Source organism: Pseudopipra pipra, chromosome 3 (assembly GCF_036250125.1).
Source record: "Pseudopipra pipra isolate bDixPip1 chromosome 3, bDixPip1.hap1, whole genome shotgun sequence".
Taxonomy (NCBI): domain Eukaryota; kingdom Metazoa; phylum Chordata; class Aves; order Passeriformes; family Pipridae; genus Pseudopipra; species Pseudopipra pipra.
This window is the reverse complement of record NC_087551.1, coordinates 17806764-17878852: the sequence shown is the minus strand read 5'-3', so window position 1 is coordinate 17878852 and position 72089 is coordinate 17806764. Positions and strand designations below refer to the sequence as shown.

Here is a 72089-nt window from a genome sequence, read left to right as displayed (position 1 = left end):
CTTCTCTCTAGTAAAAAAGATGCTTTATTTGTATTTCATTATAAATCTTATGAACTATTTAGGCTAAATAGTTAAATTCAAGAAAGACCACTGAAATTGTGTTGCATATTACATTTTCAGTGATTTTAACAGAGTACATAGAAGAATAAATGCTGCTTGAAGTGATTTGCTATTGTATAGTATGTAAAAAGAATGTGTATGATATAGATAAAATAGAAAGATCTTGCTATGTTTTACATTCAATTTGCAAGCAGCTTAGTCATTTGCAATAGTGAGTTTTTTTCTGGGATTTGAAATTCAGTATACTAAGTCCATGAGCCAGATTTGCTCATTCCTGTGGGAGTTAAGGAAACTCAACAGTCGAACATAATTTTATGAGACTGCAAACTTAGCTGATCCCTGGAGCTCGGTGTTCTTATCCAATGTCTCTAGGATCCACGTTTAGCCCTGTGCATCAGGGCTAGGGCCACTTGAAATTAGGAAATGGAAGGAAACAGAGTTTGTCTTATTCCAGGGACTGGGATCCCTTCTGAAACCACACAGTTTTCTTTAGATCTAGCTATATACACAGTGGCAGCAGGTCCCTGTGCTCACTGGATTAAAGATGAAGTGCAAGATGGTAAAGCATGATCATACTTTAAATTTCACCATGTGCTGAAGAGGTTTGTTGAATCCTGGTCTAGTACTAATGTGGAAGTTCACTCTATTTCTGAACATTTGGTAACATTACTTTTTTTGACAACATGAGAGCATTCTGTTTTGAGGAGTGGCACATTCCCTTCCTGTAGTATTACTTTATAAACTATGTTTTTAACAGTCTGAAACAGTTTCAGCAGTCAAGTGCTGTGAGAATTAGCTGTTGAGGCAGCTACAAGCAATGCAGGCAGTAACCTCTTCACACCACTCCTACTAGATCCAGGACATCCGTTCACATCCCAGGAGAACAGCGTGCTGATATTTCCTCACCACTTTTTACCACTCAAATAGGAGCTAATATTCCCACAATCAACACACTTTCAGACATCACCTCAGTGTCTGGCAAGGTTATGGGGCAGATCATCCTAAGTGCAATCACACAGCACCTGCAGGATGGACAAGGGATCAGACCCAGATAGCACAGGTTTAGGAAGGGCAGGTCCTGTCTGACCAACTTGATCTCCTTTTATGATCAGGTGACCCACCTGCTGGATGAGGGAAAGGCTGTCGATGTGTCTTACCTGGACTTCAGCAAAGCCTTTGGCACCATCTCCCACAGCATTCTCCTGAAAAAGCTGGCAGCCCACGGCTTGGACAGGGACACTCTGTGCTGGGTTAGGAACTGGCTGGAGGGCTGGGCCCAGAGAGTGGTGGGGAACGGTGCTGCATCCAGTTGGCGACTGGTCACTAGTGGTGTCCCCCTGGGATCAGTGTTGGGCTCGGTTCTGTTTAATATCTTTATTGATGAGGGGATTGAGTGTACCATTAGCAAATTTGCAGATGACACCAAGCTGGGGGGGAGTGTTGATCAGCTGGAAGGCAGGAGGGCTCTGCAGAGGGGCCTGCACAGGCTGGTGAGTTGGGCTGATTCCAACGGGATGAGGTTCAACAAGGCCAAGTGCCGGGTTCTGCACTTTGGTTGCAACAAGCCTGCAGGGCTACAGGCTGGGCACAGAGTGGCTGGAGAGCAGCCAGGCAGAAAGGGATCTGGGAGTTTGGATTGACAGGAAGCTGAACATGAGCCAGCAGTGTGCCCAGGTGGCCAAGAAGGCCAATGGCATCCTGGCCTGGATCAGGAACAGTGTGGCCAACAGGTCCAGAAAAGTGATTCTTCCCCTGTACTCAGCATTGGTGAGGCCACACCTGGAGTACTGTGTCCAGTTCTGGGCCCCTCAGTTCAGGAAGGATATTGAGGGGCTGGAGCAGGTCCAGAGAAGAGCAACGAGGCTGGGGAAGGGACTCGAGCACAAGTCCTATGAGGAGAGGCTGAGGGAGCTGGGGTTGTTCAGCCTGGACAAGAGGAGGCTCAAGGGGAGACCTCATCACTCTCTACAACTCCCTGAAAGGAGGTTGTAGCCAGCTGGGTGTCAGTCTGTTCTCTCAGGCAACCAGTAGTAGGACAAGAGGGCACGATCTTAAGCTCTGCCCGGGGAGGTTTAGGTTGGATATCGGGAAGAAATTCTTTACAGAGAGAGTAATCAGACATTGGAATGGGCTGCCCAGGGAGCTGGTGGATTCTCCATCCCTGGAGGTTTTTAAGATGAGACTCAATGTGGCACTCAGTGCCATGGTCTAGTAACCACGGTGGTGTTGGATCAAGGGTTGGACTTGATGATCTCAGAGGTCTTTTCCAACCTGACAGATTATATGATTCTATGATTCCACACTCTATTTAGTACAGAGCAGATGGTTCAAAACAGTACAACAATTAACTGTGCAGCAAAATTGATCAGGGCAGTTCACAGGCAAAGTTAGCACAACTGTGGAAGTGGCGAGTTCCAACTGAGTAGTAATAAACACCTCACCCATACCAGCAAGATCCAAAAAGACTTCAATTATGCCTCGAGGGGCATATACATGAATAATGCTATATAGATACTTTTTAATGTATTTTTTTTTAATACAGGACCAGCTATACTAGCAATAGACACGGAGAAGTAATATCTCACATCTCTTCTAAGAATAAACTATTAGAGGTCTGGACAGATCTCCTTCCAGCTACACCTTCAAGCTCCTCCTGTTAATGTTAAGGTGTAACATCGTTGGGGAGAACACAGGGGATGACTATGACCCACTCATTTTTTTAAATTTTAGAGCATAGGAAGGTGGGAGAGATAAAAAGAAAGGAGGACTGAAGAAGACTGAACACGCCATTTCATTTTTCTTAACTAGAAACAACATTAAAACCTACATTTTGTTTTGGCACAAGGATTAAAATTGATTAGTCAGGGTCTAAAAGATTATCAGTAATTTACTGAGGACTCAACTGACCAAATAATATAAAGAAATACTATAAGAAATCCAGCTGATGGTCAACCAAGACATATTAGTGTTATCTCCTTGGTTCGTGAGATACCAAATGCTGACCAGAGGGTGGTCATTGCAGCATTGGAACTCCACAACTGAGAGGTGAAGTAAGATTAATTTTTGGTGAAAACTGTTCCATCATAATGCTGACTAAAGCCAACAGTAAAGGAGTTCATTAACTTCTTTCAGTAGTGTCTGTAGAATGGCTCTGCATCACAGAGAGACACTTCATGCCACAGGAAGTTCAAGCTGACATTAGTAAAGTGAAAACTTAGTTGAAATAATCAGATGTTACTACCCTCTCACCAAAGAGATGATCCATCAAAGTGGATATTTTAAAGACGAAATTACTTGATACGTCAGTATCTTGAGATCAGTTTTCTTGAGTCCCCAATGTACACAGTTTATAGCTTTCAACTTGTTACTCATTAATCATAATGTTTTTTCATAACTAAAAGAACAAAATATACTTTAAGAAATGTAGGGCTGTTTTATCCAAACTGCCTGACTGTCAGAAATCTGAAAAGGAAAATAAAAGTCTGCTCAGGACTAACTCATCCATACTTGACTTGACCATACATGGCTTTCCCTAAAGATGTAAATGGTGACTAAGCCTTTATTTGTTAATCTGAAATGCTTATAATACTTGAATAAAATATGATTTCTTCAAACACATTAATATTAATAAGTCTGGCTTGGTGAATCAGTTGCAAGTGTCATATTAAGAAAATGGAATCTCAAGAGACATAACAAATAATTCAGTCCTTGCAGGAAACTCATCTGTTTTCCCACTTACACAGAGGAGATTTACATGCAAAGCTTCTATTGAAGATACTTGTAGTTAACATGGAGCACTTGCAAGAATACAGAAAACTGGAATACTGGAAAAAAAATAGTAGTATTTTCCAGCAGTTGAGATATATGTCTTGATTTGTATTTGCAGATTTTTATGTTTGTAAAAGTTTTGAGTTTATGAAACATGTACAGAGGATGGCTCCTGAGAACTAAGACTTTGAGTACTATCCTATTATTCTAGGACAGGTTCAGAGGAAAAATTTTCTCCTTTAATATGAGAATAAAAAGTTCTATGTTAAGTGCTACTATGAATCTGGTTGCAATTAATTTGAGAAGCAGTTCCAATTATGTTTGCTGGCTTAAATAGTTACATGAATCTGATTAATACTTGTAACCAGGAACATTCTGTGTGGCTTTGAAATGAACTTCCAACCTTTCACCTCTTTTTGTTACATGTGGCTGTATTGACACAATGTTCTGTAGATTTATGTAGGCTAATTTCTCTCTGTGTGGGAAATTTGTGCCAAGATAAATAACATTACTGCAAAATTGATTGAAGGATAATACGCTCCTAACCAAATAAAGCAAACAAAATCAAAATGAACACATGCTGACAAATGTACAGTTTCCTAAAGCAAGTAATGTATCTCATTGGGGGATATGAAGTAATGTTTCTAAAAGAATTTTGACCCTAAAACATTGCAAATCTAATTTGAGGGCACTCTGGAATGGATGGAGAATGTCAAGAGGAACCATGGTTTTCCAGTATGACTCATAAGTTCAGATAAATTTAAGTAGAAGTCTTTAAATAGTGCATTCAGTATATACAACCAAAAATAACTGAAATACACTTAGCAGCATAGCTGAGATCCATCTGAACACTACATATTTTCACTGATTTTTTTTGTATTGTAGTCATGTGGATGAATACTTGTAACACATGAAGGTCTCGCTGTGTTGGCAATCCCAAGAATGACATCGATAAATACCTACAGACTCACAGCTGTTATGAGCCAGCTACTGTAGGAACTAACAGAGCAAAATTTTTACTCACTGTAATAAAATTAAGAAGCCCAAATCCTATGTATTTTTGCAGCAAAACCAGTAACCCCTCAGAAGAAAAAAACAGTATTTTGCCTTTTTTAGAGTGGTGATGAAGTACCAAAGTATGGCCCTTAACAGCAAGGGGTATGCCTGCCTTCTGAGGCCAAAGCATTCTGACACTCATGCTCCAGTGACACTCTTTGCCAGTGGAGAAGAGATTTCTTGAAGAAGCCTTTGTGAGTGGTTTTTGCAGAGGTATGGGCAATAACAAGGGTATGCTGATTTTCAGGACAAAAAATTATAGAACCCAGTGTTTCCCTGCAGCCTCTGAGGCTCTCCTAGCCCAGTCAGCTCAAATGCCCCTTGGGTTTGCTGCATGGCTATGCCCTGTATACCTTCAAAGCATGACGAATCTTCACATGCAACACATGCCAGCTGAGTGTTATGTTCTCTGGCTGTGCCTTTTTCCAAGTGGTTCTTTGCCTGTCATGAGTGCAGCCTGGCACTGCACACTGAAGTGCTTTCACGGTAATTACAGTGACACTGATCAGACTGCATTAACTTGACTGCTTCATGGATGTGACATACAGGTTGCTCCCCAACAGATCCTGTGTCATACAGCAAAATGAAATCTTTCTGCAGAAAAGATTTAAGGCACATAGGTCAAGGTCTGCTTGGACCTCTCAAACTTGCAGGACAAGATACTCTGTAAAGTAAACTTTGTCTCATCAGCTCCCTGGGAAAGAAAACAAAGGCTTCATCCCTTTTGCACGAGTTCACCACTTAATTCACAGCTCTCTAACTGACAAGTTCTTCAGTTCCTAAGTCTCAGCTCAGGATTTGTTACTCATGCATCATTGAGCAAAACAGTTACCTATCCACAATGGTGAGAGTGCTCATCCTTTCTTCCTCCTCCATCAGGGTGTGAGCATCTCCTGATTCCCACTGGGATACAAAAAAGCCTGAGCAGTCTGGCTGCTGTTGGAGCTGTTTCAAAAGCTTTTTGGGTGAGCTGTCACATTTCTACTACCCAGCATAGAAGCCAGTATCTCCCATTGCCATGAGTTAGGCAGCTCTGAAGAAACTGCCCAAAATCAGTGTGGAAGGAGGATGGATGGATGGATGGTTGGATGGATGGATGGATGGATGGATGGATGGATGGATGGATGGATGGATGGATGGATGGATGGATGGATGGATGGATGGATGGCTGCAGGTGCCAGTAGCTACATAAGGACATTCAGCCTTTCCTGGTGTGGTGAATGGTCAGAGTTGTCCCATGTTGCTTTAAGTCGGTGAAGAATTGATGAGGCTGGTTGGGGAAAACTTGATCTGAGCCCCTCACTTATCTTGCACAGGGCTCGAGCAAAGGCTAATAAGGACTGAAGGATGTCTGGAATGAAGCGGAGCTCTCACAGTCTGATGTTTCAGTGAGGCCTGGAAGAGCACCTGTGCCTCTCTACCAGCCACTGGCCTCACTCCCCCTTCACTGTGTGTAAAAAGCCTTGTTGTAAATCTGGTCCAATAAGGAGATAAAGGTGTGCACAAACACTGTCTGGTGAAGATCAGACAGCCTTTACTGCTGCCTCAGTATGTGGAGGAGTACCAAAGTGTTTCTTCTACCTTTTGTGTCGACTACAAATTCTGACAGAAAGCAACTGAGACCCTCACTAAGCCTCGCTCATTTACACATTAACTTCCAAACCCTAAGAATGCAAATGAAAAGAGGACATGTAATACATGTATGACCAAAGTCACCAAAACCCCAACCATAACATGTGATTGTTCCATCCCATTGGGAAGGGTCAAAATTTATAGTATGTAAGGGGGACTTTGGGGAAAAAAGGACAGAGGGGGAAAACTCATCAGCCTGCTCAGGATCAGTTGACAGACTGAGTCTCTCCTCCTCTCCTAAAGGGACACCTTTAGGTGAACTTTGCATGTCCAACTGCATTGAGGCAGACATGGGAATATTCATTTTTATATATATTACTAATAGATCTCTGTTACTATCTGCCACAACACACATTAACACTCTGTAGTTGGTGTATTTATCACTGGCGATTCTGAACATGCTTTTTTGTTGCTTCAATAAACTACACTATTTGTGAATCTGGATTGTGCAAATCCTTATTGAACACAGTCAGACCTATAGCAATGAATTGGTAAATACTGCTATTTGCAGATCTGTGCTTGTCAAAGTTTTTCTTATTGAACTCAACCAAACTTATACTGCTGAGTTGGCTGTGATCAGAAATTAAGCCCAGGCACACCCAGCCCACTGATCACTGGGTCCACCCAGCTGGACCATAGTGGGGTTGTCTGACAAATTTCTGTACCCTGAACACATCAGGCTCTAAGACACCCTCTCCATGACATTGGTACTGGTGATTTCATGACCAGTATGTAAGATCATGTCACTAATTCAGCTGAAAATGAATTAAAATACTTTATATGGGTATCTCCTTGCCTGGTTAATTTTCAGTCAAATTAGAGAACTAAGCCATCTCACCAGAAGCAGAGTACTGATATTCCTAAAAGAATCACTAAAAAGAATACCTTTTAAGAGTATGAGCATCACATCACATGATGTTTCATCAGTTCTTAAGTGTCTTTGAAGACAACTCAACTTTGAAGCCCACTCAACTTTGAAGCCCTTTTTGTCTTTATCATCAATACATCTTAGAACTAGTATGACACTAAACTTGCATGGATTAAGTGATAATTGCATAATTTACATAACTGTATTGTTGCTGGATGCTAAACTTCCTGTTGTACGTATGAGATACTTGATTTGAATGTTAGAAAATCACAGGCATAGCTTAGAAACTGATGCAATTTCTGTTGTTAAAATGGGGAAAATATATTTGCTACCAGAAGATGTATTAAGCTTTTATAAAACTAAATCGCAAGAAAAGAATAAATGTTGGGAACCTGACTGGGGAAAAAGAGGCTACAAACTTGTTCCTTTGCCTTCAGAATGCTTACTGTAGTACAAAAATTTTAAGTACAACCTTGATTTAAATATAAAGTGATTTGTTCCTAAATGTCTGTAATAAAATATCTACTATTTGTTTTGGCTAAACCACAGAACAATTCATTCAAAATAATTAATTAGTGCTTAGTAGCCAGTCTTCTCTCATACTGCTATGAAAGATAAGAAAGATTTCTACAAAAGTATACCTACCCATTGCCAATTCACTAGATTCTTGCCAGTCAGACTCTAGTCCATAATTTGAAAATTGTTCTACTTTACAGTTTGTAATTTTAATCTCCTTTCACACAGGTGTGAACATTCTCTTTGAAGAATTAAACTCTATTTGCTTACCCTGTTGTGACTTGGTTCTAAGATGCTGTTTTCCTACCTAAAAGATATGGCAGAGGTTCAAGAGAGGGGTTTTTGGAGTTTGCTGTCAGAAGGTGGGTATAGCAACTGTAAGCTTGTTCAAAATTAAACAAAAACTGCATTGGTAGACAAAATAAAACATGGTGATTTTTTTTGCCAACACTGAGGCCATCAGTATTCATACTTTTTGTCTTTGATAATTAAGACTAGGAAACAAGGAAACGCTTGCCAAATTCTTTTTGAAAGAATTTCTATTTTTTTTCTTGATTCTTTCACTAGTTTTCTGAAGGCTATAATTTAGGAGAAATGGAAATAACACTGGTGGCAAAATGGCTGCATGAAAGACAGTTGTATTATGAGTTACTCAATTTTAATTTCTTTTCCAATTTTATGCAAGGAAATAAAAAATAAATTGAAATTAACCATTTGTAGTAATAATTTTTCAATATCTTTATATGTTAAAATGCCATCTTATTATTGTGTTAATTCACACGGGCATTCAGGAGTTTCAAGAATTACAATATCCAAAGACTACTCAAAATCTTACGTCTAAATTATTAAGGGACCTAAATATCCTCTTTTCTCTTTTAGTATTTTTTGTTTCTTCTTCCTTATATAACCTTAGAAAAAGTAAGAATATCTGTAGTAATATCTTCCTATGCACTAAATTTTAGGAGGCAAGTTAATTTTTCCATTTGTTTTCTTTCATGTTACATAGACTGTATGAAATAGCTCACATTATATAGAAAGCATTTAAGAAAATTATGTAGTGTAAAATCAGAACAAAATATTTAGTGGTAAAATTATCACATTCTTCTGCCTTTCTGTTTTGGAAACATCAGTAAAAATTTGATATCTGAATTTTGACCTCTTGCTTAGAGAAATATACAACATTAATCTCCTACACGTTTGTTTCAATATTTTTTCATTAATTTTTAGTGAGAAATTCTTGTTTCTGGTTGAATCTGGTTTGAGTCACAAATTTCACACATAGTTGAAACTGTGCTTTATGTTTGCCAGTTACACATTCCACATATAAAAATTAACCAAAGAAATCGTGATCTTGTTTCATTACATTGCTCCACAAAATTCTGGTACCATTTGCTGTCACTGAATATGTGTGTATACGTGTCAGTTAGAGAATTAAGGATTGCTGCGATAGGAATGTTTAGAAGACAGATAAGCCAATTTTAAACTTCTAAGCAAAATTTTAGTAGATTGGCTTTCTTTAACTACACACTTAATGCTAATGCTTAGTTCATATCCATCATCAGTTGTTATCACTCCGTAGTCAGTTAATCCTTCCCATTCCCTGCCTAAGGTTATGCAGTACCACAGAGCTGATGTGGGGTATAACACAGTTCTTCACTGCCCTGGTCACTGAGGTTCAGCGAGTAAGACTTAAAACCTGTCTATCAAGGGAAGCTGAAGCAATAATGAGCGTGTTACATCACTTCTGTCTGCCCGACCACATTGAGGTTCCTGCCCGTTTATCAATGCATTGTGTTTATAATGCTTCTAGGCAGCTGGCCTCTGTGTCTGGGCTACTGTTGCAAAAACTTGGTGAGTACTTTCCCGGGCTGCTGCAGGTGCATTGTCCTGGAGTTGGGCTGGGTTTTTACTTGTTTCTTTGTTGATTTTCCTTAGTTAGCTGCTGTTTCTTTTCTTAAAGGAAAAGTAATATTTGCCCAGCTTTGGGAGTTGTGTTTTATCAATGCCCAGTAACTGTGAGTTATGGGTTCTGGGACCATTTGCTTTCACCCTGTGACTGCATTTTCAAGGCCTCTACTGTTATCCTATCTTGAGCCTACACATCAATAAGAAACATACGGTACCAAGGTCCAGTTTACAAAGAAGTTCTCAGATCAAGTTGGTAACAAGCCTAACCAGCCATATCAGGGCTTGGTGCAGTTAACATAAGGCAGAGTTAACTTAAAGCAGGACCTTGTGCTTGGCTTCGTTGAACCTCGTGAAGTTCCCATGGATCCACTTCTTGAGTTTGTCCAGGTCCCTCTGGATGCCATCCCGTCCTTCAGGTGTGTCAACTGCACCAGTCATCTTGGTGTCATCTGTAAACTTGTTGAGGGTGCAGCACTCAATCTATTTGTCTACACCACTGAGGAGGACGTTAAATATCACCCAACTCAGTAGGGACCCCTGAGGGACACCACTTGTCACTGATGCCCATCAGGACACTGAGCCATTGACCACTACCCTCTGGATGTGACTGTCCAACAAATCCCTCATCCCCCCCATCAAATCCACATCTCTCCAGTTTAAAGTGAAGGATGTTGTGGGGGACCATGTCAAAGGCCTTGCAGAAATCCAGAGAGATGACATCCATAGCCTTTCCTTTGTCTGCTGATTTGGGGATTACAATGCTGATTGTGGGTACAACGGGCCTCTGCCCAAGCTCTTCTTCTCATGAATGAGTCAAGATGGATGAAGAGTTTGTGGAGGCAACATTTGGGAGGAGGTTTGGAAAGTGGAAATTGGCTAAATAGATCATCATCTGTCTCCCAACAGCCTGAGTGCTGTAATGAGCTGCTGTGACAGCAGGTGTGACAGTCTGTAAAATTTACACGCATAAATAATTATTTCTGTTACTCCTGGAATGAAAAAGTACTTTCTAGTCTGGAAAAATCAGTGTTAGAAGAACCAAGATGAACATGACCAGGTCAGTTTGAATGTAGATTTTTCATGAGGAAAGAATTAAGGATAACTTGATCTCCTGCTGTACAGTACCAATTTTTATCTTATTTTCCTTTTTAAATCAACAAAGACCATTATACAAATGCCAGAGTGCCTGTTGATAACAGCATGGAAGACTTACTCTGATAAAATTTTTACGGTCATGTCATCTTGCTGTGTAGGAGCCTGGAAGTTTAGTCTGGGGAAACTTGAGCTTTATTTTGATGTTTGTCTAGTGCCAAGCACAGTGGGATTCTGCTTCATGACTCGAGATGTTTGCTACAAATGGGATGAAAATAGTAATTAATAGTGTTACACTGTAAAATGAGAGTGATTGCACAAAATCCAGGCTGAATATGGGCTGAATGAGAAGATAAAATTCAGTCTGCATGTTGAGGTGAAAAAACAGAATCCCATCAACTTCATCTATTTGTTCTCTTTAGGACCATCCTTTATTAGCATGTAAATACTATTTGTACTGTGTAAGTTCGATGATGTCGAAGACATTGTTAACTCTTCACAAGAGATTGCTTTCCCCTTTAATGGAAATGTATCCTATAGTTAATGGAATTCTTATAGTTTCTTAATTAGCCCTAGTGTTAAGAAGAGACTTCTTTCTAGGGGTCTGCCCTGTGCTAAAAGTATATGGATTAGATCTTTCACTTGTACCTAGGGGCAAGGAACTGGGAAAGGTTAATGGGCTTGTTCTTCCACTTGAACACTCCAGTGGAAAAGTCATAAACTATCAGGCAGTCCTTTATCTAATTTTAAAATTGCTGAAATAGGAAAAGTATTTGAGTAAACAGAGTTTTTAATTGCATAAAGTCTGAAAACTGACATTTACAGAATGTATCATTAAAAATAATATATGATGAGTCAGCTTCAGAGAAAAAAATAATCTTTTTGCTTGGCAATAGTCAGAGATATTTTTATTAATTCATGCATTAATGCTTAACAGATACATAGTACTTTCTCTAAAAACAGATTTTTTTGTAGGTGGCAGGTTCATCAAAATTCAGTTGGGGCACTTTAAGTGACCTGACTATAGAATATTTTTAGTATGTTCTATCAAAATCAGATCTATCTTTGGAAATGTTTTAATGTCCCAATATCATATGACCTTAGATTGTAACCCTTCTGTAAACTAAAAGAAGTCCTGATGCTCTCCACACTTCAGCTTTCAAAGAAATTTGTAGATAAGGTGTTCCTGTAAACAAAGATGGTGAAAGAGCATAGTCACTGCAGAGTCCACAAATTTGTTTTGTTGAATTTTTTGAGTTTGATTTCATTCCTCAGTATGTTGCTGCTCACAAAAGATCATAGGACCTTCACATAGGTAAGTTAGAGCAGGATATGTTTTCAAAAGGAAATCACAGGACTTCTAATGATATTTTGACTGCACAACCTGTTCACACAACTGACTTTTCCTGAAGTTGTTTAGATCTCCACGCGTTAAGAAAAACAATTTTAAAGTCATTTTGTTGGACTTGTTCAAATTTTTTACATTTCCTAACTGTCATGTTGAGGCAAGCTCTTTGATGTTAATTCATGCAATAAATACGTTTTGCTAGGCTATTCCTTATTTTAAAGTCATTAACAAGAGTACTTCAAACACAGATAATGAAAGGCAAACACATTTGAATTGCATGTTGCCTGTTTGCTCTCTTTTCTGTCTTCTATACAGAGGTGCACACATGGCTCCACACAAATCACAAACCCAAAAGAAACCTCAGAGTGCCTATGTTTTGGAGACCACATAATGGCTTTGTCGTAAAAAAACAAGAAGTTGTGGTCTTAGCCCACTTAGATATTTATTCTACCCATTACAGCACTCCTTTATGGTGTGCATTCCCTCACAGAACTTGAGCTGAATATTTTGTTATAAGGAGCATTTGCTGAAGAGACCCCTTCCCTTTGGATACCCCAGTGCTACTAGACAAAGGTGTGAAACTCAGTGCTGCTTCTCATCACCTTACTAGTCCTTCCTGCTACTTAGTGTGATGTATTTTAATGGTTTTACTATAAAGGAATTATCTGTAAAACAGAGGAATTTCTGGTATCATTTCAGCTGTCCTACATTCTCAGATTTTGGATTATTCATGGTTTCAGGCATTTATGCCATTGAACAATTGGTTATATTAATCCAGACAAAATTGTCTAAGATTTACATAAATTATTTTGCAAGAGTAAAGAGCAGTAAGAGGAATCTTATGTAAGGTGAAAAAACCCACAAATATTCTAGGAAAGACCAAACACTTAGCAGCTTTCTGGACTTGCTAGGTTAGAACATAAGACTATGCCTCTTGGAAAAAGTGCTATATCTGACTGTGTAAGGATTTTCACAAGTGTTAGAAACCTGCCCTTCACTTTTTTTTTTTTTTTAATAAATCCTTAGACAACAAAGGAAATCCGGAATGTCAAAAGCAAAGCCACACTGGTCATTTAGACATCTCCCTTGATTATTTTATAGTCAAGGTCCATAAATTTTCTATAGCCTGACTGATCTGAAGGGCAGTTCACCAAGGACCCATTAGCAGCTGATGATAAAAACCACCAAGACATCATTTGGTACCTTGGAGCTCACTTGCCACTGGCTGCTGTTCTTGATGTGGCGAGAGGAGTTTAAGCCTTGATAATTCCACTGCTGAATACTAGAATGCTGCTGTTTATTGTATTTGATTTGTCATATACAGTCCATAATTTGTCATGTACAGCCCATAATTTATCACTGTTCCCCTGCAGTACCACAATCAACCACATTCTGCTCAATCTCGGGATTTACTAGTGAGCATCAGCCTTTTTTCTTTTTTATGGTATCAGTACTAAGCTCTATTTTACTGACCATGTTTTCCTTCCTTGTAAACCAAGAGAGATTGATATAGAAGGAATATAATTCAGATAAATAAACATAAGAAAGTTGTCTTCTTTCTGTCAAACAGTGTCTGATAGCAGTCTGCATACTTGCAAGGCTGCTATATGAATATCTACTCTGGAGGTATGGGTTGTGGATAAAATCTTTAACCAATGGATGTTACTCTTACTTCTGGTTAAGGTTGACCAGGAACTTAACCAGATGTAGCCACATTACTTTGACAAAACCCCCTTCTTCAGAAATAGAAGAAAGGTAATTCCAGGTTTCAGAAAGAGCTGAAATAGAACAAAGTCCTACAAGTAAAAATAAAAACTTAAATAGTAAAAGGAGTTCTTTAGTAAGACAAACTGCTAATAAGAAAATAATCAGTATAAATAGAAATGTCAAATTATTTCCTTCCAAACAAGATACAAATTTATCAATTGGGATTCTCCTAAGTTTTCACCCTAAAAATTTGCATAATATTTGAAGGTGAAATTACGATTTGTTACCGCAGAGAAAGCTAACTTCTGGGAAAAATAGTACTGGAAGAAACACTGCATGCAAACCCCAAAACTTTCTGACATTTCTGTTGTTCAGATCTTTCTGACACCATTTTTCTGAAAAGTCGGCAATGGTGAAAAGAAGCCAAAGCTCCTCCATTTTGAAATCATAAGAATATTACACACTTTTAAATAGAGTTTAAGACCTCTAATTATTTCTACATAGTCTGAAATAAAAATAACACCAGCTGCAGCCTTAGTAGAGGCAATTCTTTTACCCCTCTAACAAGAACCAGATCAAGGAATGGATACAAGTTTTTTACAAGTTTTCTTCTTCTCTGTTTACTGCTCCATTATATCACCATATATAACTTCTAACAACTTCAGGGCAGTTAATTTTGTCATTCCAGTTGACAAATGGTATGGATTTTCCTGTGCCACTTCTTTTTTGGGTATAACATTTCAGGAACAGTCATTCAGCTGCTCTGCCTCCTCCACTTTCATCGTCATTCTTTGTTCTTATTTAGAAATCCCTCTGTCTCAAGTGTAATGGTCTTGGCTATTTTGAATTTCAAAATGATGATTTTCTTTCTGGGGTGTTTTTTTAAGATGTGTGAATAAGGTATGTTCAATCCCTACTTACTATACCATTATGGAGTGTTTTTTTTTTAACCCAGTTCTGCCCTTACAGTGAAGTATTTAAATTATTTTGAATCCTTTATGTAAACACACTGATCTTGTGATACAGCTTCAGCAACAGATCTATGTGCAACCCATGTCAACCACCCTTGTTTTATGGTGAAGGAACTGATCATTGAAGGAAGAAAACATGCCTTTTTACATTTTTTGCTGAAGGTTCAGGGGTATTCACAGTACAGGCACTACCCTGAAGGATGCTCCTGACCAAAATGTTAATTTTATACGGAGAAGATGCACAAAAATAGAATAGGAATGCAGGTAAGAAAAAAGATACTTACTGTACAGTAACTGTAATTTCTCGACAAAATTTCCCAAAAGGCAAGGCTGAAGTTTTTGCTGTGTGAACCTTCTCCATCTGGTTTTAATAACTCAACAGGAACCTGTGTCACAATCCTTTACTATGAAGGGAGAGTGTAATGAAAAAGGGTGAAAAGTGTCTAAAACCATGACCAGATTGGGAACTACTTGTGGGAACAGACATATTCTACTAAAACAATGCATATGTCACAAGATCAAGAAATGTGACTTAGGTGGTGATGGTACTTGAAATGTAGAAGGTAATTCAGAAAGTCTATATTCAAGTCCCGTTGCTATATAAAATTAAGCAATATCTTGTCCTGAAAAGTTAATATTACAATAACAAAACATTGAGGGAGATGCCAAGAGGGAAGTAGTACTGAAAATCTTGATATCATAAACAAAGAATTTTTAGGCAGGTTTTGAAGTAGTTTAAAATGATTACATAGAATAACAAGTAGGAAAAATGTAAGAAAATACATTTGTGTGCTCTTTATGGCATTTTGCCTCTCTGACAACTCTGTTTCTCAGAGCTGCAGTAGTTTAGAGTGTGTTTAAGTTATTACTTGAAATCGAGTTGCTTATTCTATCTCATCTCACATATGACTGTGCACACTTCAAGAACATTGCAATTGCAAGTGGAATATGTTAAGGAAGTCCTTACCCTATAAAAATCCTAACAATTCTCAGTAGACAATTGACTGCAGTTAAGAGTTAGACATTTTTAATGTACAGAACAAAACCTACGGGGTTTTTTCTTGCAATGTTAAATCTTCAGATGACAATTCTTCTGTCTCTCAGTAGTTAAATGGCACAAGTGGAATCCTTCAACAAACAGTTTATATTATTATCTTAGCATGGTTCATAATGGCAAACATCAAAATCAACACTACAAAGACAAGTATCTTTAGAGGATTTCAAGAACCTTCTAGGTAAGTATACAAATGCTCTGCAGTAAGTTGTAGAAATGGTACTGAAAAGCATATCTGCATGATCAAAGTCAAAAGCTTTAACAATCAGAAGACTGCCTTCCGTATTTTGACAGCCTTCAATTTGCCTATGAATAATAAAGTTGAAGAAATTATTTCACCTCTCTTTCAGTTAAGTGGATTTATAGCTGGTAAGACATAAACACTGATGGAGATAAATGAGAATATGTTATGTGATTGTATTTCGTATTTAAAATTCAATGATACTTTGAAATCAAAGGCTGCTTCTTGACAGAATGTCATTAGACATTTATAATGTCTGCCTGGCACTTTGAACTGCATGCTGTGTAAGGTTCTGTCTCAAAGAGGTGTGTGTGATAGCCTGCATCAAATTCATAAAGTGAATATGCAAGTGTCTACTCTGGCAAGGCTTTTTATTGGGACAGGCACACAGATGCTTCGCCTTCGTTTCTCTTTAATAAGACAGAGTCATTTCAGTTTCTTTCAGCTACAGAGTCATGACCTGTCATTTCATGTCTATGTTTTTCTATTTACCCACCTATGACTAAATGCCTTCTTTAAATAGTAGAACATTTCTGAGCCATCCAGCACAGATACAGAACTCCACAGAGTGGTCCCACAATTATTTCTGTGAGGGATTCCAGAACCACCTGCCTAGAACAATTGTCTAGAGGCTTACTTTTGGAATCATCCATCATGCAAATGCACATCACTCCATGAAATTATGCCCAGTAACTTTGTTTTTTGAAGCTAGTAAGTCTACATTTCCTGCTCTTCTTGTCCTCACGTAACCTCAGAATAACTCTGATATATTTGTGGTTCTGCATGTGCTAAGACTGAAATGACACTGCATGTTCTCGTGAATTCCACAAGAGAGGATGGGGTATGGATCCCTGTTCTGTGATGCTTCAAGAAGAAATCTCAGGAAGAGTCAGGAACTGCAAGTGATAAAAATACTGCATTCCATTTTCCACTTTCATTATCATCACAAATTCCCATGGTGTTCCATAAATTTATCTTTCAGAATGCCTCACATTGCCTTTCTTTTCCTGAGATTTCTGGTTGCTTGTTTTTTCAATGGGAAGAGTCATCGGTACTTTTGCATACCAGAGACTTTTTTAAAAAATTAGATGCTGAGCTTGCTTTGCACATGAAGTTTAAGAATGTTTGCTGCTTATAGTTTAGTTTTAATAGGATGACTTTGCAGAAAACAAAAACAAATTCCTATTTTATGCAGAATTATTTGAATTTTACACTAAAAAGCAATGCTAGAAATACCACAGTGGCATTTCTTTTATGGATAGGTTTCCCATGAGTGCATTGGCCCATATCAATATAAATCAATTCCATAACCAATGATGGCTGTGATTGGGAAAGTAGGTTAGATACAAGAGTGAATGGAGAAAGAATGAGCAGTGTGTGACATCTTAAGAAGATCCTGGAAGTGACCTTGTAGACAATCTGCAAGTGCTTTCTGAAAGTGAATCAGAAGGGGAGTGTTTATGTATATCTATAGCTGTATATCGATCGAAACTTGTTGCAATGTAGAGATTCTGCATGAAATACTCCCGTAATGGAATGAACACAATTTCCCAACTGAGGCGTTCAGTGTTTGAGTCCTGCATAACCTGATGTTGACTTGTTAACTGGATTAGTTGTAGAAATTTCACAGCTTGATCAATTTAAATCTATTTTCATATGAGACAATTTTGGAAGCTGGTCTCCCAAATACGAAGTTAATCTAATAAATTAACCTATTGTGTCACCAAAGACCTATTGCTATTCTATTATTTATTAGAATGGAATCAATATTACATCTTCACAAAGCTGCAAATACTTGTCGTGTTGTACATTTCTAGGCATGGATGCAGACAGTGTAAGTATCTAGACATTTGAACAGCTTCTTTCTTACATGAAATAAATGTAGAAATGTTTCTACATTCTTAGGAGGAGTGCTAAGATTGGCTGCAAAATTTTATTTTGTTTTCTTGCTGGATCTCAGTGTCACTTGCTCAGACTTAAGAGCTTATTTTAATTATAGTCCCAATTAATTTAATTATCAGTCTCTCCAAAGTTGGCTGTGTTTTTTGTGACCTTAAAATTCCAGGATCTGTAGTCGTACTCCAGTAGGTCAACTATGCCAGTGCTTGTTAAAAAAAAAAAAAATCAAATAAAAAGTTACTGGCTGTACTCCTTCTATCTCAGGGGATTTTCCCAGCCTCAACTGAGGTCAGGAATGTGAATACTTTGCTTGCCACAGCCATTTTGTCTGGTGTAGAGGACCGCAACGAGAATAATACAAGAACAATATGAGAACATATAATCAATTGGAAACTTCAGCACTAGGCAGTACTTTCCAACCTATTGCTGTGTTCCAGGAAACCTCTAGAAAGGATTCAGGATTCTTAGCTGATATCTTACGTGGTGGAAAGAAAGCCTTGAAATGCCTGACCATGAGAAATATGCACGTCTGCCGAAACTTTTCCTGATGATGATCTTCTGTTACGATGCTAGTAAGTAAAGAGAACCCAAGCAGGGATGTTAGAGCTGTGTTTTACAATCACCAATTCCTGTGCTTATTTTTTGAAAATCAAATTGTTAAAGTAATGCACATGGAGGAAAAAATAATCAAACTACTATTAAAGAATGCAAACGAACCTTTTTTTGCATCTTGCTCCTTTGCAAAATGATTCTTTGGCCATGCAGTTGTGAGTGTATGATGACTTGATATAAATATGCTAAAGCTCACTCAAGCTGTATGGGAAGAGCAAACATTGTCTAACTATAATTAACAACTCAATTGCAAGGACTGATAGACTCTACTTTGCTATTGTTTGGGTTGTTTTGGGTATTTTTCTATTAAAAGATTAATGTACAGATCAAAATTAGCAGTCCTAGTCATGTGATATAACCTTTTCCTCCTTCAACAGTTATTTTTCTTCGCCATTTGACAGCTGTAGCCCACAAGGTGATGGAAAATACTTCTGGCAAAACATGCTAAAATTAGATATTCGGAAAAGTTAGACTTTGCAGCCAGTTATTCTAAATAATATTTGCATGTTCTAAAGTGGACATACGGTGCTTAATAGCAACATGGTTAAGTGGGACCTTAACCCACTTCTTTCTTCAAGATATAGGGTTCATTCTAACTGCAGGTGCCTTGGTAATGTTTGGGAATTGCAAAAAAGGGAGTTTTCTCAAGTCTCTGCAGTATGTGGCTGGTGAGCTCCAGCAGCTCTCTCAGTACCTGAGAATACATTGGAGAGAAGGCTTGCTCCAAACTTGGAATACCCAGCAGCAAACTGGATAACAGAGCTCTGATATCAAGACATCCCTGCATTGGTCCTTCCTTTAGCACTCACAACCATCTGTCGGGAGTTTGCCTGCTGATATGCTCTGGCTTTGAAAATAGTATCCCTCCTCCAGAAGAGGATGATTTTAGCACTTCTTGGGAGCATAAATCTGGCTGTCATGTAAACAGTGCACCAAACTTGACAGGTTACCTACTGTGACTTTGTGCCAAATGACTCGATGTCAGGTATTGGGTCTATGTGCAAATTACTGATTTTCCTTTCCTGTGCTTTCCCTTCACTTTCGATTAAGAATTGCAATGAAAGAAAGGTCACAGTCACCTGAGAACAGCTCAGGCAACCAACTACACTGGGTTTATTATTTTGATTTCTTAAGTTCAGACTCACACGTTATCAAAAGCTTTTTGTCAGATCCGAATTTAATGTCATGGCATTTTAAGGTTATATTATTGAGCTCCAGAGACAGGTCTCCTAGCTTTTCTCTTCAGCCCCCCTTTCAGACTGTGATAGATGGTGATTACAGCTTCTTGTCTGCTGGAAGTTCATTCCTTCCTAAGTGTATCCAGAGAAACCATCTGGATTTTGGCTCCCCTCAAGTAATCAATATGTCATCCAGGTCAATGCTGTTTTGGGCAAAAGGGTGTCATGGTTTGTGTTTGTATAAAGAGTTCCAAGACCTTCTTCTACTTAATTGTGCCTTTATGGCATTTGGCATCACCTAAATATAGAATAAATATACAAAATATAAGAAATAATATTATGGATACTAATACTCAGGGAGAGGAAGTTATTAGCAATAGCTGGAGTTCTCCAACATACATAGTCTTACAATACATCCCTTCTTCCCATTTCTTTTGCAGGTCAGTGCTACTCTTAAACTTCATGCTCAGAAAACCTTACTATCTAGAAATGTGCACCAACCCACATTCAAATTGTCAAGATGTGGGAAAGAGGTTGGATGTACCCTTTTGTTAATTCCAGGACCAAAAGGCTTTTGGGCCCAGATTCCTGTGTTCCACCACACTCTAAAATTAGAGCACCTCTAAGGAGTATGTATGGTAAACACAGGTTACTGACAAAACCAGGGTTTATGTTTCAAATATCCTGTATTTTATACCTCACTGAATGACTACTGCCATTTGCTCTAGCTGAAAACCCTCAGTCAGGCTGACACCATTGTGACCACAAAAAGCAAGCAAGTACCACAGCCTGCTCAGGGTCACCATAACTGCTCATGTGCCATTACTGCAAAATGTCAACCATTTTATTGAATAAATTGACTTGGCTTAACTCATTTCTGCTTTACCTTCTCTCTCCACAGTGATGTAGCCAGAATGTCTAACCATACATGCTTAAAATTTGCTGAGGTACAGTTGGACACACCGAGCATCTCACAGACGTCTCAAGACCAGCTTCTTCGACTTTTAGATATACTTGTTAGAAACTTACTCCACAGATAGATGCATACTATTAAATTTTGTAAAATTCTGATTTTGTTAGGATTGGGAGAAATTTAACTGAAGCTGATGGTTGGTTATGAAAATAATAACCTGTTACAAGGAATGTGTAACTATATGCTTGGGCACTACATTTGAACTACTACTATAATCTACAACCTTTGTTCTCAGGTATTTTAGAAACCTTTAGAAACCTTATTTATGGAGAATACTCTTAAGAAAATAATATCTTTTTGAAATTATAGTTTGGTGTTCTTCTACCTGAAGAACAGATTACGCAATCTTCTAAGGCCCCTTCCACCTACTACAATTTTTGAGAATTATTATGTACTTCCTGTCAGTGACAAGGGTGTTAAAATTACTCATTTTCAAGTCTAAGATAGACTTTATTTAGTGGTTCAATAACTTCCTTTTTGTCTTTTTTTTTTTTTTTTAATTCAGATTCTGTGTCCAAAATTAAGAAAATTTATTTTTAAAAATGTTACAAAACTAACTCCTAGTAAAAATAAGCAAGTTAGAAGGAAACAGGTGTTTCAGCATATGTGTTAATAGACTTTGTCTGGCTTCTATAGACAATAGTGAAGCAAAGCTGAAAAAGTCTGTGACTGAAATATCACATATACTAAACTTAAAGCTTGAATTCTCGTGTCAAGCAGGAAACTGAGCAGAAGGGTTTCATTTGCTTTTTAAAAGCTTTTCCTGACAAGTGTATGTTTAAATTAAAATCCTTAAGCTGTTAAAATGCATGTTTTTTCTTTTGACAGAGACAAATATGACATCTTTATTTTACAATGTGTCACATTTCTCTTAGGACATGACATTCAATTAAAAGCAGTATTAGAAAAAAAAGTTTTTCTGTAAAAGAAGCATTCTAAAGGCATGCTTTTCTCTGGAAACAGCATTATAAAAACATGTTTTTCAGTACATTCTTTCAGCTATCAAATAGGTGATTGGTAGAACAATAATTTTTAGTAACAGAATGATTTATATCTGACTTGCAATGATTTGTATTTGTCTATAAGGTAACAACCTTATAGACAGATTCTGCTGCTTTTGAGCTCCTTGTGTCTATCCCATGTATTTGTGATATTTGTTTGTACATTTTGAACAATTGTTTCTTGTTTTAAAGGTAAAAGGCAGAGAAAACACTAAGATGGCAAGAGATAGCAAAATTTTAGTCCCAGGTAAACTCATGACTTAATGGGATTTTCAGGGTTTTTTGCTTTCTCTGCAGTATTGATGTGGACTATTTTGCTCTGACAAGTACCTGTATCTGTTCTTTTAGTTTAATAAGCTTTTTTTCTGCTTCAATTTTACTCTTGAAGATTTCTGTGATCACATTGCTGGGTTGAGCAAAACTATAACCAAAGTCACAAAGAAGAAAGATAAAAGCTGTCATCTCAGAAGTAGCAACAGACAACATGAACACTCAAGGACATGTTGAGTCCGCATCTCTGATGCGGTTCTTGTCCTGCTTTTTCTTTACTGTGTAATGATGCAGCAAGTTTATTGTTTACTCTATACAAAAAGCAATCTACTATGCCCTAAGGTGCAGTTTAATGTTGTGGCATAAGGGTAGCATGATTAAAGCTAGTCCCCTTCCAAATTTTTCTTCCAATTGCTAGTTGAAACTAAGGAGTAAATATTAATGCAGTGACTTCAAGCAACTGGTATCAAACTGTTTACTTGTGTTTGTTCATGGTCTTTTTGGAATCTTTGACAACAATAAGCATTTACTTCAAAGCTTAGCTGTATGTATATATTTATATAGACTATAAATGTATCCAAAGATTTGATGAAAAATACACAATCTTTTTTGCTAATAGTACCTCAATAATGAAGGATGGGAACCCTTCATTATTAAAAGTCTCTTAAAAGTTCCAAGCATAGTTAGACAGACTTAACAATTTCTTTCGAAGAAGTTTGGAAAAGGACAAATCTTTTTATATAAACACAAAAAAAATTGCAGACGTGTCTGTGCCTTAGAAAAGTACTGTGAAAAATCTCTGAAGATGGTGTTGGAGAGGCTAATTAAATAATAAACATGTAAATTCCTTCTAACAATGGTGACCTGGAGTTGCCTTGCATTTTTCAGATAGTATCTCCATGACATGGTTCTTTAGGGAAGTTCCCTGCTGCTGCAGTGAACTCTTACCACTGAAGGATAAACATAATTCATTAATCTTATATTAATGCCATTAAAATAGGTGAAGTCTAGTTTCTGTATTGAATTTCTTAATGGTATGTATGGTCCCAGCACTCATCAGAGTAACACCAGCCTGGCATTTTGGATACTGGCTTATGAAGTCTCTGAGTTTCTACTTTCGAGTTCCAAATTCCCCAAGATACCAAATTTTATCTCCTTATCCCCCTCATACTGTGTCCAGAGCTTTCTCAAAGATTACATGGGTTGCTGCAATGTGCTGAGTATGCAAACTGAAATATTAAATGAAGTCAGCTAATTGGCTGTAGCTGCTTCCAATTTAAGACTGTAAAGACAAATTTTGTCCTATATTAAAGAAGATATCAGACTTTGATGGATTTCTGTTCCATTCTAGTTTTGCTGACAGCGTACAATGATTTTCTGTGGACACAGACATATTTCTGCTGCTTGGAAGTAATTAGCCTTCTAGTTCATCCCCATAGGTGGAGGTGTGTGTCACATTTAATATTAGACAAGAAGTGGTTTTTATTTTAACACTGTCTGCTCCCCAGTTTGCATTGAAATCATATGAGAAAATATATACTTCTAATTACAAAATTAATTACTCTTCCCTCAAGAATCCTTACTGCCACTGTCCTGACGCTGGCAACATGAAGATACACCTTGAGCTGGAGGTTCTGTCCAGAAAACCACAGCAAACAGCTAAAGATGTAACTATCTTCCAGGAAATTCTCTGTTAGAAGACAGCTATACTTCGTGTTTTCACAGAAAGCCATTTTTCCTGCAGGCAAAATAAATGAGCTCTGTAATTTAATCAACAGTAGTGTAAAAAAATGTGGGTTTATTTGGTAGTTTTAACCATGGTATCTGGTAATTTCAGCTGATTCAATCTAGTTTTCATTCAAGATTCTCCTTCTTGATAGTCTTGCTATTTAAAGATTACAAAGTGTGCTTGGAGCTAACAAAGGTGAAGGCCAAATGTAGCTGAAGGACATTCTGTAACACCCTAAGCCACATGTGTAGGCTCAAGAACATCTCTGGAGCTCCTGGATCTCTGCTTGTGTTTCCCCGTGTATTACAACCTTAAAGAACTTTCAAAATTGGATTCTGTATCTGGAAAAGTGATCCCGTTTGACCTGAAGGCCAATTAACATCATAATCCATGGCTCACCTGGGTCATACATACAGGACAAATGTTTGATAGAGAAAACAAAGTTATTGACCAGAAAGTTATTTGAGATGGTGATATCTTTGCATATTCTGCAGTCTGTTCCACCCCTGTCTGGTTTTCCATGACAGTTGATGCAACCCAGGATGCACCAGCTGGAGATAAAACCGAAACAAAACACCCAAAAACCCAACAGACAATATGTGTGATCTTCTACGATCTCAGCAAAACACATGGAAGAGCAGAATGCATATACCCTGGCGGGACCAAACCCAAAAGTTAACCAACAGAAAAAATCTCAACCTCAAACATGTTAAGACCATGTGCTGCCTTGTGCATGTGCATTGCACATGCAATGTTATCAGGGTAGTTTAGGCTTTTTTTTCCCACCTAAAAATGTGGAATAGTTATACAGAAAGCAGTATAAGTCTAGAACCATATTTTTCATATTTCATGCATTTTGAATTTCAGTAGTAGGACTGAAAAATTATTTACCCTCTTAAGAGTAATTGAATGTGTCACACTCCATTTGGCTTCCAGTAAGTGAGGACTATTAAAAAATATCGATGACTATATTTTTATAAAACTATATGACACATTGAAAAGTTGTAATGTATGCTAGTTTGTTGCAGTGAAATATTTGAAGATCATAACAATCTGCTTAAAATATTGGCTTATTTTTTCTTGTTTCATTCATTCAGTGAAAAAAAAATAAAAAGAAATAATTTCTGGAAAATTCTCATATACTGATAAGTTGCAGTCATTATCAGGAAAACTCCATGCATTTACTCTGGCAACTCGAGATGTTTTGGGATGAGAAGATGAATATGAAGATGATTCTCTGCTTAGCATAAACACCCTGTATGAAGCTCTTTCAAAAAAACCCAGGAATAAACTTTAGTTTCAAAAATCTCATGCATGACATAATTGAAGGAGAACTACGCCTTCATATTTTTTTTGTACATGAAACATACTATGTGTCATCCATCAATATTACTGTATTTCTGCTATGCTGTTAATTTTTTCAAGACCAAAGCCTTTAATTAATATGCACAGTTAGTTTTAAAAGCCTTCTATTTTAATATGATTTTTGTACATTTAAGAAGAAAATCCAACAAGTTACTCTCTCTCTATTTTCAAATTCAGTGTCAGATCATCTCCCACAAATCATGTCTGTCATTATAAGGATTAGCCACAGTCATATTTGAATTAATAGCATGATTGAGAAAAGATAGAGAGTTAGGTTATATCAGCCATGGTTTCTGCTTTGACTGATATTTTTTATGACTTGATGAACATCCTTCACAAAGCAGTAGATTATCAAATTCTAATAACTTCTGCTCTAAGTTGTGCATAACAACTCCTGTAGTCCAATGTGTCCAAATAAAAAAATACTGGTGCCAGAAGTTGGTTGAAAAAGAGTTGGATTTTAAATCCTATTTTCAATGAGAATTACAGCTGCTTCTTTTACAATAGCAACTAAACTTCTATGCAAAATCATGGGTTTATCAATTACTTTACTTCTTATAAGTATTTGAGTCTTAAATCCAAGAACAATCATATGAGATTATGTTACTAGGTAAGACTAGGCCATATCTTTATTACAAGATATAAAAATTTGAACCATCACTAACAGACTGAATAGCTTCTGCAGAGATTTAACATGAAATGCTTTTGTGACACACAGCTAAGCATCTCAGAAATTTAATTCTATACCAGGCATGGCTGTCAAAGGATTACTGCAATGGTACCATATTTTAAAATTATTTTGAAGTATGAAGGAGACATCATCTGTATTCTGCTTGTTCCTCATCATAAGCAGCTTTTCATATTTATTCATATGAGCCCTCAGAGCATCCTGGACACCAGGAGAAATCCAGGGTTAGCTGGGAGGTTAAGTCATGTCCTTCTCCTGCCTATCTCTGAGAGATGAAAGAGAGCAAAGCCATAAAGACTATTTCTTTGACCTAACCATAAGACACAGACAAATCAGTGAAGTGTTATGACCTTAAACTCCAAAGGCCACCAAAAGACTCTGCTTGGTCTTCTGCTTTTGTCTAAAACTAGAGGGAAAATATCAGCTGAAACAATGGATTTTTGTTTTTTGTGAATTCTCTCTCTCTAATTTTCAGCACAGCTTAAATAAATGGGAGAAATGTGGATGACAGGTTGACATGAAGCAATTCTTACCTACACACAGAAAAACACAATTGTTGTTCATAGTGGGGGTTGGTATCACTAGAATTTCTCTCTTTCTGGCAGCCAGCCGATTTTACAGTATCGTTTTTTCATCACAGAATGATATATCAACTGGAAATCTTAAGAAATGTTGTTTTACAGTCCGTTAAGATAAGTTAATGTAGGTGACAATGCAAATGGTAGTGTGAGTGGTTATTTAAAGTCTCTCTTTTCCTACTTTACTGCAATTTTGGTGAGGAACACATTGAAGATATTTACTGTTAAAAGTAGTAGTAAAAGGTCTTGTTGTCAGGGAAACCATAAACAAACTTTGACATCTAGAATTTTTTGCCAGTTCAATAAATAACGATAGTGGATTTCTACGGATAGAATAAGGTACCAAAGAATGTAAGATTTATGGCTTATCAGCTCTATTTTAACTTTTAACTTTGCATGTGACACAGAAGTCAGAATGAAGCTGCCTAAATGGATGTTTTGACAAATGAAGTTAGTTACCTTTGGACTTCATATATCCTTTTTTTTTTTTTTTTTAATACTAGCTTTTAAGCAAAACATAAATATTTGTGTTAATCTGTTTGAGCATTCAGAATTAGGTTAGAAGTATTTAATTATTTGGAAAAATAGTTTCAAATGAGATTATTTAGTTATTACTGAAAAGTTTTATTATGTCCAAACACTTTTCTTTCTTTCCCCCATTTAATTTAAAGTTCAGATAATTTTAGATAATATTTCGAAGTTGTTATCTGATCTTGTCTCAGAAATAAACTTTCATTTGTTCCAGATGGAGCAAGAAGATTGAACCGTAGAAAATCAGTAGCTGTAATTACATTTTGCATTCTAAAATTTGATTTCATTTTGAAAGGTTAGCTCAGGTGTTTACTTTTTTTTTTCTTGTTTCTTTGTCCATAGAAATCTTATGATGTTTCCTTGGGTGAAGATTGTGCCCCTCTAAGCAATGGAAGAAATAAGATCAGTTACAATTTTCTCTCATATTTTTGCACATTAGTTCTCCCTCCTCCTTTTTTACCATCCTTGTAACAAGTTTTTCCAATAATAGGGCAGATATTTTTGAGGAATCAGCACATCAGATGGATACTTTAAAAAGAATGAATACTCTCTAGCATTTTGACCAAAAGTTGTTTTTCTTTTCCATATTGGGCTCTGAAGTTGCATGAACTCCTTATACAATAAGGAGGGAGGTCTTACAGATATTAAAAAATCTACTTCAGAGGATAAAATGTAGGAAGATATTCAAGTATCCACCCAAAACAGATTGAGTTTTCTAAATTGTGAGAACATTTTCTGATACAAGGCAGTGATTAAATTGCCCCTCAGCCCTGAGAAAGATTTTAAAGTCTGAAAATAACTTCAATTTTAAAAACTAGAAGTTCTTTCATTTCTCTTTGAGTGAAACTGAAAAGGTACCTAAAGTTTGAGAATCTGTTATTCTAAAAAGGGGCTGGTTTTATTTGTATTTCTGAACTTGTGACTCTTTAAGTCGAGATGCTGATGGAAAAGGTTGAAGTGGCATATACTGATCGCTATTTAATTGTTGCAGCTATGCCTGGTCACATACATTTCACCACGCTCCCAATATTTCTAACAAACTGTATCCTATCTTGAGCCAAAATGAAATCAACCACTGCAAGTTACAAAGCCAAATGCACTACACCACTTAGACTGTCTCCTAGAAGAAATTTAGATGGATTCATTTTTTATGCCAGATTGGATTTGTGTCCTGACATTAACAAAATAAAGAGTTGCACCCATGCATAAATGTTACAGAGCCCCTCCTGGGCCTGTTCAACACAGAAGTCATGAGAAACTCAACTCTGTCTCTCTTTTGAGATTTAAAATGCTGTATAACACTAGGAAAGAAGCCCAGAAGTTAAATGACCATGCAGGGGGGGTTTGCAGTGCTCGGGAAGGTTCTTTCCCTCCTTGAGACCTCTTTCAGCAACTAAAAATTGTACATCTCACAGCCACACCTGCTCAGAACCTGCCGGAAGATGGAATGTGACACTTCTGATCTGACTGCAGTGACATCCCCTGGGGGCTTGCCCAGCCAAGGAAGACTGGTTAAGGATCTGTTCCCTGGAAATTTAAATTCGCTTCTTCTAGCCAGCAAGGGGAAGCCCTTCATTCTTACTTCGCTTGCCAGTGTCCTTTCTTGATGCCACCTCTTTCAAAGCAGCAAGAAAAAAACCAGGCTCCTGTTGCTGATCTGCTCTTTTGGGATAAGGTTATTCCCAGCGTGCACTTACTCCCTACAGTGGACTCTGAATTTTATTTTAATCGGGAATTAATTTGCTGGTGGTCTTTCCTGGGTCTTATACTACAGCAGCTCCAGCTTAATTTAACATTTCCTCAATGCCATACATACCTAATAACTTTCAGCACAAACCACTGGTGCACTGTTTCCACAAGAGATATTTGGATGGTCTTTATGAACAACACATCTTCATCACCCAGATACCTACAGCAAATTTCTAGTCTTTATGCTCATTTTCTGTAAAAAATTGATGAAAATTTTTGTCATCAGTTGTTTATTTTAGATTACAAATTCTTGTAGACTTTGGTGTTTCTATTAAATGTATATTCTCCCAGCATGACGAGACCCCAAACTATTGCAGTTATGCAAACCCAGTGACAAAAAAAGCTAGTCAGACTGAAGAGAGACCAATCTCAATATATTTTTCATGAACATAAACCACATTCCTGACCTGTGATGATACTCACCTGAAGTGGGAGGAAGGCTGCAGGACACTCCCTCACAGAGCATCTGAGAATAAGCCAGTTGCACGAATTAGGTGTGAAGCACAAAGACTTTTACGAGAAGAGGCAGACTGGGAGAACAAGGCAGACATAAGATTTCAGCATCTATTTCACATGTTCTCTGCCCATTGCTATTTTAATACATTACTACTTAGAAGCCGGTTTTGTTGATGGGGTTTTTTTTTAATGGTGTTTTCTTATTTTCTCACTTAACATTTCACTTAGAAGAAGCCGTGAAAATTATGTATTTCTGTAATAGCATACACAGGCACAACACATGACTAATTTGATGGAAGAAATTTTAAGCAAGCATATTCATGGAGGAGCTTATGTATCCTTCATCTCATATTCTGTAACTTCTCAAGATAGGAATGCATAATGGAGAGGCTCATGCAGTCTTAAGCATAGTATTGAAAATGTTACACTATTGTAATTTGATGTCATGTTATCTATAGTACTATTACCATTTCAATATTAATCATGAGTATTCATAATGTCATGAGGACATACTTATTTTTGTTTCATTTAGTTACATTTTTTTAAATGGCACAAAATGCTGGGTACATTTAATAAACAGAGATTGCACTTTTACATTACCTTTTTATAATTACATCTCTGAATACAGGCATATGTTATCAGAAATATTAACAAATGTAATAGAGTATGTACTTTACACATATAAAAGCTATTGGAGTCATGCAGATAAATGGGGAGTCATTCATTACGGTTGTATATGCTGACAATGTCAGTGGAATTACACCTGTTTAGCATATTTGTACAGCTCAAATAATGGGTCAATATAGGCAAAAGCTGCTGTAAATTGTCTGGACCATGAAATACCAATTGGGGAAGCATTGCAGCCAAAAAGTGTAGGACTTCATAAGGTACAGCTAATGTAGCTCAAATTATATAACCAAGTCCTTACTTCAGAAGTTAATGAGGTTTGTATTAAACTACAGTTTAGATTGCTGGTGAAAATTAAGAGGACATTGAGCAATTTCTTTTGTTTGCTAGTGCTCTATAAAATACCAGCTGCATCAAAGGAATAAAGCACATAAAAATACGAGGTTAAGCAGGGAGGTAAAGGGGGAGATTGGAAATCTGTGGGTTTGCTATTAAAATAATAATGAAAATTACAATTTTCGTTTTGTTTTAATGAAGCTATTTAAGACAAAATATCTATATTTCTTTAGGCAAATGTGGGAACATACCTTTATAAGGTTCAGAGATGTAAGGATAGGTCAGTATTTTTGTCCATAGTTGTATTCAGCAGTATGTGCCACAATAGGCTCCCAGCTCTAGCTCAGTGCTATCACACATTTACAGATGTGCTGTATCACTGCACACATTCAAAAGCGATGTGGGAATATTTTGGATTCTGTGCAGACTAAAGAGGAAAAAAACAAAAGCCAATAATTTTACTTTCACAATTGTCAAGGCTGTTAGAAATGTGTTACTGAATGCAAAAGGAAAACAGAGGATAGGGAGGCTGCAGATGTAAGCACCTGCCCTGTCGAGGTTCCAGTGAGCACATGGCTGAGTGGGAATAACTTTTCCTATTGCCGTAAGTGTTCTAGCTCAGAGACTCGGCAAAGAAATGCTCCTGGTTCCTAGGCTGTAGGGAAGCACGAAAGGACCTGAGCCAATGATGTCCTTGCCTGTGTTGGGGAGGGGTGGGAATGAGGTGATCTTTAAGGTCCCTTCCATCCCAAATGATTCTATGACAATTTAATTTCAGCCTCAACCAGAAGGTACCATGGCTGGAGCTTTTGCTTCCTAGTGGAGTCCAGCCTGTATCTAAGCAATCACAAACACTTCATATACCTGTTCTTATATGATGGGCCTAATGCACAAGCCTTTTATGGTTTATGTGACTGTATATTAGCAGGTTCAGTTTTATCCAGCTTTTATTTTCACGGAGTTAAGGTTGCCATACTGGCAAAAGTGGAATATAGTGAGACTATAACATCACTAATTATAAAGAGGAAAATAATTCACATTTTCTTCATATGAAAGTACAAAAATGCATCAGTCGACACGTCTGTCAAAAGAGCTATATTGTTATTTAAAGGTAATTTTTCTAGGCTTTTTAACATGAATAATTGGATACTGCTTGAGAAAATCCTATTCTTAAGAAAAGCGTGTTGTCCTATCCCACCTCTCTCCGCTTTTGAACCCACAGACAGGTGCACTGATTGACTTCCAACGCATGTGCAGCTGAACCCAGGTACAGGCCCCAGACCTCCGTGGACATACCCTGGGGATTTAAAAACCACAGGCCAGTGTCACTTGCCAAGTTACACAAGAAAGTGCTGACTGAAGAAAGCAGCTTGGGCTGAGGAGCAGCAGCTTCAGTTATGATTTCTAGGTTTGCTGGAAGTTGCCTTTGAATAAAGTTTAATATATCAGAGCCCTCTGCAGGCCAGGTACAAACAAATGGGCAACACTACCTTGGTGCCCATGTTTAAACAGGGGAGTTCTCACTATACAAAATAAAGACACTATGAATTTTTTTGATGTTTTAATAAGATAGTATCTCATCTTTCCTGTCTTTCATCAAGGGTCAGTGAATGAATGATAGTAACATGGTACTGTATCCAAATGACAGTTCATCCTTATGAGTAGGACTTTTTGCACATCTTGAATATTTCATTCAATGTGACTTAACTTCATAATGCTAAAGGCTTTATCAGTAGTCAAAGTAATCCCTGGAAATCCCCAGCAGGCAAAAATGCTTGTCAAGTTCAGCTGTTGAGTCCGGACGATGTTGCTTCATGAACAATGAAATAATTTTTTGGAGGGAAAGAACCATCAGAAAATTCCTTGGCGTGTCTGAGTTCTTTATCTTTCATTGGATGTGTTGTTCAATCATTGCTTGGCTTTTATTTTTATGTTTATTTCAAAAATGCCTTTTTTGTGTCTCTGGTAATTCGGGCATACTGTGAGACTTCCCTAAGCCTGTGCTACAGGGTGTCATGCAGTCAGCAGCCCATCAAAAAAACCTCACCTAATTTTTGGATCCTGTTGAATTTGGGATATACCCTATTGCAAAGATGCAGATACAGGCTCAGCTATTTTCTGGTTTTCTGTTTCATGTTGAAAGTGTTGGGTAACCTTCCCTTTTAGGTTGGGAGACCTAAAAGCTGCTGGGTTGGTTGTTACCTCACGCTCCACAGTGAGAACGGCTTTCTAGGATATCCAAGGACCCTGAAGTGTTTTCTGCACAGCCAGTGTAGTTGTCCTCATACCACATCTAGATGCTTGCCATTGTCACTAAGGAATGGCACGGAATGATGAATGTTCACTGTCTTATCTTTCTCCCTTAAATGGGATTAATAGACCCATAGACTCCCCAGTTCTGCCTTGGGAACACTTTTACACCAGCAATGCTTTTCATTGGCATCCGAGATGCTGTTAAATTTACCCGTTTTTATTAGTGTTTCTTTATTAGCAATTTACAGAATCAGTTGTTCCTGCGCTCTGACTATGCATTATTTACCTTACCTAAAAGAAAACCTGGACATGTGAAATGCTAGGGAAGTCTTCCTCTTACAGCACCATTTAAATCTGCAGCCCTGATGTGGGTATCTGTTGGAGGTGTCCCAAGAGAGTCCTACGAGTGGTGGAAGAGACTTAATGAGGAGATGTGGTAGTTTAGTCTAGGCCTGCCTTGGTGACCAGTTTGTAACCAAGGAAGTGCCCAGATTTACCCGGTATTCCCTACGATTTTTACGTAAGCCAGGGTATAAGAAGAAAGGAGGAAAGGCCTTCACCCCTCTTTCCTTCCAGCGGCTTTGGAGGTGCAGGTTCCCTGCTGTTGAGTCTGTCGTGTTGGGGAGCGAGGCTTGGTAAGGCCTTGCCGACCTTGGGAGACGGAGGTTGCCGGCGGTTGTTCCAGCACAACTTTCTGTTGTCCCAGGGAGAGTGGTAAGATATTCTTTTGCTAATTCTTTTAGTTGCCAGATCTTGGGCTATTGATCGTATTTATTTTTTTTTTGTTTTTTGTTCCTTTTTTCCCCTTCCCTCTTCCCTTCCCTTTTCCTTCTGAAATTGTATATATATTTCAGTTGTATATAACTGTAATATAAGTGTAAATATATTTTTATATATTGCTTTAGCTGTCTCTCTCTTGTTTCGGTTCTCTTGGTTTTTTTCCTTTTCCCTTGGTTCAGGAGGCGGGGGGGAGTTTTTGTGGTGAGGTTTGGAGACTTGGCAGGGAGCCAGCTTCAAACCATATCAGGAGAGATCGGAGGAAGAGGAAAAAAACATCTCAGACTGCACCTACGCCATCATGCACAAGATATGATCATCATAACCACGAGTGTCTGTTTCCAGTGTTTTACTTAGCTGTGCAATTGTTCTCTTGTTGGCATAACATGTTCTCTTATGAGAATGTATGAATCCCTTCTCTGTACCCCCCCCTTCTTTACATAGAACCCCTCCTATTGGTTCTATGTAAACCCTTTCCCTTTTCGTCCAACCCTGCTGCATTGCAGTAGTCCCCATAGACAGTTTTTCCTTATTCGTGTTTGAATAAGTTCCACCCCTTGTTACCATGACTGGCCGCTCCTTTGAATACTCCTCCCAATCTCCACCCTTTGTTCTAGAAAGATCCCTGCTCTCCCTTTATAAGCCTGCATTCATGTTCAGTAAAGGGCCACTTTGTGTCCCACAGTGACTCGCATGCAGAGTGGTCCTTCTGGGTCTTGCTTAAGGGGGATTACAGCTCTCCCCCCGTCAGGTATCAATCTAATCCACCATTTTTTCTTGAAACCTGCCTGCACATGTATCCCAATCCCATGTGGCAGGGAGGAGCTGTCTGAAGTTTACAGCAGATAGCTATGGAATATCAGTACCTCCATGGCACAAGTTCAATGTCTATTTGTTTCTTAAAGCACCTAAATCCCCACCTTTTATTTAACCATTGCTTCAGCTCTGCATTCAGGATTATCCCCAAATGATACTGAAAACAGGCAAAGTGAATTTGTCAGGTAGAAAGAGCCAAGTTTGTGTCAATTGTAAATTATAACTCCCTATAACTGAACGAGTGTAGGGACACATAATTATTTCTGACTCTGACTTCCTGCAGCAGGTGGACACCCTTGGTTAACTCCACAGGCTGTGCTGCCCGTGTGCAGCTGGTCAGGACATTCTCTGAGATGATGGAGAGGAAGTTTTGCCAATTTTCTACTGTCACATAATCTCAACTTTCATCCTGCCAACAGATGTCATTCAGGATTAAAGCTGAGCAAAACAGCGAGATGAATCTGGGCTGTTACTTCTAATAGCAAAAAATACGTTATTTCTAATATAATATATATAATAATATAAATATATATATTATATATTTACATATGAATAAATATAAATATTTAAAAATATGTTCTTTCTAATAGAAAAAAGAAAAAAAAAGACTGCAACTGTGAAACTCACATTTCAACTTTATTTTCATTTTCATGATGGTTTAACCAAATACAGAAGCAAGACTTTCTGTGGCAGAAATGCAGGATGCATGTCCTTGGTCTTCAAATAGAAAAAAAAACAGTGGTAGTTCAAAATATATTGTTGTTTTTATTCAGTATCTTTCCATATCTTTAGTGTCATCTTGCATAATTTCACCTCAAAATCTAATTCCTATACATAACTTGCTCTTAAAAATTAGAATTTAAAACCTTTTTTTTCCCCATCACTTCATGTTTAAAGAACCACGAGCATATACAAACCTCTATATTTGTTCAGTCCTATCGCTTTGATCAGACAAGAACTCTCTCTCTCCATATCTGTGTGTGTGTGCACACCATGCAAGGGATTCAGCCACAGTGAAATCCAGCAACAGTCCTTGATGGCTCATTTCAGACATGTCAGTCCTTGCTAACTCTTTTCCTGTCCAGAAGGTGTTTTCTTACCAATAAGGTTTTTTTTGCAGAGGGAGATAGAAGACATTGTGAAAGCTGCAGAGAGACTCAGTATCTATTAAAAGATTTGGACACTTGTTAAATTAGATGAAGAAATCACAATACAAACAAGGATTGCTGAAGGTATAATGTCCTGCTTGATCATTTTCAGATTTGCATTTCCACAAACACAGCCTCAGATTCTTAATCACTTCTGCTTTAGTCATGGCATTGCAATTAATGCAGACACACAACATCAAAAGCTGTCCTTCCTCTTGGACCTGCCTTAATTCCAGCACCTTGGGGATTGAAAGCTGGCACAGCAGGCATGCCAGAGACATTCCCACAGCTTGGCTGGTGTGCACCAAGAGGACTCTGTCTGCAGTCCCTATGGTCACATCCAGGGCAAATAGCTTGCGATCCTGAGCAGGCCCCTAAAGGGAGAAGGGAAGGGCAGGGATGCAGGCACAGCCTTTGCCCCCAGCCCAGGGGAGCAGCTGCTCAAATGCAGCCCAGCGGGACTGTCTGTGCTGCCGGGCCTGTGGGGGGGTCGGGCATCACCTCTCAGAAATACAGCTGTCAGGAACCTCAGTGCCAGTGGGCCCAGGAGCTGGTCCTGGAAATCACCCATCCGGTACACAGAAAGCTTTGAATAACTGTGGCTATCCTGGAATAGACTGTGCCATGTGCATCCATTTCTCTTAAGAATCCTTGTCCTGGAAAAGGAGAGTTTCTCCTAGGCAAGACTTTTCCTGGGGAAAAGGCACCAGGCAGTTTTGAGAGAGGAAACCTTCACCTAGCACAGGGATCCAGCTGCACAATAAATAGTTTCTTGTTGAACAGCATGCTTTAGGAATGGTACTCCCCAATTTAGTGTTCCCACTGAAACTCCAAACCCCTGCTCGCTCACTCCCTCCCTTTTCCCCTCCCCTTCCCCACTGCAGCAGATTGGAGAATTGGAAGCACAAAAGGCAAAGGTCACAGGCTGAGAGAAGAATTTACTGGAAACAGCAATGAGATAAGAAAAGGAACAGGAGCAGCAATAATACTAATGCCAGACAGTAGAAGAAAAGAAAAAATCCACAGGAAAACAAGCCCCAATAACAGAAAATACGGGAGCCCTCCCTCCACCATGTTTTTTTGACTGGAAGGAACCCCTCCTGGCTGGAAGAGAGCCCCTTCCCCCTGCCTCCAGCAAGGACAGGAGGTGATAGAGAATAACCTCCATGTCCTAGTCCCCTCACAGCTCCTGCAGACAATTAACCCTGTCCTGGCCAGAACCAGGACATCTAGTTTTCCTTGGCTTCATTGGTTTAAGAAAGGAAGAGAGTGGAGGGAGGGACACATGCATGACCCATGCGTAGGGTATGAGGTTCATTACAAATTCTCCTCAGGCTGAGCAAAGACACCAGACCATGGGTCAGGGAACTCTTGGGCTTTATTGTGGAGTCACACTGGGCTGGTGCCCACTAGTGAGACTCCAAAGGTGGTGGCTGACAAGACCTGAAATTTGTACAATAGACTTCCACAAGTGGTGGTTAACAAGACCATAATTTTGTACAGTACAATTGTACAGTACAGCTTCAATAAGCTGTCAAGTCCTCACAAGAAACTTAAAGGTTTATTTTGGTGGAAACAGAATTTTTAGCCTGGCAAATTTCCATTCCCTGCAGGCTGTGATAAGCAGATATAAACACATGCAGAGATTTCTGCATGATTCCAATGTCCACCTTTTGCCTACAGTATCAGTTTGCTTTCAGAGTCTTCACAGGATTATAAAAACACAAGTAGAAAAGAGCATGAAATAGTTCTGCTTTGGTTCTTTACATCATTGTACTTGAACAGCTTTGCATGAGCATCATCTCTCTTGCCAGGCTTTTCTACTGATAGTTACAGTATGTGGTTTTTTAAAGCTGTGTTGCCAAAAGCAAACGGGTTTGAATTTTTATGTGGCTTTGAGTTCAACTATTTTCCCTTTCTCTGCATGTTAATCCCACTCATATCCCTAGGGATCTACCATGTATTACAGTACTTTTCACAGGAATTCACTTCATAATGTTAAGCTTCAGGTGTATCTTCTTTCTGGTCAGTTCATTAATACTTAAAATTTCTGCAGTTTGAAATACAGGAGCAAGGATACATAGCTCCAACAGGGAATACAAGCAGTGTAAGGAAGACTCCTGGGGAGCTTCTTCTAGGAAAGGCAGAAATGTGTATGCAGTCCAAGCCTCAGGGTTGTGTAGAGGGAGGAAGGCACTGTGTGTATCTCTCCATTTGCATGTCAGAGCATGTTTCCACTGATCTATATGTGATCAGTCATGTTCCTCACCCTTAGAATCACCATTAAATATTTCTTCTCCTGAGCATCTGCAAAGACATTATGTAGAGATGTTGTGTGGACCAAGTGAAATTTTCTCACCATCTGCATCTTCCACATGAAGTATTTCATAGGCAAAATATTACTGCCTCAAAATTCCCCTTCAAATATTCTGCTTTCAAAATTTTCAATTGCAAGTCATCTCCATTTGCATTTCACAGGTCCCCAGGCTGGGCTTACGGTCCAGCAGCTGTTCGTTATGGCACTGCTGCTGCATGTGCAGCTTTCCTTCTTCGGCAGAGGGGGAGGAGGGAACTGGAGAGGACGTGGACTCATGAAACCACTGCTCTCCTGCAATCCTTTATGCAGAGGACAAGCAGAGAAACCAACAGTTGCAGCGGAAACAAATCTGCTCTTCCAGCAGCAAGGTAGCTGCTGTTACACAGTGTGCAGCAACAAGCAACAAGTAACTACCCTGCTCCACCAAGCGTCTGCAATTTGATATGCCACTCTGGGAAAGACATAAGAAGGTTTTGCTGAAATCCATCTGCCTGTGACTGCAAACGGATCATCATTCCCCATCCCTGTTCAGATGGCAGGGGAACAAACTGCCTCGAGGTACAAAAGGCAAATTACTTGAAACATTTGGCTGCAGCACAGGGCAGTGTTCTGAGGAGAAAGATGGATGGTACGCTGACATGATAGGAATACAACTTTCCTCCCCAAAAAAGCAGCTGGAGTGCCACTTCAGTTTGGCAACTTCAGTTTTTAATTCAAAAGGCTTTTCCACTCCCATGATGGGGCACAAAATATTTTTCTCATGATATTCCATAACATCATTACTGCTTCCATTTTTTATATGCAAAAAGGTAGGAAACATTTTAAAAAAAGAAAAAGATTCAATTTTTTTTTTAAAAGTTTCTTTTTAAATATTAAAAATGCAAAAGCTCTATCAAAGTATTTTCTTCCAATTTTAGGGAACTCCCCCAGCAGAAAACAGTTCTGTAGAGTGCAGTATGTTCTCCATCTACACACCAGAGAAGTTTTACACCCACTCCCCAAAACAGCTTTCACTCCACAAGAGGCAAGAACTGTGCTTCTGGTAAGGTTTTAATGAGCTGTGGTAAATGTAACTTAAGTAAACATTTTTATTACCTATGGTAAGTAACTTTCTGTAAGCAAAACTATCATTCCTGTTCCTTTAGTTATGGATTTTATTTCCACTACAGGCTTGTTCACATTAGGTCAAACTAACACAACATTTAATTCCTGTGCACCAACCCTTAGGCTGTATCTCAAAATTACATTAAATTGTTGCTTGGTTTTGACTTCTAATAGAAGCTGTGGGGGAAAATACAACATAATAAAGGGAAATTGTGTGTTAATTCTGTATTTTTACAGCTGAAATTAATTATTTTTTTTTGAGTTGCAGAAGGGGGAACAAAAAGGGGTGATGTATCAGCCCTGCCCATTTTGCTGGACAGATGAGAAAGGAGCTGTTTGAAGACAGGGCTGATTCAAAGAACAATCGTGCTCCCAGGCTGAGGGTGGATCTGTCAGCTTTTGCACAAAGCAGAAGAAAAGGGAGAAATGGAGAGACCTTCTTTCCTTGAAATTCTTAGGCAGGCTAAGGGAAGCACCAGCCATGAGATTGTAACACTCAGCCCACAACCACAAGTACAGAAGGAATTTCAGCAAACCTGCACCTGTACTTAATAAGATAAACCAATGTCATTTTTATCAGACATCAATATCAATTGGGGAAAAAAAACACTACTTAATTTTAAGCAAAACCTTTATTTTAGTTCAAAGGCTTGTTTGTATTAAAACCAGTTACTTCAAAATCAAATTCACATAAAATTCAACATGTAAATAAACTGAAGTTGTCATTGGTCATGATCCATTTCTGAAAGACAAGGGCTCCAAATGGCATTTTAAACAACTTGCATGGCAACAGATAAAACTGGGACAGCAGGAGCATCTCTGAGTTTACAGACTGAGAAGTTGAACTGTCCCCACTTGCTTCAGTACATTTTAAAACACTGCAAACCAGTGCCATTTAATGATTTCTCTATTTCCCATAAATTCATTCAGAAATGATTGAAAAAAGCATCCCAGTTTAATCTGCTACTTCACAGGAGTAAATTCTTTTGACTAGTTACAGGCACTGCTATTTGCTGCCAGCAAGCAAAGTACTTGTCTTAAAACATTTTCCTTACAACACCAACAATCAAGCTACATTATATACAGTTCAATTGTACAATTATCTTTAAAAAATGCCCATGTACAAAATAGAGGGTTATTTTATTTTTAAAAGAAATCACATGCTAGATTTCAATTACATCAATATTTCAGAAGAATTTAAAAAAAAATTGATAAATAACATTCCAATTTATTCGGAACAATCCTGCAAGCAAGTGCAGAGGTACCTGCACTATATTTAATATTCTAATATGCTTTTTAGGGCAATTTGTGCTATAAACCTCACGTGCGAAGTATGTGAAAAGCTCTTACTTGTGACAATAGCTACTTAATTAATGCAAGAGTATTTCAGTAAAATTATTCTACTTATGAAGTAAATACCAGAAGGGCATCTCATTTACAGCCAGTTAGACAAAGAACACAACTAGTGACCAGAACACATACATTAGTCAAAAAGTCAAATATATACAAAAATATATTAGAAAGTGGTTGAGTTTAACCACAGGCTCATGTAAAAAATGTTGTTTTAAATAGCAATAGCAAAAAAATAGCTATTTCTCTATCTGCAACAGTACAAAAGGCAACACCTACATATGAGGTAGCAATGCCAAATTAAAAAAAAACCAACAACTTTGGATTGAGGAGCAATTCCTATATTTTCATAGTATATCTGTCAATACAAATATTTAAATGAACACTTCAATTGTTTCAAGAACTACAACATTAATTTACAAAAACCTTTTTTCAATGAACATTTTTTTTTTAAATTACTGGAAATTGGCTTAGTTACTGATTTCTTCTGTTTCTAAAAAAGCTGTTGCATTTTCAAACCCAAACACTGTACAGAAAAAACGTGGAGGCTTTATTATACACACTTGGTAAACGCTATGGTACATTAAGACATAATTTACAAAGATCAGAATAAGCTGACTGTGGTCATTTGATCCTTTTCTGTCTAATGTGCATTCCCTGCACACTTTTGCTACCCCCTGTTCAATGCTAGAGGCAGGATGAGGGTTCACTGCCCACTTCCACAGCTCTGCCCACAGCCAAAGCAAGTGTTTGTATCATCTACTTTCAGGAGTCTGAGCCAGAAGCATGGTTTCCATCCAGGGCCAGCGGCACTGCCAGACAGCAGCTTCAGAGCTCCCCTCGGTCTGTGCTGAAACTGCCTCAAGAATGGGACGGGAGGAGGGGACAGCTGTGCCCCTTCCCTTCTCCCAGTTCTATATCCCTCAGTCCCTCCTGCAGGTGCAGGGCAGGAGTGGTCACCTGAGCCTCCCTGACCAAAAAAAATCCCATTAATGAAAAGCCAGGAGGGGAACAACCACCTAGCTGAGCTGTGCCAGCTCCAGGCCCTGGGCTGCAGGCCCCTCATGTGGGTCAAATCCTCTGCTGCCAGCTCACTGACCAAAAAGACCCTGCTGCTCCTCCAATTCAGGCAACTAAATTGGACATCTGAAGTCAGATGGTACAAGTAACACCAAAAAATGAACTGGATGGAATTTCAGCATTTATTGTATTAAGAAAATAATATACTTTACATCACAGTGCTTAATTAAATGCAATAAAAAAAAAAATGTAAACTCGGAATTCTAGATAAAATTTAGCTTGAAAAATTAGGGCTCCAAGAGTTTTTAAAATTCACAATATTTTAAGAATTGAAGTCACAGCCAGTCAGTTCACATAACTCATGTATTTAAGCTTACTTGTAAATACCTTTGATGCACTCCAAAGTTTGGCCCTTTTTTTTTTTTTTTTTTAAAAGCCTAAATGACAAATGACCAAGTGCAAAGGTAAGAGGTATATTTTATCTGCAAAGAACCTAACTTTAGAAGTAACTTTCCAATCAGGAACCTGGAGTGCTCTAGTAGATGTAAGGAAATATGCGGTATGGTACACGCTGGCAATACCTTTCCCATGCCAAGCCATATTTTTGCTTACAATGATGTTCATCACGAGCTTCTCGATGAACAAGCAAGCAGATGAAATATATCACGTAGAAATACGGCAAAATGTGGTTAAAACCTGTAAAGTAAGGTGAGAAATTCAATTTAGATACAGAAAAAAAAAAAATCCAGAGATGTTAGCTATTAACATGTATTAAGCTGGTGACACACACTTGATAGACTGAAGTATCTTATATTCCTAAAGCATCAAACACTCAACAGGACAGTTGTGTGACATGTTTACATGCAGATAGGAAAAGACCCACAAATCCACAAAAAGTCATCCTTAAAATTTAAAGTCACAAAATCTACCAACTTCACTCTCAATGCATGCAAAGCTTATCAAACCCACACTTTTTCTAGTTAAACCTCTGCAGCACTGAACTGCCCCACACAAGGTTTTCTCTGTTTTTGCTTTAGACGTGAGTCCAGCTTTGCTCAGACCACAGTATTTGACTTGTAGGTGGAAAAAACTGGAAAATTACCCAGAAATGTGTGACTGCAGCCCAGAAAACCAAATATTCTGGGCTGCAGCAAGAGAAGTGTGGCCAGCAGGTCGAGAGAGCTGATTCTACCCCACTGCTCTGGTGTCCTCAGATCCCACCTGGAGTGCTGTGCCCACCTCTGGGGTTCCCAGTGCAAGGAAGAGTGTGTATTCACTAACCAAAATTGTGACAGAATTTCACTCCTTTGTGTCTGATGACTTTTTTTTTTTAATGTATTTTGCTTAGTCATCCTTACATGTGGTAGCCCCTGGTGTACAAGCAAACTCCCACTTTTGGGGAACTTCATTTGAGAACACTATAGCACACCCATTAGCCTAAAAAATTTAAGGAACAACTAATTAGGAAGCAAGTCCCATCGTTATTGAATGATAAAGTGTTAGAAACGCAAGTAAAATCTATAGTATGTCAAATGTACAGCAAGATAGAAAGGGGAAGATGAAAGAGAAAACAGGCGTTGCATTAAACTTATGACACAGAAATTGGCCATTCAGTGGGTTATAGGGTTTAGTATCCCAAATAATTATCACTTTACATTTCAAATCCAGCCAGATGCCAAAACATAAAATCATTTTTTATAAAATCCACTTTACTTTCAGAAACTTACCACAGGGTAGGGACCATGCTAGAGCCATGATGATATCACCGAGATAATTAGGGTGACGAACAAAACCCCACCAACCCGTGACAAGAAGCCCTTTTCCAGTTGCAGTGGGTATAAATTTCAGATCTGTGAATAGAGTATTGTAGTCAATACAACGACTGAAATATATATTTAAATACCACAAAGACACATTGTATAGCAACTGAATAAGAAATGTACTTACTGGCCAATTTGGGATCTGCGGGATTCCTTCGGAAATTATTTTTCTGAGAATTTGCACTACGGAATATGTAATACCCAATACCTGAAAATAAATACGATTTATTTTGCATTTTCAGTACTTTCCAGTTCTCTTTGCTTCAACAAAAGAACTCACTCCTATCACTTCAGCCTTTTCCTCAGAGATGCAACTGATATTTTCTCCCAAAATTTTCTTCACAGAACTCTAACAAGACAGAAATGCCATCGGAAACCTGCTCTTACAGCTTACTAACTTTTATAAGATTTTGGAGAAGCTTTATTTTCACATCTATTTTTTACATTTGTATCTGATATAGTTTATTAATGTAACACTGATTGTGAAATTCACATAAAGGTGATGTGCTGCACTTTGTAAAATAACAGCTTTTTTAGCAGCCCAGTATTTTGCTACAGTGCCCACTCTGTAAAGTGACCAACTATTTACAAATTCACAGCAATAAAAGAACCAGACAACAAACTCTCTGATTTTGAAATTAATTTCCCCCACCATTTTCACACAGCAGGTTAAATTTGCTTTTACCAAGGCTGTACTGAGAAAAGATGATCACAACATATTTCAAATAATGACATTCTTAAAAGAAAAAAAAATAAAAACCCAAGAAAAAACATTAACTGAAGATGAAAAAATGCTGTTGTATTTCTCAGTATTGCACATCCTAAGTTGTACCCCTTTTCTTTTTTTCCAAGTGCTTAAATTCTTTGCCATGTCTACAAAAACCAGGCGGGTTTTTTAGGTTTACTATTCAGGTAAAAGGGACAAATTACAAGGCTATGTTGGTGCAAACTTAAGGTCGCCTAAAGAGGAGAAGTAAGATCCTTTCTCAAAGCAAGATCCTTTCTCAAAGCACTCGGCTAGAAAAAAGATGTTTTCCTTTAACATGTGTATGTAACTTGGGCATCAGGGAAGGAGATGCAAACACTGAACCTAGGGAAAAAGTAAAGCACGGCCAACAAAGCACTGACTTTTTTTTTGAGTCACTCACAGTCATTCAGATTAACAGATATGTTTGAAAGTCAAATTCAAAACATTTCAAGTCACTTAACTCCAAAGAGCGTCCACCTAAAGATGCCTCTCAACCGAACAGTTAGGTGTTCAGTCTCATCTACCCTTCATTTAATAAATACATTCTTTGCATTAAACAGTAGCAAGGCACATGCTTCCACCAGCTCTAATATAGAAAATATGATCACTACCCTCCGAGCTAAAGCTCCATCTCACATCTCGAAACAAAATTGTTAAAAAACCTACTGTTAGTTAGGTTGTAACTAACAGTAACAATAACATTTACTGTAACTTACAGTTCATAACAGTAATTGCGGCAGCAACAGGCCAAGAAATCACAGTAGGATGACCCACTAAATAGAAGGCCTGCAGACTGTAGACAAATGGAACCCACACCAAATCTCCAAATGCCAGCATGAATCCAAATCCATCATGGGTAATATCCATTGTAGTCAAAACGGCTTCCTAAAAGCAAGGAGGAAGGAATTTAGAATTTTAAAAGCCTCCTTCATTTGACACTGTACTTAGAAATGCTAACACAGTTTAACAAGATTGTCATTTACCTCGTTCCAAAGAGCATCCACCACATACAGAAGCTGAAAGCTGTTCACAAGTATCATTGACAGGGATGGCATACTTAGATTGTGTATCTTCATCTCAGCCAAGAGCATTGCCAAGTTTATAACAACCTAGTTTAGAAAATATTTTATTTAAAAATTTCCTTGTTCCAAGTGGTCTTTTCAGTTACATTATAGGACACTTTAACACAGATATTTTTGAACAATGTTTGAGTTTTAAAAAAAAAAAAAAAAGCTACAGTTTGCAAGTAACCACATTTCTGAAGCCATATAACCTCAATATATGAATACTTAAAGAAGGGTTTTTATTTCCCACAAAGCGATAGGATAGAAATTTCCCTAACGTGAATAAAAATGGTCATTAAAAATCTGGCAATGTGTAAATGTTTTTCAGTCCTTTTCCCCCCTCCCCATTTATAAATATATATAAAATCCTTAATACTAACTATACATAAAAAAACCAAGATCTCTGTGTAATATTTAAGCAAATAAAATAACTAGGATTACTGACTCACCCAGCCAATTAGTCCTGGACGCAACTCACAGAAGTATTTGAGGTCAAAACTGCCAATACGAGGGTTTAATTCATGTCCAATAAAGAAATCATAAATGAAATACCCTGTGGATAAGACACAGCCTCTGTTACCAATACTGTTACTTTCATCTGCCACTACACTCAGCACCACAAATAAGATCCTACTCTCTCATTATCAGTTTTTAAAAACCTTTATATTGGAAAAAAAATGAAGAGTATATGCAAAATACAAAGCAAAATTCATACACTTGATATTTTAGGATGCCCAAATATTTTATTTATTAGGAGGACTAAACACTTTAGAAGTTACTGTTGGTTTATTTCTCCCTGACACCTGTTCCTTATTTTCAGCCTCATCCTGAAGCTCACATCACAGTCTCCATGAACATGATCTTATGGCATTAATTAATTCTACTTTCCCTCCTATTTCATTGCTTTTTTCTGGGAGAAAAAATTCCTTTAGCTATGATTACCTGTTCATTAAAAGAGATGAAGAAGCAAAATGCCTGGACTTCAAGATACCCTGGACTGAGTTTGCAAAAAATAAGCACTTTGCAGAACACTTACCAAATGCTACTATGCTACCTGCAGAGACTAGAAGTGCACTTTTTGAAGAAAAAAAAAATGATAATTTATTTCCCTTCACACACATAACATGCTGCACTAACAGAACTAAGGGTATTTGAATACTTCATTGTAATACAGTAAGTGTTCTGTCCATAAACATCCCTTCTTAGTCACCCTATGGACATTTATAAAAGCAGTTTCAATGCTAATAGACTTCTCAATCTATCCTTTGTCCTACAAAAACATATGCATATAATTGATACTTTCTAGGAAGGCAGTCTCATGACTGAATCAAAATCTTTTTTGAAAACTCCGTTCAGTTAAATAGATTTAAAAGCATGTGCAAAATAAAAGTTTAGAAACACAATGTAATTTTAAGTTCTGTACCTGACTTCCCACTGATAAAATATTTACATTTTTCAGGGGTTTTTTTTCAATTCTCAGCTGTTTCAAGAAAAGGCAGGGGCACTATGAAGCAAACTACACAAGCCTCTCAGACAAAAAAAAATACTGAAAACTGAAAGGAAAGAACTGTCCTCTCATCACAGGGGACTAGACCAGCCAAGATATTATTCCATAGAAAATCCAACTAAAATTTTAAGCATTTTAGAGTACCCAAGTGAGAACAAAAATTTGCCAGTTAACTTTTAATATTATCTTTACATTTGTAGAAATCAAAAGTCAAAGTATTATATTCAAAGCCCTAAATCCTACACTTTAATTCATAAAAATGAAACTGTAGCAGACAATCAGAAAGAAGTTATCCAAAATATTTTATAACTCACCAGAATTTCCACTTGGTGCTAGTTCTTCCTCGGGTGCTTTCAGGGACCGAACATACAGATAAATGCTCAGTGCCAAAGAAAAAGCTGCAGCTGACACTGCAAACTGCATGAAGTGATCATACAAATAATGAAGTTCAAACTGAAAGTATAATAAAATTCCAATAGCTGCAGCAGTGAAAATAAAAGCATAAAACCCTAAAGGATGTAGAAGAAAGATGTATTAGTCAAAATAAAAAAAATACCTTTCTAGTAGAACCTCCCCAGTCCAAGCTTTCTGCATTTTCCTTTCTTCCAAGATTTGTTCATATTCCAATAATGTCTTACACATCCCATGCTCTCAGTCCAAACTTCTGGGGCACAGCAATTTACCTAAGAGACTCTAAGCCCTGAAATTTATTGTGCTCCTCTTCAAAAGGACAAGAGGGAGGAACACTCTGAGCACTCCTACATTTTTTATAACACAGGATCTAATTTCAGGTTGTAGTGGAAAAATGGACACTGACACTACTAATTGATAACAGCAGGTTACAAAATCTTATCAGTGTGACAACTCAGATAACCATATTTTCATCTCTGAGTTTTCATACATACCTTGATACAGATAGCAGTTACAAAACTATTAAGTAACTATCAACTCAAAACTTGAACACAAAACTTTTGTAGCCTTTGAGAGTATCAAACCATGTGGAATGGATTGATGCCCTAATATGAGCAGGCAATTCTATACTGCTCTCATGTAAGGACCTTCTGTGAACCCTTTCACAGGGTCACAGTGGCTGAGGTTAGAAAGGACCTCCAGAGCTCATCTAGTTTAGTGCCTCCTGATGTTCAGATGGAACCTCCTATATTTCAGTTTGTGCCCACTGCCTGTCACTGGTCATGTACCATAAAAGGTATGAGATAACCTCAACATGACTCACTTCTGCAGGATGTAATTCCTTGTTTCCAAGATTTTTAAAGGCCATATTCTGCCTTTAAAATGGTCCATCTTAACAGATTATGTTTAACCTCAACTTTTTAATTTAACATTTGGATTCCACTACTACCAGACAATGGTCTTGAACTGACTAAATCAAATAGGCAGTCTGGAGTACATTCAAAGCATCAAAGTACACTTGCCTATTAAGGTCAGAAAAAGCAGGACTGCTGAAGTATGCTAAACCACACTCTTGAACTAGATGAGAAACTTGCCTTATTCATAGGAAGTGAAATCAGCTCTAATTAAGGGCTCTGAACTCTTCTTTGACAGGCAGGAATAAGAACATCTTAAATCAATTACAACATACTTCTTATTAGTCTGTAAATCAGAGACATCTAAGATGATTGAGACACATGGGATGAGATCTCTTCAGATCACTCCTCCTGAACAACAGCCTTTGTCACATGAGCATCACTAACACTTCCTGATAGATAACTCCCCGTTTAGCAAGGAACATGACAGGAGTCACCAGTCACAACTGAATGCAGATCAGGTGCCCTGTATAGTGCAATGTCTCGCTCTTGGGGCAGTTAGTTCTGGATGATTACTAACCATCTTCTTCTAAGAAAAGGCTCACCCTATGTTATGACAGATTTACAACACGTACATTTTGACCATAGAATGTACCTTTCATAATTTGTATTTTGTGGTGCTGAGCACTGCAAATCACATAATAGAATTAATCCTAGAATAAGCAACTGCAACATGCTTACCATTTATCCGGTACTGTAGTTTCTTTCCATTTGAAAGAGGCAGGCCTTCTACAACCTAGGACGAGTAAAATACTAGTGTTCAACAAAGTACTTTCTGAGAGCACTGGTGGGGGAGAAAACCAAGTACATCTCTGCCAGAAAGACATTCAAATCAAGGTAACCAGCTGGACATAATCAAATCTGAGTACTGTTCTAAAAAAACGTACTTTGGATATCAAAAGGTTAACAGTTTCAATTAAAAACATTTTAAAAAAATAAATCTCTTCCTAACCAGCCTCAAGAAAGCAGAGCTGCTCCAATTATTGTAAACTACTTTAGTGTCCCTTCAGAATCTGCTAGTAGCCCTAACGTGACAAAAGAAGCCAAAAGAGCATTTGCCTGATATACATATGGCTAGAATGGTTCATAGCTTTCTGTAAGTGAAGATTATATTCTAAAACTTTGGATAGCCATAAGAAATTGAGTACTAAACAGTTTGTGAATTTAAAGGTCAAATACCCGAAATTCTTCTAGAATTCTATCAAGTTTTATCCATGCTTTGATCTGAATGCCTATATAATGCTTTCTGCCTCTTCTACTGAAAGACTCTGAAATGCACGAATTCTTGACAAACTGTGGTCTTTTAAGCTTACAGAAATCTGCAGTAGCCATATTCCAGATTATGGAAAACTAATTATTTGCTTTTAAATTTGCTGCATTAAGAACACACCCCACCCTCCAGCCCAGTGTACAGATCTGTTGCCCATAAAGCCCCAGCTGCTACCAAACAGCTTACCTTTCCAATTGGCAGCAAGTAGAACAGAGCTTGAAGGAAAAACCACAGAAGAAAAATACCAAACACCCTCGTCTCCCAAAGACTTTCAAGTGCTGGGAGAGGAGGGAAGTTCATAAGACTGGGGTCATCTTGTTTACACATCAACAGCAAGTACAGTACAGTAGCAGGAAGGACAAACATCAGCATGAAGGTCCCTGTAAACAGACATCATGGAATATTAGAAGATAAACATAGAAAGTTAAAAAATATAGTTTCAATCCCACTAAAAAAAAAAAAAGCTCGATATTAACTTCAGTAACAAAGAAAAGGTTGTCTATCTATTCCTGAAGCAAGACAGCAGCAATCCCTAGTCACGTAATGGTACAGACTTCTCACTTCCACACTATGTCATCCATCTACTGAAGGATCACACTCACTGCATCCCCTTAAAACTGGTTGAAAAACTGTAAAAAAAATACTGTCAAGTTCAAAGCACCTAAGTTTCGAAAATGTAAAACCTTTGCTAGTTAACTTCTTAAATCTAATTTAGAAATATTTAGACCTCACTGTGCAAGAGATGGCACAAGATCTTCACTATATTTCACATGAGAACCAATGTAATAATGGTTCTTTGACTGCCATCATATCAAGTGAGGCATTATCATACCACTCTGAATTCTGCAAACCAGGGTCCAAAAACTGGAAAAACCGTTCTCGACATGACAGTATGGTCAGTAAGTAAAAAAACCCACAAAGCAGTACTAATTTTCAAATATTAAAAGACAGTTTGCACACACACCAATTCTTCCCCCAAACTCCAGCTCCTTTGTTTTTGATGGTGCTTTCTCAGTTGTTTTTAATGCCGTAAAAATCTTTTTCTCCGAATATATCTCTTCTTTCTTCTTTTCATCTTTCCTTGAACGCAGGCTGTACTGTTCAAAATGCTTTACTTCCACATCTGGTTTTAACTTTTGCTGTTAATGAATAAAAATAAGTTACTAAAATGATTCCCAGTGATTTTACCTTATTTTACTCCAGTATTTTATATTTCAGAAGACATTATTCACTATAAAACACCAATGTATAATGTCTTCTACTTCTTTAGAGTAGAGTACTTAAGTTTATGCATTCACATGAAGGGACTGCTAAAACCAGAGTCATCGTGATCACCTATGCTGTGATTCACATATCAGCAGCAGTTCCAGCACAGATCATGCATTCCTACCCTCCTCCTTTCCCTTCTGCAATAACCCTGTGCATTAACTAACAATTGGGACTAAAGAGCTGATTTGGCTAAATTTAAAACACTTTCTACAGTCAAATATTCACACTGTAAAAGCATCAGAATGAACATAAGTTACCAGAGATGGTTCAATGGAAAAAAGAAAACAAACCAAGAAAAATGAATGTTATGCAGCTCTAGTATTTTTCCCTTCCCAACTTCATCTCCCTCTCCCCTGAAATTAGCTTGCTGGACAGCAAATTTGCTTGACCTCAAAGTTTTAGATTGCATTCTATTTCTGCTTGATTGTTGTAGTGCCTTTGTCTATGAATTTCTGAGATAGCTAAGTTTGAATGCAACAAGTAAATACAATGTTCATACCTCCAAGATTATGCAGGATGTGTCATTTTTTTCCGTATTTTCAGGTTCACCGTTGTACCTTTTGGTGTTATTCTCACTCGGCTTCTGGTTAAAAGAAGAAATATAGTTTAACTTTCTGAAAATAAAAGCTGCATTAAGTGTGAGTGTATAATGAATAATTAAGAACGCTGTCTAGTTTTTTTTGTCAACTGCAACTGCTCTGGTTTTCTCCACAGGAAAACAAGTGGGTTCAATATCCAAAGTACAGACAGTTTCAGTTCACAAACAGAGGAGAAGTTATTTTTTTTTAATAAACTGTGAAATTAAGAGAGAATACAGCTTCCAAGTTATTTTAACTCATCACTAGGAACTGCCAAATACAAAATACATGTCTATTCAATAATGCTAGTGGCAAGCAGAGAAAACTTCAGTGTCCTATAATATGGCACTGCTCTGCAGGACTGACAGTTGGTTTTCCATTAAATATCTTTGAAGAAATAAATTGTCTTACAAAAATTCTTTTAATGAGCCTAGCTTACACAACTCTGGGAAGACACAACTCATGTGTTCTGTTTCATTTCACCCCAAGCTCGGCTGAAAAGGACCAGGTCATCCCAGTTGTACAACAACCAACAGATCCATCCTACTCCTCAATTAGAAGCCATCAGAAAAAAAACTGAAGATATTTTAACCTTTTTGTCCTAAAAGGTACAAGAAGTACAAAAAACAAAGTGTAGCTGCTGGCTACAAACTACTTAAAATGAGCGTACGGTCCACGGGCCATGCACTGGGTCATACAGCTCAAAGCACTTCACTGCAAAACAAAAGCCACAGCAATTTCTGTGCCAAAGAGTGCTTTCAGTAGTAGCAATATACTGAACCTATCTATTTAGTTTAGATTGATCTGGTTTAGTTTAGTTGAAACCCAACTAACACCTGTCTATTTTTAATAGGTCAGCAGAACAGATTTCCAGTTCAAGGGACTGTGTCTTGGACAAGTGAGAAGCTATCTCAAGGGCACAAGAGGCAGAAGAAATGCTGTTTGTTTCTTAATAGAGAAACACCACTTCTAGTATTCTTCACTTACAGATTACCAGAACCATTTCTAACACTCATTCTAATTTTCACAAAAATATCAAGAACAAACAAAATAAACTTCAGTTAAACATCAGATATTTGATAAACTTTGAAATCCTTACAGGACATTTTCATAATGAAAACAGTTCTGCAATAGTATCAATCAGCAGGGTCATATTTAAATATTCCACACTTGAATTCTGCAACAGTTCTCACACAGAAGCTGCACATTTTTCATTACTATTGTAAATGAACTGTATATGATAATAGAACTCATTTTATTTAAAATTCTAATACCTCCCTGCTATGTATTGATCAAAACATCTTAAAAATAGGCTAACTTCCTTTGCCCCATTTCACAAGTAGAAGCACATGACTAACAATTCTTTAATATTAAAAGATAAAAAGAATTTGTGCGTGTTTGGATTCTGAGAACTTCACAGCAAATTCAAATGGAACTTGATAACCTAAGTTTACATTTCAAGAATTTCCTCAAACTCTGAAAGCCAGAAACCCTATTTTCAAAGACAAAAAAAAGGTAGTTCTCAGATACACTTTTGCAGCTAATTATGTTGTTCAAGGAACATCACCTACAGCCGGCCTTTACAATGACAAACCCAGTACATACGAAACCAAACTTTCACAAATAGCAAAAATTTGAATTTAGAAAAAAATCCAGCAAGCCCCCACACAAAGAACAAACAAAATTAATACCGCTGGTAGAGCTAAGCTGGTTTCCTGAATGGTTTTCTTTTTGTCATCTTTATGTTCTCTGCTTTGGGAAGTAGAACGACGTCTCCCTCTCCCTGGCCGACCAGGAGACCTGGATCGAGATCTGCTGCTGCTTCTTCTGGAGGGAGAACTCGAAGAAGACTGGCTCTTCCTGTGCTTGAATGATGACTGAGACTAAAGGAAAGCGGGGAAGAAAGCAAAATCTTACCTATGTTCCAAAGAACAATGTTAGAAACAAGGTGGGTTTTTTGTAACAAGGACCCTGGCATACAGCTCTGTAGATTTGTCTCTAATTTCCTTTACTGATGCTGTACAAAGCCTGTTAAAAAAAGAGCAACTGCAGCACACTCATTTTGCTGGTAATTCCCAACCAAACAATCCTGTCCCAGGTCCAACTGCTTCTGACAATCCCTATGAGAACTAGAGAAATCAGGATATGGACGTAAACTACCAAGGTGAGCACCAAGCCCTTAGGCCTCTCAATCCTTTGCATAAGGAAGGGAATTGATAGTTGTCTCTTAAGCCCTAAGAGACTGCTCTCATTTCCATATTTCCATTACTCAGCTTGATTAATGCATCTGACATAGCAAGATGTCATCATCTGTTTAAGGCAACACAGATCAAATCAACACTAAAAAAATCCAAGTCAGCTAATTCATTTAATTAGATGTGATAACTAATTTCATAAACAGTTTTCCACAAAAGTATTGCTTGATTTCTCTGTTTCCCATGTAACATTTCCAGAATGCGACTTTTATAATGCACAAATGTTTCGTGACAACAAAAGGCTTGAGTTTGCTAACCTGCAAGCAGAAAGTAACAACAGGTTACAAAGTCCTGAAGCAGTGATTACCCCAAGGCAGAAACACTTTGGTTCCAAAGTAAAAAGCCAGTTACTGGGCATGCACACTGCCACCAAGAAGTGAAACTACTGGTCACATAAAGACACATAAGTCGGCTTTGAATTTATGCAGGTTTCAGAACAGGCCACAAAAATCAACTACAGTGAACATTCAAACAGGGGTTTTTGTCTCACACATTATCATATTTTAAACTGAAGTGAACACTGAAATATGGAGTTTTAAAGGACTTTATTAGTAATAAAAATGAAATAATAAAGATATGTAAAGAGGAAGGAATGTGCTCACATGCATATGCCATGAACCTTTCTCAAGAGTTTCTAAATGTCACAAATGTAGCAAAATACCTTAAGGAGCCTTTGAGGACCTAAAGCAGGACAAGCTATTTGCAGATGCTTTAAGTATGTGCTTAAAGGGCACACACTATTTATATTTACAGTGATCCTTAACTACAGGTTTCCATTCGTTTTCAAATTTTCCTCTTTAGAGGTGGAAAAATGTCAAATTAGCATCAGCCCTCTGATTACTGCCTTTATAAGGCACCCCAAACTGATTTTTCATGAAGAATCATGCTATAGAGTTCCCAAACGATCAGTCTTGTTTTTCCCCAAACACATCACTGTTTTTTTCAACACAAAGCAAACAATCACGCTTCTTTAAAGATGGGGTTTCAGAACTTAACTACCTGAGAGATCCCATAGGAAAAAGCTAATATTTAACACCAGTTCCTTGAAGACACAGTTAATAAAAACTTGTAAAATGACTATCCAATCCTGAGTTGTACTTTTAGCTACATCACAAAGTTGGTGTAATCTTCCACTAGAAGCAGTGATACTTACATACACGTGTACTCACCCTTATATCACTTTCTTTCAGTGCAAGTTCAGTTCCATCTTTGTACTTGACAGTATAAAGATGAGCAACATCATCATAACTGGTCACTTGTACTTCATAGTACAGGACACTTCCTGGCCAACGGCCCATCACCACCTCGCCATCAGCATACCTCCGGCTTGGCATTTTCCAAAAATATCCCTAGAAAAGAAATCAGTCAGTGCACGTGACAGCTAAACATTAGGCTTCATTTCCCCCCCTACTCTCTTTCTGTATCATTTAGGCTGAAGAGAGGAAACTTTAAACAACTCTCCACTTTAAACAGAGAAAAAGTTATGTGACAAGAAAACAGACAATTATCTGTTTTCCAAATAGAGTGAAGACTGAAGATACATATTCTGGAAAACTGTTCAAATGTATTAGACTAGTACTCAACTATGATATACAACCTCCATCACCAGGCAGAGCACATATTTGACCAAAATTACATAATGCAGCTCATCTTATCTAGAGGGGGAAATGCAAATTAGATGGTATTTAACAGTCCTCTAAGCCACTTTCCCTGTGGTTATACTGATATTACAGATGTGATGATTTCTAAATATTAAACATTCCCAATCTCTTCAACACTTACATTTTTTTGTCACATTACACTTTTTTTTCCAATTTATTATGCCAAACATTCGAAAGTTATGAAACTTCAGAATTTAGGCTCCTGTCTAGGCAGAGTTATTTTCTCTTTTCCACCTATATAGCACGAGGCTTGTACTGCCTTTTGCAGGGGCCCACAGGAAAACAAAGTACGGTATCAGAGCAATCACACAGTAACCTGAAAAACTAAATTCTATCCCCCTTTCAGCACCATAAGGTTTTTACTTGATATCAGCAAAACATGGTGCAAGTGAGTACTACCCTTGGTTCACCACACCAAGTGCTGGAAAAAAACCCACAACTACAATTTACAGAAAATTGGTTTTAAATGTAAAGTCCTGTATAACTGTTTGTAAAATGCTTTGTATTGTGCCATTGCCTTCTGAAAATAAATATCCAAAGCAGAACATACTTTTAACCTGAATTTCCTAGTCTCAAGTCTCACATATCAAGTGAGGCTACCTTAAAAGTCTAAGGTAAAATACATACCAATGTATGTATTAGCACCATCTGTACAGTGAACACAGGAACTTAGAATGGATGGGGGGAGAGGGACATTTTAACTTGTTTGCTATAAATAAGATGTGAAGCCACACAAACTGAGGTGAAAGCAAGTATTTAACTAGATACTCATTCATTACACATTAACTAACCTGCAAGGAAAAGTTAGATTAGATTCTTGGAGGATGGGGCTCAGTGAGGTTTTTTAATCAACATTCATTCTGGCATTTTCCAAAGATGCTGCTGTTAAGTTTTTACACCTGTGTAGCTCTCCAAGTCAAAGAAACGAAAAACTCAGCAAAACTCCCTCCTATGGATTTTACCACTAATATTCCTAACTGCTTCAAAACAGAAACATCTGGCCACCTCCTCTGCTGTAAAACATTTGCAGGAGAAAAAAGAGTAAGTTTTATAATTTTATTTCACTGACACTTGTCAGTTGGAAAAATTATCAGAATTCTAGCCTATGCTTGTAGGCACATGCTCTTCCAGCTCCTCTGCCTTCTAACCAGTGTTTCTTGTCACAGTGTCCTGTTAACATCTTATTCTTTCTGAATTCCCACTCCTTTGACTGTTTTATCCCAGTCAGTTTAACCCACTCAAACACACAGCCCTGTTTCTGATGACTCCATGAAATGCAACTTCCATATTTTCATTTCAAATTCTTCATTCTCTCCTTATCCCCCCATTCTTTCAGGATTTCCTGTCTTTTCTGCCCTTGTTCACCCAAGCAGTTCCAGTCCCTCTTTGCCACCTCTGGGCTCAAGTCTGATCTCAATCCCCATAATGTCTCCTTGGCCAGTTTTCTCACCCAAAAGACAGTTCTTCAGCAGATCCATGTCTACTACTGCCCTTTCCCCAGCCTCCCACAATTACAGCTTCTTCCCTCTCTTCCATAAATAGTCTAAATACCAGTCCTCCAGCTTTCACTAGATGTCATAACCTCACACATAACTTCATTTCCTCTCTGCTGTTGTACTTCCTACACTCCATCTTCTCTTGACCTGGAGCACCTCAGCCATCATCTGTAAATATAGAGCCTGACCAGGACAAAGCTGGCAGATCCTCAGACAAAGGTGTGAAATACGGAATCTTTGGAGGGTAAGTCCTTTTTGCAAAAGGGAAACATTTTTTCAAAAGTTGTTATTAAGGACATGTACACTGATTTTTACAATTTTTAACAACCACTTCAAAATTTAGATATAATTTCATAGGGATAATGAAATGCAATTCTCTGCTAGACTTCAAAATCCAACAGTTTTGTATGCCAACATAAAAACAGCCCAAAGAAGAGGTAACCTGATGATTTAATTCTTGTGAAAGGCAGGAAGACCTTCCCCTCCTCCAACTTGGTTCTAAAAAGGAGCTGGTTAGTTTTAAGAAGTTGAAAAATGTGGTTGGAAGACCTGTAACTAAATCAATGTTATGTAATGTAGCCTGATGTAGATATCACTGATATGAAATTCCTGATTAATAAATAACTTTAAGCAAGTGCAAATATTATCCTCTGACTCAAATGTAATGGACAATCTTATTAATGGGAAAACATTTTCCAATTCTTTTCCTTAAATATTAAAGCTTAATGATAAGCTCAACCATTAAACACTAAAAGAAGTAAATATAACTTCTTACCCTATCAAAAGTAACAACCTTGTTCTGCACCCCAGCTCCTCCTGTGAAGGGGGTTTACAATCCTCATTCCTTCTATCCCACTTCTAAAAGCTACACCGTTTAAAGGCAGCCTTCATCTGTTCAGATAACAGACATGATTACTGACATCAAAAAAAGTAAAGACAGAAAGTCTTTAAAAAAACACACCTAAGAGATTACATTTTGAATTTACTGCTCTTTCAAGCTCTACACACACCCCTGCTAATTTTCAGGGTATCAGCTGGCATCAGCCTAATGTTTACAGTACTCCTACACAAGACTTTCAATTCACAGGGCTTCAAATTATGTATCCAAGGAAGATTATTTCATATGATGAACCCTGTGCTGTACAGACATCAGATTGCAACTATAGTTATTTATGAGATGAAATTTATGTTTTCTGCACCATTATTATTTTCCTTTAGAAACTCAGACTCAAAGGGAATGGAAAAAAAAGATTTTGTATCCTATACCAAGCAAGATAATTAACACAAAACTCCCTCGAGGTTAAAAGTTAGCCAAGAAGAAAAGTTACTGCTGAGTCAACCAAGAATGAAATAAGTAAAGAGAAACATGGCTGAGAAACATATTACCCCATGCATCCATTTCTGGTCTCTCTTAATAGCTCTCACTAGAGATGTGGAAAGATATTTCACTGTGGAGAAAATAAGACTGCCAGCTTGCAGCCACTGGAAGATCATACCCCATCATCAGAGGTTGGGTACCCAGTTTTAAGAATACATAAATGAACACTAAACAAGCTTTCCCTCTTCGAAGATCAGAGTTCACACATATTAAGTGGTTCCACTTAGTAGTTCTGAGACCTCAGCACTGCTAGATAACGTTCTCTAAATCAGAGGAAGAAGCCATTTGAATGCAAGAAGAAATGCAGAAGAGAACACTGATAGTCGAGGCTAACAAGACAGCCTACACGGAAAGTTGCTACTGAATTCACCAGAGACTGAGCTGTGCAGGACCTTTTCAGCATCACCACTAAACTCTCCACATTTCCAGCTCTTCACCTCCAGACGGTGGAGGGACCTCCCCCTGTCCAAGCCAAATCAGCGCCACCACTAAAAGCAAGCACACATCAGCCTCAAAGCAAAAATAACAACCCATCAACCCTGGGCCTGGGAAACGAGGGATTTCCCCTTTAAAGAGGCTCTCCAGCGGAAGCACGGCGAGCGGCGGGGACGCGGCAGAAGCTCGCACTCCCCGCGCAGGGCCCGGGCGGCGGCGGCGGGGCGCTGTTGACAGGAAGGGACCCACGTGCCAGGCAAGGCCCAGCCCCCCGGCCCCGCCCCGCCCGCGCTCCCGGCCCGGGCCTGGCGCGGGGCCTCCGCCGCGGGGGAAGGGAGGGGCCGCACCGCCCCTCGGCGGCCTATCCCGGCGCAGGGCCCGGCGCGGCGGCGGCGAACAAAGCGGAGGCGCCCGGCCCCGCCAACCCCGGGGCCCGAACTAGCGGCTCGCGCCGCTCCGCCGCCCGCCGCGAGAGAAGCCCGAGCGCGGCGGCGATCGGCGGGAGCGCTTCCCCGCCACGGGGAAGGCCGCAGAGGGAAAGCCGTGGGGAAGGGTTTGGGAGGCGGGGGTGTTATCCCGGCCCGCGCGTGGCGCCATCCCCGTTACCTGGAGCCCGCCCGCGCGGGGCCGGGCCGGGCCGGGCCGTGCCGGAGGCGGATCCGCGGAGCGGCGGGAGCGGGGCCCGAGCGCGCGCCGCGCTGCGCTGAGGGAACAACCGCCCCACCGAGCGACGGTTACGGCCGCGCGCACGGCCCCGCCCCCTCGCCCGCCCGCCAACCGCGCCCATTGGCCGCGAGGCGCCGTTTGAATCGCGGGGTGGCCGCACGCCATTGGCCGTCCGCACAATGGCGCGGTCCGGCCCCCCCCGCCGCCGTGGGGCGCGCGCACGGCCCCGCCCCGCCGTGAGGGTGGTGTGGGGGGGAGTGGAGCGTCTTCCCCGCCCCTCCCGCCTCCCCTCTCGGCGGCCGGGGGAGGATGGCCGGGAGAGAAGGTCGTTGTCGCTGTCGTTGTCGCTGTCGTTGTCGTGGCGGTGGGGGCAGGCTCTAGCCGCCTGCGCCACACAGGCCCCGCCGCAGGGTGGTAAACAAAACCCCCGTTTTGTTTACGGAGCACTCGCGGTCTCGCCGCCTCCAGAGTCGCCTCCGGCACCGCGAGTGCTCCTGCACTGGCCGAACAGCAGCCTGTGCTCCCTCCAGCCCTGCGCCTCCAGCATTCGACAACGCCAGAATGTAGTAAAAAGGCAGTAAACGTACTTCTCTCTCTCAAAAAGAAAAATAAAAAAGCGGGGAGGAAGCGGAGGCGGCGAGACCGCCAGTGTTCCTACACTGACCGAACAACAGGCTGTGCTACCTCCAGCACTGCACTTCCAGCACTAAACAAAGGCAGAATGTGGTAAAAATGATGTGAAAAGACTCTAAAAATATCCCTAATCTCTCCAAAAGAAGAAAAGGGGGAGGGGGGGGAGCGGAGCCGGCTTTTGAGGTGGCGAGACCGCGAGTGCTCCCACAGTGACCGGAGAACAGGCTGTGCTCCCTGCAGCCCTGCACCTGCGGCACCCAACAAACCCAAAATATGGTAAAAATGCAGTAAAACCAGCCCCTCTCCCTCCGAAAGAGAAATAAAAAAGGACTAAAAAGCAGCAGCATGTGGTTACCCTTGTCCTTTTGAGGCAACCTTCTCAGAAAGGCCATTTGAGTTCCTGGCCAGATTTTGAAATCAGGAAGTCTAAGCAATGTTTGAGCGGGCAGATGAAAAATGGGTTGTGAAAAAATTAACACATTGTCCTTAATAGTGAGGTTTAGTGTTCAAATAAGTCGTTTCCAATGTTGGGATCTTAAAAGTGATGAAGTGCTTTAAGTGTGAAATACAGTCGTGTTTGTGTTTGCACAATCTTTACGGACGTCCCAAATTGTCTGAATTTGGGTACAGGCTGACAAGTGATACTCTGTTCTAATAAATCCTACAATTAATATGCTTAAACATGAAGGTTTTCAGTTGAAATCTCATTTAGAGAATAAAGTTGCTTTCAGAGAAATGGTTTTGGTTTGGAATTGCTTACTGAACCTGGATTAGAAACCTACTGGGCCATTAAGAACTGTTTATTGCAATTCTACCGGTTATAACTGGTATACACTTGAGAGATTATTTCAGAAATATTTATGGGACCACCACAGGACAACTAATAAATGGGACAAATAGGAAATCCAGTCAGGACCATGACCATCAAAATGATATTACCTGTGCACTGCTGCAAGTTAGGTTTCCAGTGTTTGAAATTTGCCTATATCTACATAAAACATCTCAATCTCACAACATAAAACTGAGAAAATAATTCTCTAGGCTTTCATTTTAATGAGAATAACAGAATCATCAGGGTTGGACAAGACCTTCAAGATCATCTAGTCCAACTATCACCCCAGCACCACAATAATCCTCCTAAACTGTATCCCCAAGTACCATATCCAGAGACACTTTCAGAGACAGTGACTCTTCCAGAGGAGAAAAACACCTTTCCTTCTCTGATTCCTGTCTCCAAAATGCTCTTCAGCTGAAGGCAGAGAACGGGGCAGGGGTTTGGGAGGAAGCCATTCAAAAAGCAGTGGGAAGTGAGTGTTAGCTATGACAAGACTCAGGAGAATGGTGGAAAACAACACGATAACCAAAAATGGGATCATTTCACTCTTCTCCAGCAAGGGCCAGGAAAAATTTCATCAGGTGTAAGTTATGGTTCTGAAGTCTCCTCAGGAGAGGAGTAAAAATTGCACTAAAATTTGCTTAAGCTTAAGGGAAAATATAAGTAGCTGGTGAAGTAAAATTTCAATATGAATAATATTGTCTACACTCTGTAAAATCTGAGTATATCCAAGGGGAATCTGGGGTTTTCTATAGGACTGATGTCTCAAGCAGCTCTAAGTGACAGCCAGGGATAGTCCTACAGTTTGTGCTTGCTTGTTGGTGTTACTTAAGTAGTCCCAGGGAGTTCAGTTGTACTGTCTGGCCTTGGCAGAACAGGTTGACTTTACAGAGGAACTCTCTCCAAACAATGAACCCCTCTGGAGGTTCTGAATTTCTGCCTCTGGAGGCACTGAGTTTAGTATTTCAGGATATTAAAATACCTTTAATTTAATAAAATATATTTTTAAAAAATCCCAATGGTATATTAACTCTAGTTAATATCCCAAGACTTACAGTTCAGAATTGGTGACCATTGGAGTACCCTACATTGTTATTAACCAGTTGGTTATTAACAGTTGGTGCCTGTGATATTACGAATTGCTGGCATTATTATGTGTCCTGATATTTAAGCTAACTCATCTGGACACACATAACTGTGTGCTTTCTCAACACCCTATGAAAACAGGTTTCACAGTAGTCCTCAGATAAGTCAAGTCTATGGAATTAAATTCAGGTTATAGCTAGCCTCTTTTTTTAGTTAATGATCTGCAGATACTTCTTGAAACATTAAATTTTACTCTAAATCCTTCTACCTTTATTTTGTATAGTTGCTTAATAATATTTGCATATTCAATATCTATCTTGCATTTTTTGTCCTCCTATTTTTGATTTTACCTGAAAATGTTTGTGGCTGACAAATAAAATCATCTCAGAAGTGTTCTTGTTCCAATAGCATTTAGAGACCAAATAATGAACTAAAATTCCATTGACTAGGCAAAAAAAATTCTTACAGTCATTTTCACACCGTTTCTGTCCATCTCTTATTTCTTCTGATGTAATAAGACGGAGATTTTAATTTTTTTAAATATAAATATTAAAAGATGACAATTCTGATACCAGTACCTATCTTTCATCGAATGTAACTCACTTTAAATTGACGAAATCAATATTCAGGAAATACAACCTTAACACACTGCACAGTGCTGGCCATGAACTCCCCTAAATTTGTTTTGCTCTGGAATACTTACAACATTTCTGGTCAAAGTTAATCTTTTTCTGTCCGGGAGCCAGATCTGACAGCCCATGGCTGTCTGGGGAACTCCCATGTGTCCCTACCACACCTGTGCTTAAGACAAGTATTATTGTTACTTTGTTATTATACCATTTTTAATAGGTTTTGTGAAAGGTTGCAAAAACAAGTCCTAAAAAGCTGCCAACTCAAGAAGGTTGAGAAACATTGTGATAAATGGCTTTAGCAGGGGCTATGGAGGTGGGTGGGGTAATTCAGCTCCTGTTTCCTCTCCTGATTAGCGCTTTGCTTCTGTGGAAGAAAACACCCATCAGACTCATAGCAAGGTGGCATTTTTTACTGGCTGTTAAGCAACCCCTTTATGCATAGATGTGTGTGTATATATAAATGGGTGTGTATGTGTATATACTACATAGACTTTTGTGTATATGTATGCACACCCCATATGCTTTCTCTTTCTCTTTCTCTCTAGTATTATATTTGATCAAAACATCCCAGCCTGTCCAGTGAAAATACATCTACTGTTTGCATGAGAGGAAGAAAATTCTTGTCTGGTAGCTGTCATCATGACACATGGAGCTGAGCAAATTACCTGCTGCAGCCAAGAAGGTGGTGATGAACCTGTGTGTTGTCTGTCACATCAAAAAGTATAACCTGAAAGAGAAGGCAGACTGAGTTCTGCATGCTAACAAAAAATATCTCCTCTCTGCCTCTCAAACTGACACTGAAAAACTAATGACAATCCAAGTTTTAAAGCTGTTGTTAGTGTGCTCAGGCACTTTGGGGATTGTTTTGATTAGGCTATATAACTTTGTTCATATTTTTTCAGTGATAGAATCGTTCTTAATAAAGGAGCGAGAGATTTGGGATTAGCCTCTGAATATTATTGAACTAAATCAATAAAAGTTTTGTTTCTTTGGACCTCAGTAAGGCAGGGATTTCACCCTCGACCACAGAAAAAGTTTCTGATTGTGTATTAATATGTGATACATCGAGTTGGAACTTAAAACCCCCTGTAAAGGAACAGCCTGCCAACAAACAGTACAGCTCTGGGCAAATTAAGTTGAGCACTTGCATTCTGGGAATTTTTGCAAAATGTTTATCTTTAGAAACAGCTTTAAAAAAATACTCAAGGCTATCAACTGTGCTGGGCTCAGCAATAAGAAGAAGGACACAGATACATACAAACTGACTTTAGTTCTCCAAACAGGAGAAGGAGGAAAAACCCCACGTTGAATCTTTGATCTCCACAATAGTGCAACAAGCTTCCTTTCTGTATTGTATGTGAATTTATAAATAAGACTCATTATTTACTAGGGGAAGTTGATGCAATTCTCCGAGCAATGGGTCCTGAGATAAGAGTTTTGGCTACTGTATCTTCTGCTGGGCTGCTTACCTTGCCATTTTTGCAGCACGGCTGTTAAATTACTCCAGCGTTAAGCCCTTGGAACAGTTGATTTTCTGAAGGCTTATGGAAAACACATAAGGATTTCTAGGACAAATACATTTGTATGTGGCAGAGGTATGTGCTTGAAAGAGTTGTAAATGTTAAAACAGAAAGTGGCTTTAATTTAGAGGAAGATAGAAAACTTTACACTTTAAATGTATTACTTTAAATACAAAGAAAAGCCGCTTGCACCTCCTGGGTACCTGCTGATTCTCAAGCAGTTTCCCAGAAGGCTTCCGGCTGTTGAACCTGTATCCTCTAGTCTTCAGGAAGAGGTTACAGAGCAGAGAGTGACTTCAGCTGACACAGCAGCCATCTGGGATCCCCACAGGATGGGAGGGACAGAATATACCTTCTCCTGGTTCCTGCGTGACAGCCTGCCCTGGATGAAGAGAGAAGCTTGGCCTCAATTCCCACATATAGCACAATGTTACATCCCTAAATCATTAAGACACTCTGGTACCTGGGAAAAAAACAGCAACAAAAGCCTTGGCAAATGCAAAACAGATAGAACCCAAAGGCTTTGAAGTGTCAACACAAACAAGTATACGTGTATATGTGTGTGTCCACACATGTGTATATTTAATATACATACAAATATGTATATATATAAAGAGTGAAAAAAATATTAACTCTCCAGCATTAGTTTTGCAACCAATGCATGATTTTTGTCCCTGTGGCTGGCAGATTGCACAACTCCCTGCAGTAGATGAAACTAATATTGAAGTGGCTTTTTAAAATGAGCTGAAGAGGGCCACAGGCTGCTGGTCTGGAGGGAACAAGCATCGGAGCCACCAGTGTGGAGCAAGGCAGGAATGAGCAGTGAGGCTGCTGACTGGGCCAGGCCAGTGGCATGTGAGGCCCTGCATCAAGGCAGAATATTGCACCCACATCCAGTTTTCTAAATGGTATTAAAAATTCACTGCAATATTTTTAATTGAATTTTAAAAGAGGGAAAGCACTGTACTTCTGGGAAAATAATTTGGGTAAATTTGGACAACTATTTGTAACAAATAATTCCAACACTGGGATATATAGAATAAATGATAGATTTCTTATGTGAGTACAGACACCAAAGAAATTATTTTATTTGATGTCGCACTCATTTTCTCTTGTATTTGGGGCTACTGCTATCCTCACACCTCTCATCTTATTCTACAAAAAAAAATGTAATTACTCAAAACATTTAGGCCTAAACCAGAAGTGATAAATGAAGAAATCAGCTTGATGCATCTAGCAAAAGATGAGCTCACGTATTTTGGCTTTAGGAGCTGCTATCACTGTATATCTACTTTCAACTAAATTGACTTCTTCTCTTATTAAACCTGTTCAACTAGTCTTGTTTATTATTTTTTAAAATATAGTAATTTAAATATTAATTAACTCTTTGAACCTCAATGTCTATATTTCTAATAACATTTTAAAATATATACACATACCTAATTTTTCCACTGTGGTTTATGAAGACAGAGGGTTTAAACTGATTCAGATTTCTAAAAACCAAACTAGCATATATGCATCAAGTTGTTTTCAGAAGTATAAATAACAAGTATTAGGGCAGAGCTTCAGTGTATGTGTGATCCTTCCGTAGCATTGTTCATTGCTTAACATTTGAAATTCTTGTTTCAAACAATATCCACATAAAGTTAATTTTGTTAGAAGCAATTTTACTACATGAATCAAAATGCTTCAAGGCAGAATTTGCATACACAAGACTACACCTCCCTCATCTCCACAAATCTCTCTTACCTTCCTTCCCTAGATTTAAAGTCTATCTATGTATACTCTGGCCACGGCTTTAAATGTGGACTATTTATAAGACAGCAAGAAATTTGCCTCCAAATTCTTGGTTAAGCAGTGGGCAGCTGACAGCTGGAACAGAAGAGCTGAAAGACACTGTTAATGTGGGAAGTTTCACTGAGCCAGTACCTGGAGACAGATAAGCAGCAAAGATAGTTACATAGTTCAGAGTCTCGTCTTTGTCTCTCTCCCCAGTTTCTCTCCAGTTCTCCCATTTCCCAGGCATGAGAAGCTCAATCCAAAACATGAGTTATGGGAAGCAGAGGCTAATGGCAGACTTCTTATTTAATTAAAGGAGAAAAGATAATTAGCATGATTTCTAGCCTAAACTATATTAAAAACCAAATTCATAATGAATTCTGGCACTAGGCAGACTGACAGTTTTCAGACACTTCTGTGCTTAATTTTAACTGCAGAACCATCCCTTGTATTATTGCAATAGTCTTCTATTCTTGCCATGGACACCTCTGCAGTTTTTTGAGTTTCAGAAGGCAGTCACAGGCATTCCCAAGCAATAAACAGGTCAGTGTTCTGAAAAAAAGTTACTTGGATATTTAAAAAAAAAAAAAAGTATTTCTGTTGGGACCAATTCCCACACACTGTTTGTTTGTTCAGCACACAAAAGGAAACAGCACTTTGTTCTCCAAGAAAGCCAGCACTGCCACAGACATCGTTACATCAGCTCAAGGTCCCAATAGGGCAGTTGAGATGGCTCACAGATATTTTTTCCAGCCTGTGCAGAGCTGACCAGTCCCGGAGAGCTTTGATGAGGTTTTTGGGGTTTTTAAGGTTTTTAGGGTTGAGACCGCTGTGCACACAACACATCTGGAATTTCCATGAGCAGTAGGTGGCAGGATTCTGGTTTCAGATTCAATGTTGTTAAATACAGTGTTAAATACAAAGAGCAAAGACTTGGGTACCTGACACTGAACTGCATGAAATTGCTTCTCCTTGACAGGCGGGATGGTCTTGCTGCTGGAGCAAGCCCTTATTTTGCTGGCCAGAAATGCACCTCAGTGATAACCTGACCCGAAGCACATTCCCGTGCACAAAAACAAAGACACTTCCTGCTCCTAAATGTTTTGCATTTATGCCAACAGGCAACATGACTCATCCCATTTACTTTTAAAGTTTGCTTTCCCTTCACAATGGCTCTCTGGCTGACCTGGTCTAGGTGGATCTCTCCTGCTACGATGGGCCAGACCCATGGTAGTGCCCAAGCCCATGTGCTGGAACACTCACAGATCTTAGCAGTGCAGGAAACTGTGCTGTACTGGACTTATTTATCCTTTTTCTTACTTTGTTTCTTGAAGATGAAGCTGCTGTAGTGTGGTTCAGAGGTTATTCCTGTAAAGCATCGGCATTACTTGTCTTCCACACCCCCGATGAAGGAACAGGGCACATGGCAGGAGGACCTCACGGTGCAAAGGCAGTTGGGCAATGGCAGCCTAAAAACCACAGCGCAGTCTTTTTCTTACTTCTCTATTCCTTTCCTCTCTGCTATATATAAGAACATTTCTCAGAGCACGTTTCCCCCAGTTACATCCTCTGCCGACATTGCTCAGGCCTTTTGTTGAAGCCGTGGTGGCGCAGGGCAGGCACTGCAAAGTCATTTCCTGCACTAGCGAGTTCAGGCTCTGAGGTGGTGCAGCAACCACTCCATGTTTGCCTGCCACTTCAGCACTGAGGCACCATGAGAGCTTTCACCTGAAAAAGGCAGAAAAAGGTAAAATCCAGATGGAATTGCAGAGCCAATGGCAACCCCCCCCCCCCGTAGGTGCTTTTGCAGGCTGAAGCAGACAGGTTCTAGGCAAGGCTAAACAGAAATCAGGAGATCATCACTGCATCCTCAAGCCTTGCTTCAAAGCGGGAGTTTTAAAGCATTTTCAAATTTGAAGGAGATTTTTTTATTGTGCAAACAAAAGAGCATAAGTCAGCATCGCTTGACATGAAAATATATTTTTCAGTAGTCCCAGTGGCTCACATAGGCGTGGAGCAGGGTGGGGCAGCAAAACACCCAGAGACACCATAACATTCAGGCCACTAAAGCTGGTTTTGAAACAGCTATTGAAACACCCTCCTTTGCAGTTCCACCTTTCCCCTGCAGCCCTCACTTTAAAAAGGTCTGTTCATAAATGCACAGAATCTGTGGAGGCTTCTCCTATCACTTCAAAGGAAAACCTCAGGGAAAGGCCTTTCTCTACATGCTTTCTTACCTACATATTTACATTTCAGTAAAGGAACTGTATAGGTCACCCTAACCGTAGACTTTGCTGGTGCCACTTCTCTACTGTTCCCTTGAAACCAAGTTTTGCTTTCAAGTTCAAAATGAGAGGTTTTTCTCTTCCTGCACACAGCTGCCAACTGCTTCTTGAGCCTTCTGAGGCGCAGCACGTTTCCTTCGCTGGGAGAGGGGAATTTCCTCTTTTCAAAGCACCGAGTCCCTCCCCACACCCCCGTCGATCCCTGGTTACTGTATACAGCCTCTCAGAAGACTGATAAAAATGCAAAATACAAACTTGTTTGGCCCCTTTGTATTTATTCAGTTGCTTTGCTCATTAAGTGTACGTGTCTGAACCTTCCTTTCCTTGCAGGGGCATGGATAAGGAGTTAACATCAGCACTTAACAGCAAAAGGGAGCTCAGTTTCTGCTTTGCTTCCCTTCTGCCTCCCCAGTTGCCCACAAGTCAGCACCAGAGATTTCCAGTGTCTTCCCTTTGCAAAATGAGAGCCCTGCTAGTCTTTAGTGACTTATGCCTGCTTATGTCTTCTTTCTTTTGCCTTTTTTTTACTAGGACAGTAGAGCTGGCACATGTGCCACGCTGTGCTGTTTTGGCTTTGCCATACAGCTTTTCATGAGCATGCAAACAGACAAGGTCAAGGCTCCCAAGGGGCCTGGGAAGAGCTGAGTTATACACTGGAGAGAAGTCATCTGTAACTCAATAGTTAATAAACGATGCTAAGCAAATCAGAGATTACATGCAAGAAACTGTTTAGAAATACATAAGAAATTTGTAAATGCAAAATTTATATCATTATATGCAATATATACAGGCTATATATTGCAAATAATTCACAATATATGACTAATACAGAATTCATAAATGTACAATCATACAATTTATAATTTTCTAATATAAACCCTTCATATATATGCAGTATAAACACTTCTGAAATTTTCTAATAAAAAATGTATTTGGTAAAGCCAGCTAAGAGCTTTCTCTGCAGTTCCTGAAAGTACTTTTCACTCGAGATCTACACAACCCGGTTAAAATCTAGTTTATAGTTTCAGCACATTCAACGTGTAAAAAGTTTGCCTATAAGCAAGCGTTTCCAGAAGCAATGTGTCTGGGCCTTATTGTTTTGCTCATCAGACAGGAAAAGTATTGTATCACAGGCATCCTGAGCAGCTGCTCCAGGGAGGGTGAGTCTGAGATACAGTCTTTCTGCAGTGCTGCCTGTCACAGCAATTTCTGCTAAGCTGCTGCAAATTACCCAGTTCAAGAACACATCACAGTGCAAATGTAAAACAAAGCACAAAAACAAAGAAAAAAAAAGAAGGAAAGAAGGAAAATGAAGCAAAAAAGAAAGAAAGAAGAATGAAAATAATAAAGAAAAAGAAGAAAGAAAAATAAAGAAAAAAGAATAAATAAACAAAAAGAAAGGGAAAGAAGAAAGAAAACGGAAAAAAATAGCACTTCAAGCTTCCAACTTTAAAGCAGTTTTCCTTATTACTTCTTTGCATGTTTCTTCCCACATCTCTTTATCCCATTCCAAAGTAGCCAAACTTGCCTAACATCCACAGTAGCAGAGGAGCAGAGCTGAGCTTTGATGTTGTGCTGTGGATCTGCACAGCTTCATGTGAGGAGAAAAACAAGCCCTCAGCCACTCCTGCTCCCTAAATTTCATGCTCAGGGTGTGAGTGCTGCACTGCACAGCACAGCAGGAGACACCAGAAGGGAAGAAGCAACGCTGTGCCCTTCCCAGAGCAGCATTTCTGCAGCGACACCACAAGCATACATAAAGTATCAAGGGGCTTGGATGTGGGACCATCCATTTGGGGCCTGGAAGCCCCACAGGTTAGATCATTTTTGTTGATGCAGGCTGTTACCTCTCAGTAGAAACACCTTTTAGAGTTGTTCTTGAAGATACCACTGAGAGCAAGGTCATGGTGAGCTGCCTCTGGGCTTCATCTTGTGGTCTCAGGGATTGGTTTCCTGCAGGATCTTACAGATGGAGGAAAATGGGGCAAGGCAGAGAGAAGAAACTACAGTGAATTAGACATGTTTTGCACAACACACAGCTAGTTTATTCACAGCTGTCTACCTTGCAGTCTAGTCTATGCAGTCTAATCTAGAGTGTATTTGCTCTCTGGTATATATGATACAGAACAAAATAATTTTAAAATATTAGGGGTAAAATTAACAAATACACAGATCATTAAAGAAGAATCTGGTTTCAGTAATGAGAATAAGACCTCCACCTAAACTGATGGAAGTTGGAATCCTTCCTATCATGCTGGCAAGGAACATGGAGGCATTAACAGTATCTGATAGGATATTAAGGCTGTGGGCTATCCCATGCCTCCCTGGTATTACTACAATTTCATGTTCCTTTAGAGCACATATTTCAACTGCTGTAGCTTGTGTGTGATTGTTACTGAGCTGATACCAACAGGCCCCTCACCTGTCTACTTTATGTGCCTACACTGGAGTCCTGCCGTGGGGGACTGGCTCCATGTGGACATCAGCTACTGCAGGCTGGCGACTTATTTTAGGGATGAATACCCCACACAAAGTTCACAGTGTGAAAAAGAAAGGCATACAGAAGTTATTATCCTGGTTTCTTCCCTTTCCCTCATTCAAAGTTGCACCTGTCTGCTGTCCTCTTACATCCTTCTCCACATAAATCATCTGGCAGGCGATGGATGGTGCCGTCCCATCAGCGTGAGCACATCACTGTGCTCCTTCCCAAAAGGAGGTCAGCTGAGCAATGGCAGCTGAGTCCCATCCATGTTTTCCAGCCCAACCAAACCTGAGGACTCTGAAGGATCAGGTCATTACAGGGCTTTCACTAGACCAAAGGGAGTAGTTTGCAAGCCCAAACCGATGGCTCTGAACTGGAGACTCACTGGGATTAGGGGAGGATTGTGGGACCCAGCTGGGCAGGCATCTTCCTGCTGCCACAGCCAGCTCTTCCTCTCCTGTGCTTTCTAAGGCCCCTTTGAAAAGCTTTCAGGGAGGCAGAAGACAGAAGAACAACTCTTACACCACAGTTTACTTGTCCTGATATCTTGACAACCCCAGGAATTGTTCTGACTTAAAAAAAAAAATAGGCTTTGTTTCACTAGCTTGATAAATTATTTTTTTCAGGAAACAAAGTTTCCTCTATATTTTATCTGTTGAAATTGTAGCAGCAAATTCCATCTGCAACAGCTTCAGTGGCTGTTCCAACTCTCCATTCAAAGAGCTCTCATTTCTAAAGCTTGCAGAGAGATGTTTACCACTGGATAAAACCACACAATTCTGTAGAACCAGAATTAGATGACTGCATGACATGATTTCTGAACCTGAGTCTACTGTCCTCTCAATATATGTGTTTCTTTTATCTCATCTTTGAGGAGGCCATTTGAAAGCCATCTCAAGTGGGGACAGGGGAATGATACTTGGAAAACCTATTTTTCCACACTCTACCTGAAAATTAGGATTTATTTGTTGTGTACATCTAACAGGTTGATTACAGTGCCAATATGAGTTGAGAAAGGCTGCCCTGTGCCAGTGTAACTAACATATTGTTAACTAAAGGATATTTCACAGAACCACAGAATATTCTGAGTTGGAACGGACCTGCAAGTGAACAGCCCACGTGGGGATCAAACTTGGTGTTATCAGCACTGTGCTCTAACCAGCTGAGCTAATCTCAGGGTACTTCTCAGTATTAAAACAGCCACACAGTTTGTACTTTTAAAATACCTGTCTGGCGATGAGGGATGCACTCCAAGTGGTTTTGTATCCGACTCCAATGCTCTGCAGTAGCCTTCAGGTCTCACAAAGCAGCAGGTTGGCAGAGGGGTGTGCAAGTGAGCCCTCTTCATTCTTGGGTTCCCTCCTCTCGTTAAAAAAACAGCTGAAGCAGCATTTCACATGTGTGTGCATGCAGCCAACTTGTAAAGATCAAGGCTGTGGGCAGGGTTTTGCATCATTAGCAGCCCTCTCTGTCACAGTACCACACAGTACTGAGAGAGTTCAAGGTAAATTATGCTTTTCTCAGCAAAGATCCTAGGCAACCTCACATACAAAACCAGAAAGGACAACACATTCAGAGCACAACAGACCATTTACCAGTCCCTTTCTTGCACATTAGAGCATGAACTGTGAACCTGTGGTTTCTGGCTTGAGGTGCTGCAATTAGACCAAGGGAGAGCAAAGCAATCAGTGTTGCTCTAACATCTCACACTAGGTAATAATACACCTAGTGTATTAAACACATCACAATTACCATGCTAATTATCTGTGAGAAAAACAGCCTGTGAGGTGCCCAGCCCTGTCTTTTCCTGGGAAGCAGGGAAAGTACTTTCCTGACTCAAGGTGTCTCACAGTATTAAACTTTTTTTCCTGTTTTCAATAGAAGTGCAAACCACTGCTTTGCAGAGGTAGGACTGAGCAAAAGGCTTACATTTCTTCATTCTTCTCTGTGTTTTCCTTAGAGTCACTGGCGGATCACTGAGGGCTCATTGCCTGAGAATGGCAGCGCGATGATACAAAGGTGTTTTACCGGGCTCTGCCAAGGCATAGCCCAGAGTACACTCCCTACATTGATCTCCCCATGCATCCCTGGAGTCAATCCAAAAGCCAGAAGCCCGTGAGAGTATATGTGTGTGTCTGTGTTTGTGTATGTATGTGTGCTTTTGGGAGGCAGGCATTGTGCTGTCTTCCCCTACACACAGCTGTGACCTTGTCCTTGCCTACTTTAGATGTTGCTCTTGGGCTTATGCCCCATTTATCCAAGTAAAACTGAGTCATTTACTGGATGTTGATCTTAAACAGGCAGTGCAAAAGAAATCCTAAGGCTGAGGCACTTCTCATCCCTACTTTTTCTCCCTTCCCACCCTTG

General features: G+C 39.1%; 1 protein-coding gene and 2 long non-coding RNA genes across 5 annotated transcripts; 1 reads left to right on the top strand and 2 right to left on the bottom strand.

Moving 5' to 3' along the window:
• Positions 1–37543: 37543 nt before the first annotated feature.
• LOC135411013 (uncharacterized) lies at positions 37544–41433 on the top strand. Its single transcript, XR_010428966.1, has 2 exons — positions 37544–38557; positions 38891–41433. It is a non-coding gene; the product is annotated as an uncharacterized LOC135411013 (long non-coding RNA).
• On the bottom strand, positions 39242–56142 carry LBR (lamin B receptor). 2 transcript variants are annotated; one of them, XM_064648096.1, is made up of 13 exons: positions 54004–56142; positions 52271–52462; positions 50501–50584; positions 49697–49871; positions 48919–49112; positions 48144–48198; positions 46452–46646; positions 45080–45183; positions 44550–44675; positions 44283–44451; positions 42946–43026; positions 42726–42848; positions 39242–41694 (listed from the first exon to the last, which is right to left on the bottom strand). In XM_064648096.1, exons 1-13 carry the CDS (start codon positions 54166–54168, stop codon positions 41534–41536), a joined length of 1824 nt encoding a protein of 607 aa, XP_064504166.1. In that variant the 5' UTR covers positions 54169–56142; the 3' UTR covers positions 39242–41533. The 2 variants fall into 2 exon arrangements, with proteins under 2 accessions (XP_064504166.1, XP_064504165.1); XM_064648095.1 differs by having other exon boundaries at positions 50501–50581; positions 54004–54183.
• A 3624-nt stretch (positions 56143–59766) lies between these two features.
• On the bottom strand, positions 59767–71255 carry LOC135411011 (uncharacterized). Of its 2 annotated transcripts, XR_010428964.1 has the most exons (4): positions 70949–71255; positions 69104–69202; positions 66276–66683; positions 59767–65256 (listed from the first exon to the last, which is right to left on the bottom strand). It is a non-coding gene; the product is annotated as an uncharacterized LOC135411011 (long non-coding RNA). The 2 variants fall into 2 exon arrangements; XR_010428963.1 differs by having other exon boundaries at positions 59767–66683.
• Between the last annotated feature and the right edge of the window lie 834 nt (positions 71256–72089).

What these genes read in the sequence shown, in the direction of transcription:
- LBR (XM_064648096.1), bottom strand. Translation starts at nt 54,168, where the DNA reads ATGCCAAGCCGGAGGTATGCTGATGGCGAGGTGGTGATGGGCCGTTGG. An exon ending in CCAGCTTAGCTCTACCAGCG is followed by an intron (nt 50,585 to 52,270) that starts GTATTAATTTTG and finishes TCTTTTAACCAG; the next exon opens with AAGCCGAGTGAGAATAACAC. An exon ending in GGAGTTTGGGGGAAGAATTG is followed by an intron (nt 49,113 to 49,696) that starts GTGTGTGTGCAA and finishes GTCTGTTTACAG; the next exon opens with GGACCTTCATGCTGATGTTT.